Below are 70,437 nucleotides of genomic sequence, written 5' to 3' on the forward strand. Positions count from 1 at the left end.
GGCGTTCCTCAAATCCTCACGGGAAGACACGAATTCCCGGCGGGATGCTCGTCCGACTGCGGAAGTAGAGAAGCTGGAAGCTACATATTTTTGGTGCCGGAGCCCACAGATCCAGGAAAAACCCTGCTCGCTCCTCTCCTGGATTCCCGATTCTTCCCTATTCTCATGATGCAGCTCGACAAAAAAGTGGGATGTCTCCATGATGGCAGACTATTGCTGGAACCTCATGCGGGACGGCTCTGATCGACCACATTCCAGGCAATCGCTAACCACTCGATGTGATGCGGATTATTCGACTTCCCGAGTGAAATCGGGTGTTTCAGGGTTTTCGAGTCTTTCTTGAATAAAAAATGGATGTACATATCATCCGATCATGCTCCCTTTGGTCTTGAAATGTTCGTAAAGGCATCCCCCATGAAAAAGTCTAGGGTAGACGGCTTCGAAAGTCTTAGTTTTTTTTGTCAAGAGCTCACCAAGAGACCCTCTCTCAAATTTTTCACATTTTCTTTGAGTTTCCGATGCCTCTAGCTCGGAGACCATTGCACGGAATCGCTACGAAAATCCAGCCAGGTATAGTTCTAAGCTATGTATTTCGAACCGTTTTTGGAGTTTGATCGATGCAGCCCACACAGGAGCGGAGATAGATGACTAAACAGACGAAACATGGCAAAAAATAGGGAGAATGAAACTACGGAGAAACTAGACCTGACCCAAAAAACTGTTAACAAATTCGGAATCACGCCCTCGGTTTACCCCAGCCTAGCAATCTATTTTCTTGTAATGTTTCGGCTGTCGGGCAGTGTTACTAATCGACCGAATAACTATCGAGACATGATGAATACACGCGTCTCTCGAGGGTCCTGCCGGAGATAGTTGACGGTTCTTTCACCGTCTCTGATGCTTCCCGTGGAGCCAGCCATCTCCGCGGAGCTCATGCAAGTGCCTGGCAGTTTCAAGATCTGCCCTCATGCCTTCTCCCGTGGGATTCGGAACCTTCAAGGAGCCTGATCTTGCAGAGCCGTCGGAGAAACGAATCTGTCGTGCTTCCGAGGTCAGAAAATCGTGATGGATTAGGGCTTTCTGATGTTTTTTCTCATGCATAGGAGAGAATCCCCAGCACCGCCGCATCAAGCCGGGAAAGAGCTGACCCCCCTGAAAAAAAACATATTTTCGGGACGCGATTTTGAGGAAATCCGAGACAAGCGACACGACGTCGAGGTTCAATGCTTCGGGAAATGAGTCATTCGATGAATTACAGGATGCGCTTAGTTCGCACGTAATCGATGGGAAGTGGGTGAGCCGGCTTGTACCTCATCGGGAAGGGATAGGCGCGCATTTGCATACGAGTTCCGCATAACAGTGGCTTCGATTCAAGTGCGATTCGGCTACACCGTCGAGTATCGACGGGAGCACCGTGAGCATAATAAGATCGGTACCCGCGATCCCTGTCCCTGTTGAGTTCGCTCACAAAACCGCAGAACATGTCCGTCCGCCTTTCAATTGGATCCGTGTGGGTGAGCGTGTTATTACACGCGCTCTTACACGGCAGCTAATTCAGATTTAGTGGCGGTGAAGCTGGTGCCTGAAACTTGCGGAAACGTTGTACATATGTACTATTGTATGTACATACTACTATCAGGTCAGACCAGATCAGCTCATTGGCTGCTCTCCCAAACGGGATGCTTCCTCTCTCCAGAGCGATTTCTCGACATCGAATCCAATGGTCCCTATTCCGCAAAGAATTCTCGCTCGATAGATGACGGGCGTAGCGGCGTGACGCGAGGTTTCCCGTGTACTCAACCCTTGGTTGCATTTCGGAGCAAGTGAGGTCGATGACGAATTGAGATGAAGCTCACGCCCGGTCCAATAAACCCTCGGATTGACCCGAAAGTGGCAATGGACGTCCTTTCAAGGGATGTCGCGTATTCTTATCAGAAGTTCTAAATATAATAATTGGGTCACCGTCTGAGGAGAAACAGAGTTTGTGTGAATGAGAGCGAGGGGCCGGACAGCTGCCGAGGCTTCCGTCGGCGAGAGAGGATTCCTCTCGACACACATATATAGTTTGTGTACACGGAGGCTCGCCGCGGATTACAGGAGGGATACAGAAATTTCCTTTCTATCAGAGGCCTTGATAAAGAATCTTCTCAGACCAGATCGCATCTCAGAGGCTGGCCCACTCAAAAGAGGGGATTATCCGTGTATATAGATCGATTGCTCAGAATACTCACACAAAAGGCTCAGAAATGAACGACGCCGGTGGAATATGTTTTCGCGAAACGGGTTCGAATCGACTTGAGTCTCTGAGCTTCAGAGAGTCGCACTTCCGACTCCCCCTCCTCCCCGCCAGTAGACGACCGTTGAACTATATCCATCCGATTACATAGGGGCGGGGAGAGAAAGCGATGATGATGATGATATTACTTGTCGAAGGATCAATCGCTCGCTCGAAGTTCTGGCTGTGCCGCGACTCTACAGAGGTAGGTGAGTCGGTGGTAGGCCTGACAATGAAACTTAAAATGCGCATTTCCAGAATCGAGAAGTTCGCAAAAAAGTGGAGGCAACATCGATTTCGGATGTGATATCGCTGATCCGGTGATGCTGTCCGTGGAGATTCGACTCCCAACGCCGACGTTCTCGAAGACGAGGATTCCGAGACAATCTCGAAGACAAGGTTTCCGAGACAATCTCGAACGAAATGATGCTTCGTTTCGTCACTGTCGATAGGATTCCCTCAAGAGGGAAGGCTCCGTTTCTGGGGGTATATCGTGATGCACACCTCTGAAAAGCATCGAGTTTGCTGTCCAGTGGGTGGCGTTTTCAGGCCGTTGACCTCGGTGTTCCTCGGACCTAGATGCGCTAATCTTTCTCCTCGGTATACAAATCTCTCAAATTTCCCCCGTACTGAATCACTGAATATTTGTGGCCGCACCATACCCAGGAGATCGGAAGAGACCACGGCCCTGAGCGGACCTAGAGGTGTGTTTCCCCAATCAGGGGAAATCTCCCGGGTGTCCCGCTTAGCGCTAGTGAGCACATTCTCGACCCGAGGCAGAGGGGAACATCGGCCCCGAGAGTAGTCTCCGTGGATTTGCGACGGAATATCGCTGAGTATTCATCACGAAGAAGGTCTTCCAGACACCAGGCAAGCCTTGAAAAGGAAGAATGCGAAAAGAGTCCAAGCCGACGTAGATCGCCGGGCTCAGTTGAGAGAATACATATCCGATTTTGGTCCGTTCTAAGATCGTCTGCAACCCCGAACTGAGTGTTTGATACATACGCCTCGGATGTGAGTCTTTTTTCGGGGGAAGCGCCTCACGGAGGTGCTCCCGCTGACGGCCAACAAGCGGACCCCGTTCCCTCGGTCGTGTTATCGTCGCGGACTCCGAGCCTAACCAGTTTGATCGAGGAGGATCTCCCGCTACATTCGCCTGCAGCCTGGCTCTCCATTCACAGAGCTCCCGGAATGCTCGACAAGGCGCGATACGTATCCTGGGATAGTGAGATCATCGATCTAGGTTTTGGATAGGGCTCGTCAGACTCAACTCGAGCATCCCGGTCCGTGCCCGCGGGAAGATCTTGGAGTTTTGAGCTGAATCTGACTCCTTCAATTCTTTTTCCGGTGTTTCCATCATCATCATGATCGCAACAGTCTCCGACGTCGGACAGAATCGGACACCAGGGATGTTCGTCTCCGAAGTAATCGTTTTCGAGTCACCATTGTCATCCATTTGTCGTCATTGTCTCCATCTGAGAAATAATCACCTGGCGGGCTACCATTCGTCAGCGAAAGTGGGGGACGTCTCGAAATCGCCTTGAGATGAGCAGGCAATCCTTATCTAGGTCAGAGTCTTTGGCAGCGATTGATCGGCGCCGGCGGCTCGGATCTTTGAGACCTAATAATTTTCATTTGGGGGCTCCTTACCCCGAGTCCAATATGCTAGTCATTGACCAGATCTCTCCAGTCTGTTTCGATACTTCACTCTGCATGGATGTCGATGGGCACGAGAACTTATCGCGTGCCGAGACCCCCTCTGCTCCGCACCACGACAAACCAATGGATTCGGTCCTATAGCTACCTGAGTTCTGTTTTTCTTGTCTATCCGCCTCTTAAGCGGGGTCGTACGGGAGGCGAGTTCGGACTCTGGATTCCTGGTTTCTCTGGAATTCTTCGCGAGTCTGCGTCTTGATATCCGAGAATACCAAAGTGAAAAACGAGATGGGGCTCCAAAGCAACGCGTAGAACAAATTGTTCGGTTCGATGATCTTATTGAACTTGACACCTTAGATTTCAGGCTGGTGTCAAAGAAATCGAACGGAGAGCGGGAAGATTAGATTGTGTCAATTCACTTCCATCGATTGCCTTTAAAATAGGCCCCGTTCAGCTCGAGATCCAGTTGGCCGTTGTCCGCTGATTCTTCGTAGGTCAACTTTCTTCCGTCTCAGTCAAAATGGGCGTCGACAACTTGAGCGCCGTGCTTCACGGCAAGGGAGACCTCAGACTGGTGAGTGTGGGGATATCATGATACGTAGTTTAGGAGATGCCCGGAATGCTCCCGCTGAAATTCGGTGGAGCTGTGACATTGTTGCAGGAGATTTGATTGAAATTCCTTCTAGGAGCAAACTCCCATCGAAGAGCCTCAAGACGACGGTATGAGTCTAGAGATCCACTTATTATACAAGTGCATCGACGCACATGTATTCCCAGGGCTGGGCATTCACTGTTAATTCTCCGCACGTTTTGAAGATGTTCAACTCCGAATTGGCTCGGTGGGCATCTGTGGAACCGATCTCCATTATTTCCTTGACGGTCGCACGGGCCGCTTCATCGTTCACTCGCCCATCGTCCTCGGACACGAGACCAGTGGCACGGTGTCGAAGGTTGGCAGAGCAGTGACCCACCTGAAAGTTGGTGAGTGGACGGATCAGGGATCATCGGTCCCGGATCAGCAATTCCGCAGACGAAGGGAAATCTTCAGAGATGTCAAAGCCGCTTGTGACATGCGTAGGTGATCGAGTCGCCGTCGAGCCGAACCTCACGTGTCATACCTGCGAATTCTGCAAACGAGGCTCCTACAATTTGTGCCCGCGAGTCGACTTAACGGAAGTCACTCCGTACAGGGGTCACTTGAGGCGTTACGCGATCATGAAAGCGGACCTCGTGTTCAAGTGAGACCCACCCTCATTCGATAATTACGATTCTTATCGGCCGAAACCTGCTTGCATCGTGTCATTCGCAGCGAAACCTATCAGATCTCCGATTACCTGATCCTTTCCCGTACAGGGTCCCAGATAGCCTGTCCATGGATGAGGCTGCTCTGGTAGAACCTTTCGCCGTGGCAGTGCACGCTTGTAGGAAAGGGCGCGTAGCCCCTGGTCAGAAGGTCCTCGTATGCGGTGCTGGACCCATCGGTCTTTTGTGCATGACCGCAGCCAGAGCCTACGGTGTTGACTCCATCGTTCAAACTGGTACCGGATTCCTTCCCCTACATATCGAGATTCTCTACAACATTCTTTCTCAGCGGCATTCTACACCAATCAAAAGCTCGGCCGTAGTTTTGAGCTCCTCTCCTTTACAGACATCGTCGATGCGAAATTGAAAGTCGCTACGGCAATGGGTGTCAACTACACAATGAACACCCGCGGTATGAGCCCGGAAGCGATCGCCGAGAAAGTCCAAGAAATCCTCGGCGGCCCTCCGGAGATAACCTTCGAATGCACTGGTCAGGAGACCTGCCTGCAAACTGCTGTTTACGTGAGTTTTCCGGAATGGGGGCTTCTCCCTCCATCGCCCGATCATTTGCTCATGCAGCGAAGGGATATATGCGAAGATCGGACCCAAACGTTGTTTCTCATCTCGAGTTCCTTGTTCCAGGCAACCAAACCTGGGGGAACTATCCTGGTCGTCGGTATGGGCCCTCAACTCAGCAAGGTCCCGATCATGGAAGCCGTCGTGAAAGAGATTGTGATCCAAGGCATTTTCTGCTACGCGAACTGGTGAGCGATTTTTTTTCTATGACGAGCTGGTACTTCCACTGATGCGAACTCTCCACCCTCCATCGTGAGCTGCTAATAATTTATTCGAATTCTTCAGCTATCCGACTGCGATTTCCCTGCTTGGTTCCGGCCGCATCGACTTGAAACCAATGATCACTCATCGTTACCCATTGGAGAAAGTGAAAGACGCGTTCGATCATGCAATAAGCGGGCGTGACGGTGCCGTGAAAATCGTGTTGAACTGCTAGATCGCTGGATTACTGGTCCCCAATCGCCTCTCCGATGTTATCAATAAAAGCAGGGAGTCCCGCCTAGTTATTCGTTTTGCATGGCTGAGCCTGAGCCTACTGGCGCACTTCTCTGTGCTGGAATAAGTGATGTTAATCTGGTCTGGTCTAGAAACGCGAATAGTCTACGATGGAAAGTAGATTAGCTTTTATTTGAATAATACGTAACAATTACGCCGGATCATCGAGTGAGTAGACACGGATATGATAAGTGAGCTATCACAAACACTCCGGAAACATGGAGGGAACAAGGTAACAACAGAGAAAGATTTTCTCGGAGATCAAACAATCGAAACATCATTCAACCATTTATATGAGATCTTGCCGAACAGAACTCCAGTATTTCACAATATCTCGCCTCCCGCTGTCGTTGCGACCCGGGGAAGGTTGCGCTCAGGGTATATGCGGGTTTTCAGATCAAGGATAATGCTCGTGTGAAGACAGTTTGAGGAATATCCTAAACACTCATGACTTTCGCCAGGGGGAGATTTCGAGACGATTATACTCCAGATAAAATTCGACCTAAAATCACTTTCGATTGCTTCAGCGTATAATTAAACGGCGAATTTTCAATAAGACAGAAGAACGGCCAGAATCATTCTCATGCGTTCATCTAAGAATCATCCCTGGTATGTACATCGGCAGAATTTCCGGCAGCCGTCCGTCAGCTGCCATGTAATAAATCAATGTCGCGGTCCAGACACCCCTATACTACTCGAATCGTTCTCGCGGCTCCACAAAGGACCCCTGATTTCGTTATCGGTTCGAAATTTTCGTCCATGCCCCGCTCAATCCGATTCGAACTCGAGACGAGTCAATGATTACTGAATCCGATGCAGATCGCCGCCAAGCACCGGAGAAGAACAGAATTCAATCTGCTTCCCCGAAGCTCGGATAATTCCCGAAAAGCTCCGCTGAAAGGTTGTCCGACGAGGCGGTCCTCAATGTCGCATTTGAGATGTCTTATCAGCGAGTATAGTCGCCGGTGTCAACTCTGCATTCCATTGCAATACTCAGCGCGACTTCGGCGACGGCCTGCGCTACTCGTTCTCAGGATTCACCCCATTACCTCTGAACGGTGAGTGATGAGAACTATCATAAATCACCACGAATTCATAAAGAGTCACGTTCCGAAATCGAACGGAAAAAATTACTCCCAGAGATTGATCAGCGGATGGCTGAGTCATATCACATATTTTTCCAGGGAGCTTCGTGGGAACAGCCGCTGCTTTACTGCAGCGATCAGTAAACCAGGAAGCCTTATGTTCATTGGTTCGCACCCTTTCTAAATAAGGGAATAGTCTTGTCCCTGATGCAGGTTTAAACGGTAACGTACGATTACGGTGTTTGTTTTGCCGGGAATACCCTGGGGGTGCAGTAGGATCCTTTCTGAAGACACATTCCTTCAAGCCTCTCTTTTTCGTCCACAACAGCCTCCAATCGTGTGATTCCTCAGCATGTGAATCAGATATACATACGATCAACATTCTTCTCGCGTTTGTACTTTACTCCAGCCAGACTCGATTGCTCGCCAAAAGAGACGCGAAGACGAACTCTCAAACCCGCTGCCGAGACTGACAATCGACAAGCTCTCCGTCTTTCAAATCCTCGCACGGCCAATAACGGATGACTCTCCCTCGAAGATCCAGTTCTCCATCACTTTTCGCCGACTTTTTTACGTCAGTCCATCCGCTTGTCGGCTCGAAGTCCTCCGCGGTACTTCAGCTCAGCTCCACCCTTCTTAGAATCACTTAGTCACACATTCAAGCTTCGGTTGGTGAAATCTCTAAAAATTGCTAAGACAGTGCTCAGTGAGGTACACACACTCGCTCTCATTCCAAAACACTCAAAGGAATGGAGGTGCATCCCATGATGTGGTCTCGACTATATTCATAATATTTATCATCATCGCTGCTTATTGACGCTTGAATTTCTTGTAATTCTCCTGATGATTTCTGATTGAGAAGGCTACAACTCAAACCCTGGGATTGTCACCCTGCGATTGGCTCTCCAGAGTCCTGTGCCGTCATGTGAATTAGTTGCCATAAGAAGTGTACGAATACCGAGAAAGCGGCTTACGCTGCGGTCTCGTGGAGCCCGTCAACGATGACCGTGGTCGTGGCCAACTCGTCCTGCGGTGCCACCGACGGACTGCTGCGCTCTACGGTAACAGTGATACCATGATCGGGGTCTGAGCCGGGGTCCGATGTCTGGGAGGCCGCATGACTCACCGGTCTGATAATCTCACTATAAGGAGGTGGATCCTCACAGAGTGAAGCGTATGATGGCGGATCGTCTTCGAACGAAATGTCTCCCGTACTGGCGCTTGAAACAGCACCCACTCGACCGGGGATATTCAGGTGGTCGCTGCTTCTGTGGGCAAACGAAGATATCAATGCTCATCCCTTAGTAAGATTGAGCGAGGACCAATACCTAGGTCAGGTGAGGTCCAAGAACCAGCGGCGGGGCCCGAAAGGCGTAATGGACCTCCGATTGCTCCCCTTTCATGAGAAAATCGGGAAAATGGGACAACGATTGTGAACCACCTCCCCGTCACCGAGCGGGATCAGCCGCGCATTACCTGTGCGAAGGGCGGACCGCGTCCAAACCGGAGAAAGAGTTCGATCTCCGCCTCTGGTAGGTGCGGGACTGTTGCAAGTGGCTCATCTGAGAAGGAAGCACGAGGCACACTTGTCTCGGAGATGGTGGAGGTGTGGAATGAGGAGCGTGAGCGTGGCCGTGAACGCCCGAGCCTCCGCTATGCTGATAGAAGCGCCGTGCCCGCCGATGGCCCGAACGGGGTAAGCTACAGCATCTGCGTTTGGAACGAGAGAATCGTGAGCGTGTGACAGCATTGGCAAAAAGGTCGCGTGACATACAGAGAGAGATATGATTCCTTTCGAATTCAATTTCCGAAGCCGTGGCAAGGTCCATCTCCGGCTGAATATTCTCCGGGACGACAGTTTGTGAAGCAACAGCCTCCTCACTCACCTCCGTACGCATCTACGATCGAGCGGCGAATTAGGCGATCTTGGCATATCGAGCATGACCGGCAATTGAAGCGCAGAGCCACGCGGTACAACAACGAAAAGTACCGGACGTTCTCTCGGCGAGCGGGGAGCCGAAGATGCACCCGACGAAGCCTCCCGACAGGAAACGATATTCGCCGAACCGGTGGCATTGCCTGAAAAATCGTCAGAACCATCGTCAGCACTCTACCGTTCATGCGGACGCCTTGACGGCCGAGTACAGCCAAATTATTCTCTGGAATAAATTGGTCGCTTACCCGGAACTTGGCTTGGTGCGCCGTTTTCTAGAGGTGATATCGAACCCTCAACGGGGGCGGATGCAATCGAACGGGTCGACCCGGTCGCTAGGTAGTATCTGCCACTTCTCGAAGGTGAGACCGCGCTGCTCTGCGCCGGGGATACCTGTGAGCAAATCCAATAGCTTTGAAGCTTGACCCGAGCCGTTTCGAGTGCAATATTCACGTCAAGGTTAGTTGGTCGAGGGCATTGTGCGATCTTTTGTGGTCAGACTGCGCATATTGGTTTCGCAATGGCTGCCGGACAACAAGCGGTGCCGGCCGGTTAGGTAGAAGGGCCGGCAGACCTGCGCGGCTTATGACTTCTGACCCTGTACTAACCTGTAGATAGGTCCCAGCTGGGAACACAAAGTGTCTCGTTGAAGATGCGCTCCGGGGCGATGGTGTTGTGAAGGTAAAGTCCCTTGGCGATGTCGTGGCGCTTTGAGGACCGTGGCCGTGGAGTGCCGAGTTCGAGATTGTCAAAGGAGGTAAAGGTCCACTTTTCACTACCGAAGGTCCATAGCGACGTCCACTCGAAATAATACCGCTGCCGCTTGCTCCGCTGTCGCTATTTTCATTGTCGCTCCTGCTCGGTAGAGGCCAAAGTTTGAGAGGAAAAACTACGAATCCTCGATCCCGATCGACCCGAGCTCACGCATCTATGCTCGAAATCCTGATATCTTATCGAAATCCGTATCCAATAACGTTCCCATCGATTGTTGCGAGCAAGGCTCGAACCCGGACTGTGGATTCTCGAAGTACGCACCTGTTTCGACGCTTGTTTTCCTTCTTCCAGGAGTCGCAGATTGAGATGCAATAGGCGAGCACGAGACAGACAATGCTCATTACGAAACAGTAAACCGTCCACGTTTCGGTGAAGCGGGATCGGAGCCCTTTCTTGCGGAGTAGGAGCCCGTATATACCCAATCCAGTGAATATGAAGATGGAGAAAAATAACAGAGACGACATCCTACAACTGCAAATGGAAAGTTACTGCTTAGTAGGAACTAGAATCGAGTCGAAATTGGAGTCGGGTCCAATTCTCCCCGACGACGGCTCAGACTCCGGTCCGGGATCTTCTCTACCCTGAGGCTCCAGGTGCGTCTTCACGACCTTTCCCGACCGATGATCTCTTGTTCCAGCTCGAGCTACAAATCCAAGGAAGGGAGCAATATCAGCTCTCGAATTCAACGGGAAACCTGGGGAAAAGTTCCCTCAGGTTCCCGACGCCTCCATTGATCGATTCGATACAGATCTTCCTCCGTTCCTTCTTCCTTCCAACAGATACCGGGCCAATCACTAATTTTCTAGGATCATTTCCGGAGCTCCGAATCCTCCTCATACGTCAGGAGCGGAACGGATGCTGGAAAGGTCAGTCGGGGAGGTGGAAGAGAAAAGGTCATAACCTCCAAAGATATCCGCAGTTACCTCCCGGAGGAGCAGCTATCGGGGATGAGCAGGTGGAGTGGGCGTACGGATCGCGGCGCTTTCGAAATAGAACCGGATGAGTGAGTCGCGAGCGGGAAGACAGGTGGAAAAGACGCTCAGAGGAACAGGTGGAAAAGACGGAGCAGGGGGAATCCCCATCGAAAGACGGAGCTGGGGCAATCCGTATCAAAAGACGGAGCTGGGGGAAGAACGGAACATCGGAAAAGCTCGAGTGGAGAAGACGTCGCTCAAACCGCAGCGGCTAGAAGTTGTACTTGGAAAAACCTCGGGTGGAGACGAAAAAAGTATTTGCGCCACGAACGGGTACCACCTCGACGGGAGCGACGACGACGACGTCTATAATGTTGCACCGAGCGTTTTCAACAAGTCGAATGGAGAACTCAGGTTCTCCTTGCCAGAGTTAAGCTGACCACCCACGCAAGTCCGTCTTAGCACGACTCGCAAATCTGTCCGTCGTCCAAGGCCTGGGGGCTTTCCGCTCGTCTTCTCGAGCGTAGACCGCTCAGAGGAACAGCTATCTCGTGACAACTGAACGAAAGCACCGGACAACAAAGCACTTGCAAAACATCGCCTGCATCTAAGCCGCAGTGCGTTCCCCGAGCGAAAGGCCACGGTCGGACGGAGCAGCGGCGGCAATCTTGCGCGTCAGCACCTGCGGGATCCGGCTCCGGGGGCAAGAGGTCATCTGGCGGAAGCTACAAGACTGACTTAGGGTGCAATTGAACGACGGAACGCTCGCAGAACCTTTGTGTTCGGCGTAATGACGTTCTTCGTCGCTAGGATTCATGCATGGGAAGCATTCTCCGGAAAAAGGCTTTTGGATGTCACAGTCACTGCGAATAATTCACACAGCGAGCTACGTGGCGTATGGGCTGGGATGTCCTCTGGCTTAGTTAATAAAGATCGTCTTGTTCGGCGCGTAGCCTCTCTTCTCTGATCGATATCTCGGTCCCCGGAGAGAATAGATCCCCTCCGATTGCGTTAGGAGTTCCTATTTCCGGAACCCTGAATTTCCCAGTATGGGATCCGACCGAGAGTCGGTTCTATTTATAGGACGGTGCTTTACTCACCTGAGACACATGATTGTCCTTGTGCTGTTTGAGCGGCGAAAATGCGTCACCGCCTAGCCGAACTCTTCCGGCTAGGCTTCTGGAATGAAGAGAAAATCTCCCATGAGCGATTCGATGCTCGGTGGCGGCGAGTTCTCCACAAGAGGCGGCTCCGCCCGAGGAAAATTTCAGTATCTTCGGTCCCCGGGGAACCCAGTCGTGCAGCTTCGCGAACTGGAAGCGCTTTGGCTGTCATATGATTTGCTCTCGATTCGGTCCCGACAAATCCTAAAAGGTCAGAAACAAATGTCACCATCGGCTGAGCAGCCAGTATTCAAGTCGGGCAGCTGTCGGCGAGAGTCGAATAGAGCTAGACTTTCCCGTTTTTTCCCGCGCTTGTTGAGCTGTAGGCTGAATAGCACCGCCGACGGCTTCACCTGATTTCGGCTTGATCGCCTCCCACGCAGGATTTGAACGGAGTGAAAATCCCACACTGAGATGGCCTGGACTTGGTACGTTTATCGAAGTTCCAATAATTTACATCGCTGCAATCGCTGCATTTGCAAGGGTCCCGAGGGTAGATATTCCAGGGTAGAGCTTGTCTTTCATCTACTCCTCTACCGGAAACCTGGATCTGGAGCACAGGACCAGCTTGAATGGGACTGTCTGATATTGCATCCACTAGCTGGATTGACAGGATCCGAGACACGGGCAGAGAAAATAATACCCAGATCCCCAGATTTTATCAGGGTGGTAGCAGGGAGTGCATTCTCATGATTTGAGGTCGAAGGATAGATACCGAGAGGACCTCCTGAAGCCTGGGCCTCGGAGCTCTGCGATGACTGCCGATTCGCCTTTCGCGGTCTGAGACCTTTATTTTGAAAGGGGAAGCGGTTGGTCGAGTCGAGCTCTTGTTCCTATCCACAGGATGGTAGGTATGCTGCGGCGGATTATTACAACAGGAATATATTTCTAGCATCTTTTTTAATTCTTTTCCCGATCTCGGCCGATCAGCTAGACAGGCTTGATGAGAATGCCTCGTCGAAGAGCTCTTCCACAGCTAAGGGGCTTGCCTCAGCCTTATTCGAAAGTCAGTGCTGAGTTTCACCAGTGTCACGCGCGCAACATCGCGACACTGGTGAACTGCCGGAGAATCGAATCAGGCGCGGGCTCTGTGTGCATGAGAGATAGCAAGAAAACAAAAGCCCCGCGAGCTTGTTGCTACGAGCGCCCGCCAGCGTGCCAGCTAATATATTACTCGTTTATCATGCGCTCCCATGAGCTTTATGACTGAAATATCTCGTTCGATAGACTTTGTCGCTGAGAGTTCCCGGAGCAGCGCCTCCTCCGTCCTGTCTTGGTCCCCTTTACAGCCCCGACTATCGCTCGGGCCACCGCTCGCACTCAGGAGTTCGATGCAGCGATTTCCTACCCGTATGTTATTTAAGACGAGACCTCATGCTGGACAGAATCCTGTCCGGCAAGGAAGTTGATCGTCTTCGATTTCAGACGCGGCTCAATCGAGTCGCAGCTTGCTCAGGAGAATTGTTTGGACGTCCCCTTCAGGGTGAACGTTTCCTGCGGGTCTGAATCGAAAACGCTATCCGGTGGCGGGACGATTCACATGCACGGCCCTATGATCACCGTGAGATGATGATTTCCCTCCGCCTGAGGAGGAGGGATTAGGATCGACCGGCGGACAGCTCACGGCATAAAATAGGATCCTGGAAATTTGCTTGGAAGCGCGCCTTGAAGTCTACCCGAAGTTCCGGACTGGATTTGGCCGCGAAAGCGTTCTGTCTCATAATGGATCGAGGGACCCGTGGAGGTTACGATGGCCCGTGCATCGAACAGGTTTGAAGCCTCGACACTGAATGGCTTTGTTTCCGTTGGCCAGAGTAAGAAATAAAATTACGATAAAGTACCCATTCCATTCTTCTCCCGTCGCGTCGTAGTGCGCAATGATGCGATCATGTTCGTTGTCTACCATCCATCGTCCATCTCTTATCATTTGGAGTTCATCCCGAGTCGAATCTCGATTCGCAGCTCGAGTATTCCTCGAAAAAAGAGACCGTGACGATCCTGGCGTCGAGCAGGACCGGGCACATCGAAACTTCGGCTTCCATTCCGGTCAACCCGGCGACCGATACGAATGCAGCCAATGTACCTCATGAAGACAAGCTCCTCGTTAGGACGACGAGGCGCTCAAGCTAGCAGTCCACGGACGTAACTCCGGGGACGCGCAACAGCCCAAGTCATAAATCAGCAGGATCCTCCCAGACAGTGAGAAATAATGAGCTCTCTAGAGTCCGGTCGAACACGGTCGAATCGCTCGAAATCGGTGTTCATTCGGGCGAGGGGGGGTTCCGTAATCCAGACCAATGCGACCGCCGATAAAAGGGAAGGAGCAGCCGAAAGAGAGCACTGAACCAATTATTCTTATACTGACGCAACCGATCCATCCCTTCGATCACTACCATTGTTGAGCCTCCTGCGTTTTACCGCTCTAGGCTTCACGGGGTCGGCGTCGTCGCATGGAGATCACTTCAACCCGAGGTCCCGCTCTCATAACTATTCTGTCTCTTGCAGGTATGCGGGAGTCGACTTGAAATCCTCAGCTCGAGCGACTTTTTCAACCATTGAGCGCTGACGTGTCCTAAACATTTTTACGATTCGAGTCGAGGTCAGACTCCTTGTCCGGAGTCACGTTCTTTTCGGAGTTGAAGTCGACTGTCCCGTGGTCGTACACTGAATAATGGGACCTGGAGTATCACCTGTTCTCGAGCGTACCTCGGCATGCTAGCGCCCGAGAACCGGAACTGTCCAGGAGTTATACGATCAGAAGAGCACCGAGTGCGTTGCGACGGCCTCAACAATGCCTTGTTATGGACCGACCTGCGAACAAGCACGCGGAAGTCCTACGGGTTCTATAGAATTTCAACAACTTCAATCCATAGCCCAACTGAGCTGTGCACTTTCATGAGCGCACCCAAACCTAAAGTTTGACTTGCCGTGAAGTCTTCCATTAGACTAAGTCGGTACTCCGAGAACTTTTCGTTTTGGCTTGTTTGTTTCTAGCTCTCACTTATGAAAGAGCTCCGTCTGAGGCTTTGAACTCGAGGGGCTTCCGAATCCGAGTTTAGAACCCGGGTCGGATCACGTTCCTAGATATATTATTTTGAGGGGGGAGCGAAATAGAATACGGAAGTTGCGGAGCCCAGAGAATTCGGATCGTGAGCAATGAGACGAAGGAGCAACGATCTGCTTTCCCCGCTGGAACCCACGCAGGAGACGGCCCTGGATCGGGGCGCCAATATCCTTTGCGATCGTTGGCATCACGAGCGATATCCCATATTCCGTTAGATTTCCCGCTTGGCCACGGATTGCGTGAGTTGGGCTCTCTGAGCTCTGCGACAGCGAATTCCTGCATGCGTCGCTTGGAAACTCGAACGTGCCTCATTCCGCGTGAGGTGTGATTACGGCATCAAGATTTTTGTGCAAACAGAATTGACATCTGCGGAAGCTTAGTGCGCCATGGAGCTTCAACGCCGCGAGCGACAACCTCACCTGGGCAGCTTAAACTCAATATCGGCGGATTCGAGCAACGAGTCCAGGAGAGGCTCAAATGCCCGCTGCCTGAATCAGATGACCCGGGATCTACGCTAGTGGAATTTCCCGGCCCGGGAAACTAGCGGCATTTCGGATGAGGCCTTCTCCTCGAGTTTGGAGGAGATAGAAGTAAATTTACTCGAATCTGATATCTTGTCCCCATGCAACCCGCCACCCATACCGTCCCTGTCACGAAAATGATCCCGGGCAATTTTCAGCGACGAGGGTCGACTACTAGAAATTTAGTGCGAAGAATTTGTTCCTTACACAATTCTGGGCTGGAACTTCGGCCGAGGTTATTTTATGCTTCGGGCTGCGATTTCTGCCGGAGGTATATCAAAGATCGCGTCCCAAAACGCGCTAGAGAAGTGCGAGATGTACGCAAGATCCAAGGAGAAAGTCTTTCTCTCCTTCGCAAGCAAGTTTTATGGCTCGGGATTCATATTCGTGCAAGATATTGCCTCCACACATTGTTCTGGGTTCATGAAAGGATTGTTCGAGGCGCCTAGAATGCCTTTGCTGGATCATTCTCGACTCAGTTGGCCCTGACTTGAATCCCATTAAGAACTGCTGGCGGAGCCCGGCACGTCTGGTTCATGCTGATGAAAACGATTTGGCATATTTAAATAGCTCAAGACGTCCATGAAAAACAAGGACAAAATCGAGCTTCTTCGTGTCCAGAAAGAATTTACTCTACGTCGATGCGCATGGAGACTACTCACTTGCGCGAAGAAGGCTCCACCAAGCATCAGACATAAGCTCTGGAGCTATGCTCGCGGGAATCGAGCGAATAAAACATGGTGGCCTTATCCGACCAGGGAACCAGAATCTTCGCACTGACTGCGACCAGAATCTTCGCACCAGAGTGTCCTGTCTAGGGACGGATTCAAGGAAGGGGCGGCAGTCGGGTGGAGCCTCCTTACTCCCCCTGCCGGAGCAGAACCCGAAATCAATCCGCCCCTGCCTCGATGCATTGACCGCCCCCCCCCTCGGAGGATTCCTGGATCCGCCCCTGGTCCTGTCGATGCTTGTCGCTGAACATTGCCTGCGATTATTGTCGTGGCTTGGGACGTGGTACTAGATCCAGATATACTCATTTTAGACCCCCGCAAACTCGGGGAAATTGGGTTCCTCATCCGAAGCTCCTCCGATGACTATGGTGTATCTCATATCGTTGTGTATCAGCGGTACTGGTTTCGTCGATAGCATAGGAGTGAGTTCGTCCAGCGATCCGGTTCGTCGCGACGCGACTAGCCCCCCATGTCCCGGTGATATCGTTTCTCGATTGGATTCACAGGTGATGGGATGCGGCTCTGATTACGATTCGTTCCTATCATCGTGGCGGAGCGCGAACAGTTCAGGAAGCGCTGCGACCGAGATCCATCCAGAGATCTAATGAGGCTTGAGAGAGGAAACCTTCAAAAATGTCACTCCCCGCACGTTCCTAGCATATAAGACGACGCAGGAGTTGGCAGCGGAATCCGTCGTCGAATTCCATATTGTCCACGAATTGTACAGGATCTCGAATGGAGCACTGCTGATCCTGACGCTGTACCTGGATGCGGAAGTGGTCGAAATATTCGTTTTCGGATGAGAGCGCAAGCGACGCTCATTTCATCAAGGGTGTCTTTGGAACCAGCCAGGATTCGAATCGACCCCGATGGGAAGGAATCATGAACCTCATCATCGACAGAGCGCGTACTCCCACTAGAGACAACACATGGGCATCGATGGTCCACCGGAGCCCTGAGCGGGAATCTTGGCCCATTCGTGGGTGTTCCACTAACCATCCGACCCGCAGAAGGATCCGAACACGAGGCAACGGCTTCTTTCACATGATAACGCGAGATTAACTCCGGTCACAGCATTGTCACTTGTTCTGACATCAGCACTGATCCATCACGGGAACTAATTCATCACCTACGGCGATGACAAGTGGCAACTCACCTGAGCCTACTCTGAGAGTCTCCGCTCCTAGAAACATTGCCGAGACGAGATTCGAATTCGAATGGAATTTGTTCACTCGCCGGCGATCGCCGTCATCATCATCGATTACTTGGTTCGCTGAGACATCGAACAAGCTTTCAGGAACTGAGATAAACGTTCTCATCTCTGCTGAGGTCCACATTCGCTTAAGGTAAGGGCAGGCTGACTTCGGCTCTCGCGCTTCCTTCCCGGACCCTCCTCCTCCTCCTGAGTCCTGGGCCGAAAACCGTGCTTCTGGGATGGGCCGCGAGAGGAGCCACCGAACAGAGCGCTTGTTTTCGAAAACTCTCGTGAATCGGACTAGACGAGAGTCTTTCCGTACTTCCGGAGACGACGGCTGGAAGAAGAATCTTCGAAGTCTTTTCCTCGCGCAGTTTTCGATCAGAGATGCACAGCAGAGACCGCATGGAAACGTCGCGGACGACGGGATTCGACGGGAATCGCAGATTTGGCTAAAGCCATAGAAAAGCCTCATTGCATTCGAACTCAAGAACAAGGTGTACTATTCATAGCTAAATTATAATTGACAAGCGAATTGAGATCCCGTGGCGAACAACGGATTGCGGAACGTCTCCCCGATAACATCAGGATGGTGTGCAGCACATGGAATGCTTCCAGAAATTCGCACTTCTCTTCTTTTCAGCCTTAACAGAGCGTCTCTTCGTTTTGTCCGACTTGGCTTTGCGCTTGCCTGTTTTCCGCGATGAGGGCCTTGCCAGACTTTGACGTTGCTTGTCTTTTGTCGGTTTTCTTCGGTGAGTTATGCGGTCCGTGTGCCTCGGTTTTTTCCTTGCCAGAGGGGGTGTCGACTGAATCGTGCCTATCATTGAATGATGAGCGATTGATGAATGAATATCGGATAATTCTCTTCCTCTCGGATTCCTTGCCGCGAGAGCGACGCAGGATTCTATGGTGGATACCCGAATATCGCGAGAGTCGCGGGGACAACGCTTCTTACATACATCCGAAATTCTCGATTCGACAATACTGCCTCGTGCAACGAACCGATTTTCGCCAAGGAACAGCGAAACGAACGTTTTATGAGCTCCACGCTCCAATCGAAAAGGTTTGTTTGGGGAATTATTCAGACGTAAGGAATAGAACGACCGCCAATCCGATGAAGCCTTTGTCCACGACACAGAGAGAACGAACAATCCACAGGCAGAGCTGTGCGCCGCGTCACGAATTCGCCGACGACCGCCGCCGCCGACCTCTGGAGTCCGCCGCCGACCTCTGGAGTCCGCCGCCGCCGCCGGAATCCGAGCACGGCGTCCGACGGCGTGACGGAACGCCGGCGCGCCGTGCCCAATTGTCATGGAAAGTAACAGAAAACCACCGGGAAAAATTGGAACCCAATAAAATTTCATCCCCGACAAATGAGGAAACGCGATCAGAGGACTTTCGAACGTGCGTTCCACCTATCCCGCGGCGCGCCGTGGGCTCATCGGTCCGCCGCCGCCCGTTTTCCAGCCCGCCGCCGACGAAAATCCCATGGCGCACAGCTCTGTCCACAGGCTGCCCCCCCGTTGGGCGCGAGATCCGAACTTAGAGCTCCGGCTCGGTATGCCAATGGTACAATGACGATGATGATCCTGAAAGCTCGAGTACCTGTTGTCAGGGACTCGATCTCGGAGTATTCGGCTCTGATGAGAGGTGAGCGCGGAGGCCCTGGAAGAGGATCGGAGAGGTCCTGCGATGCCCCTTCAGAGTTCTCGAGATCCGACGCCGATTCTGAAGCCGTGGACGAGCCGCGCTCGGAAGACGACGATGATAGTTTCGCGCTCAATTCCGACAAGATTCGATTCATGTCGCTGAAATGAATGTTTCCCCGAGTGTGGAAGCGAACACTTAAGAGATGTTCACCGGAAGCGTTGCCCGCTTGGGGGCCGATGGCCGTTTTTGACGTTCGAAATGAGACTCTCCGATGTGAAACTCCGCTGCTGGGAGGAGCAATTCTCCATATACCTCCTTATGGATGTCTCCCTTTGAATCTCGAGGGAATACTCACATACTCGATCTGAGAGGAAAGTCAGGTAGCACCAGGGCTGAGCTCCCCTAGAGACCTGGTCCGCGATTACTTTCTAGTGTCAGGGAGGAACGGTTCACGGATTCACGACGCATCTGAGAGGAACTCTGCTGTCGTGTACGCTTACCTTCAGTCGTCCATCAGCGTAGCGTTCTTGCCATTGAAGGGAGGGGGAACGAATTTATTTTTTCGACCTTCATTGTCTCCGATCGAAATTGACACGAATCTATTTGGAGGCAGCGAATCTGATCCGAGAGAATTCTCCTGTCGTTTTCTTCCCATCCATGTTTTTTATTAACATCAACTTTGATATCATCGCCTTCTCGATGGACCGCTAATATTTCGACAAGATATCGCTCAAGTCGAGAAGCTGGATTCCTTGTTACACTTCCGACTCTCATTCAATGTGTATCGTTTACATGCGCGGATCTAGCGCCACAAAACCGCCTAAATGCTACATCTGTATAGAAGCGCGGCCTTCGTCAATTGTTATAATTACAATGAATATTAATCGATGATTTAATTCGTGACAGACATCTCCTGTATCCGCAGGAGATATCTGAGCCTTGCTGTCGGAGGGTTCGTTCCGATCAGCCACGCGCTGTTCCGAAGACGCCCGCCTGCTCTCACAAATAGTAGAATATGTGATCCGATGAGAATTACCATTCATCTTGTTTCGTACGACCGTCAAACAATCCGAAGAAACCCCTGAATACATTCCTCTGGTCCAGCAAGAGTTCGGATCCGACACTCAACCAAGCGAACATTCGCGAATCCTGCTGTTGTGCACCCTCTCACAACGCTGACTAAAATCCAAAGTTTTGACTACTGCATTCCAATCCAAAAGTCTACTGGACAATTCTTATGATTAAATTCAGGCTCACATCGATAAGCTCTCCATCGATAATCATCGTTCCGACCAGAAATCATCCGAAAATTATCTCACTAATTTCTAGACGATTCTAATCATTCGAGCCGCATCGGTTGTTGACTATTGTTTCAAGGAGCTCGGGGCCGTTCCCCCCAAAAACTACGCTGCGACGAACTTCGGTCTCTCGAGACCTCGTCACTTGGGTCAGGAGTCAGGAGTTAAGCTCAGAAAACAATGCTAACCTTTCTACTTAAATCTCGTTCCGAGAGAGCGAGAGCTGAACAATCTTGTCGAGGGAACACCATGGGTAACAGAAGGAGAAGTTGCAGGTGAGGAGTTCTACTTATTTTTCTCGCACCCTCCCCGTAAGGTCTAGATACATACAGATCTACATCCTCGAATGAATTCGAAGCATGCCCTTTATGCCATCAAAAGCTACAAATGAGAAGAGAAAACTTCTAATTGCAGGGTACGCTAACGGGTATCCGCAGTTTTCCGGGAGCGCCGTCGAGGGCGTTGCTGTAACAACAAGCAGCAGCGACCCTTTCGGAGTTTCAGTTTTTTGGCATCCCTGGCTTTACCGATTAACGCGTCAGATCCTCTCGATATGTGAGGGTAAGGCAGCCGCGATAAAATAAACTGTTCGCAACTACAACAACAACCCAACAGCCACGGCCACTGGTCGTATCCTCTTCGTTCGGTCTAGAGTATCACAAGTTTTTACAGTACGTCGCAGATGCACCTCAGAGAACTTGCGGCTCTCAAGCCGGCAAGTTGGTTTCAACCTAACTAATATTTATTGATGTAAGTTGTAACGCCGTTTGAGTTGTTATACGTTATACCACTATGAATCCTTGATACAACTCGCGAAGTGAATTCATTGATGTCAGCCGGCGGTTCCCTCGAACTCAGACCGGAAGGGTCTGATCTCGTTTCCCCCGCACGGCTGACCTGCTAGATACCTAGCATGCCAACTGGCACACCGCTATACACACCACTGCCACCGTATATACACATCGATGGGTCTCTAAGATAGAAGTCATCCCACTGGTCAATGGAGGGCTCGGATAGCGAGAACATAAGATCTGTCATGTCAATCAAGCTTATCGCTCGAAGCACGGCTCTAACTAAACATTGCCTTCCTTATCTGAGAGTGTATCAAATATCATCTCGTGCCCTCCCGCGTGTCCCCAGCCAGCGTCTCTGCACAGCTGCTGTACTATCCCGTTTTTTGGGGTCTTCGCCGAAATATCAAGGAATGAGATTGAACGTTATCATCACGCATTACATCCGTACGGAAACGAAGTCTGCCCACCAGAAACCCGCCGCCATGATCCGTCCTACAACCAGAAGGAAAGTCTTCTGATCGGTGGTTTTTCCCGGGAAAAGAACTGCGGAAGCAAGACTATTCCCCCTCTCTCTCGCATTGCTTCTGTCGTCAACAGGTAATTTTTATACGTCGCTCTGCAACCCGAGTAAGATTTCGGGAATGCTCGGCTCCTGGGTAAGGACTCAAATAATTAGAATTGAAATTAAACCTCCTCTTCATTGGATCTCTTCTGGCGGACGGCGACTCCACCGACTGCACCTTCTTCGACAAGTTTTTCACCCGCGGGCTCGGCGCCCGTATCGACGGTTAGCTTGCACAACGCTGTATCGTACGAAGGCGGTTTCTCCTTGTCGCATCGTTCCGCTGTGGCTGCTCCCGGGCCGCCGCATTGAACGCTGATCTCGAGAGAGCTGTAAGATGGCGGCGGCGTTTCCACCTCCTTCTTGTCTTTGTCGATTCTGCTCTTTTTCGACTCCTCCATGCGTTTCAGGTCCGCTGTAAAGAACACTAGGTTAGTGAGGGTTTTTTCGGAACAGAAGGTCGGGGGTACACCTCCAAGTTCTCTCATAAAGTCGACGGAAAATCATAGGAGCTCATCAGAATGAGTTGTGGAAACTTCCCGCTAAGAGCAATCGAGAGGAAAACGGAGGATCAAACGTTCCATGCGAGTCACGAAATCAACGTCGACCATGGCCGCCGTTCAGGGCAGAAACCACTGGGAGCTGCTGTCGTGGCTTAAACCGCCATCAACGTAGCCGGGCTCGACAAAGCAATAGAGCGAGGCTATAACCCCGGCCACAATACGTCGTCTATCCAGCGCGATTTGTGAACACCAGAGGCGACGGAGGAGGCAGCAGGCTATCTCCTCAACCGGCGGACTAAGTCTCAGCTGCCTTTCTCTTCAAGCCGATTGCTAGACAAAGAAGAGACATCGAAGACTTGCCACAAGCTTGGCCCCGGGCTCTGCGGGCGAATCACGAGGAGAATGGCGGCAAATTTAGCCCACGCCACCTTGGCGGACGAACAAGCGCTCTACTATTGTGGATCATTGTTTGACACCTAAGGGCGACGCAGAAGCGGATGCGTACGCGGACGGCTCCATCAATCTTCGAGATGAATCTGCGACTTTCTGGCGCCTATGAAAGACCATCGAAGAGCGGTGTGTCCGTGGACTTCGCTCGCTCGTTCGTTCGTTCGTCGGTCTGCTCGTTTGTTCATCTCCCGTAGGTCTGATTCCGACCGGAGCGTCCATCTATCTGAGCTCGGTGGAACTTCGTGCGCTGTGTCTCCTCGTCATGATATGATATCGCCAGAGATGTGGGAGTTTCCGGGACAACATCCGCACGACAAATCCGCCCCTTTCCTTTGTCCAGCGGCATCAACTGACGAGGCAGCCTGCGTTTGAGCGGGCAGAAAAAGTGCCTGTCCCTCTGGGCTCGCTCGGAATTCGCTCGTGCGCTTACGTTCGGCAGGCGACTGAGGAACGCTGTCTCAGCGGAACACGTTCCGCCATTTCCTCCTGCCATGTTTCTCTTGCGCAGCGATTGTCGGAATTTATCCCTTGCGGAGTCGGATAACCCCGGAGTCTGACTCGGGAGAGGCCGCGCTCCGTGACTACGAAGCATCGATGTGGAATGCGGGCTCTGATCTTGTATCTGATGCTCCGATTGCTGAGAAGCGTCCACTGTTCACCGATATGGCAAGATGGGATATATTTCGAGGAGTATCGGGAAATACCCCCGGCCCTGAGCGGCTTTTCCCCTTGGAAAAAACTCGCGGAATCTTTTGTCTACAATTGCTCTCGCTTCCCTTTTCCGCGCACCCGGATATCCATCTACAGCCACCGTGAGTATCCCTCGTCATCTCTAGAGCTACCGTCGCGTCTGTGCTCGACTCCAAAGTTTGCCGGAGCTGCCCCGAACTAAAAACTCGAGTAATGATGGTATGTGCAAGCTTTGCGCAAACGGAACATGCGTCGCCAAACGACGTGGCTGCCGCTCCAGTGACTTCTGCAAGCAACGGCGAGCGAGAGTAGCAGGGAACCAGAGACGCTTGTGAGGAGGGGAATAGCCGGGAGGAAGGATGGAGGCCAAGAGAGAGGAATAAGAGACGGTGGGCGCGAGAAAGGAAGAGAAGACTCTTCGAGTGGAAAAATTCGCATAAAAATGGCAAACGACAACACGAGGAAATCGAGAGAACAACTCCAGGGAAGCGGCGGGGCATCGCAAAATGTTTGGCCTCCGCTCCCCAATAGGAGTCTGTCGGGCGCTCGTACCGATCGCTGCTTCTCGGCTGGAAACGAGTTCCGGGAGCGTCTTCCGACCGCCCCGCCGTTCGAACGAATTCCGAAACGATTCTCGCTACATCCGGCGAGCTGAACTCCCTCTGACATGCTTCCCCACTCTGATTTGCCGATCGCGTAACCATGAGCTATTTTCCCTGCCTGAGTGCTCGGACTCGCTCTCTGCGAGCTATGCGCGAGCCCGGTGTGTGTGAGCGCGGACCGGGCCTTCCGCGGTTATTCCCAGCTATTCGAAGACCGCGACGGAGGACGGCGCTAGACGCGATCGATTCCCATCGAGGCTCTCGGCGTTCCGAGAGAGATTCGTCCTGAACCCGAATGATGCTCTTCTAGCCGTAATTTTGTCGCAAGAGACCGCTGTCGATCGTAATGATCCTGTTCGCACCCAGGGCGCCCGCGTTCGTTATACACTCGTATGGAAGCTCGCGAAGATCGTCGAGGCTACAGAGTAGAACTCACCGAGAACCGTTTTCTCGCACGGTGTACCATCAGGATTCCGCGTTTGCACCACGGTCTGTACAGGGCCTGTTTCGCCGTTCTGTGGGAGATGGACTCCGAGAATTTGCTCCGCGTTACCGTACCGGTTCGGAAGAAGAAGCTAAAAACAGGAAACCTGATGTTAAACCGAGCTCTTACCGGTATTCTGTCAGGACGTCGCTCGCGCTATAATCGAACGGTATCAAAGTAGTTTTCTCAGAAACGTCCAGCATGGGGGGTTTATGCGGGAGCGGACGCCAAAAAAGTCGCATCGAATCTTTCGATGCCTTGCCGTGATTCCGTGCTCATCCTCGTCGCGATCCATTTTTCATATTGACTACAAGCTCCGCAACGTTTTTGCCGAGATTTTGACTCCATCGTTCATGGCTCTAGATCGTAGCGGCACTCGTGCGTAGCGGAAGGAGCGCTGACGGACACAATCAATGTTGACTAAGCCGCGTTGCTCGATCAAGAAGAGAAGAAAAACCGATATCTCGCCTCTTGACTCGTCTCTCTTGTCCGATAATGAGCAAATATTGACTCTGAAACGGAGCTACATCGGACAAATTTTCCCTCTGGATGAGTCGCACGGATGAGCGACATCGAGCTCGTCCTAATGATAAACAGATGGATGAACAGACAGATCGAGTCGAGCTCGATCGAGTATCGGTCGAAACAACGAATCAGCAGCGAAAGAAGTCAACTGTCTCGTTGATTTTATTGTTCTCCTCTGGACGACTCGGCAGAAGTACAATCCCCGCGAGAGAATCTCGAAACGCCAAGAATCGCCGCTAGATATCACAGGCCTAATCGAAAGACATCTCATGTTTGTTTTCCTAGCGCCACCTCCGACCCGTCGCCGTCCTAAGGGTCCGTTCGCTCCGGGTTGGCGGGGAAGGCCTGCCTTGCAGGGGAACGGTCGGGCATAGAGGAAACGACGGGCTATCAACAGCTGTCACAGCAGAAACCGATTTAGCCATTCCAACAACAATAAACATCGGGACCAGCCCTGCTGTCCGTCGGCTCGTCCTCGGAGTCTTCGTGCCGCGTCCGGATCCCCCATTCTCAGCGCATCCTCATGACTTGGAGACGCCTCTCCGAGAATTGAGCACCGTTTTTCCGTGGTTATTCTTTTCGTTCCGAGTATGCGAAATTCGTTCGAATGGCCCCGCGGTGGAATTCCCGAGCCCCTTCCGATTCCACTTTTCAAGCTCGATCCAGCCATGCACTCTCTCCCCGGCGGAGGCGTTGTAGCCTGGGAGGAGATTCTGAATCAAGAATTCAAGCTCCCGGCTTACTGTCCAAAGTAGCGCCTCGCGAGAAGGAAAGTTGCGAGAATCCCTTCGTGGTTCCTCCCTGCTATTTCAAGAGGAGATTTTTCATGCCGGATCCCATTCCGTTGTTCGCTTTAGTCTTCCTCGTAGTCGGCATTGTCGACAACGACGACGGCGACGATAACATCAACAACACGAGGAAGCTTGTCTGGGAATTCTCACAGCTGCCACGGAATGGGAATCGCGCAGGCACGCGGGCAGGTTAGAAACCCGTCGGAAGAAGCGCAGTCGGTCTCGTTCGTTCCGAGCAGGGAAAAGAATTTACTCGCGAGCTCTCATGCTCCGTGACCCGTACCGTTTCCGTCAGTTTTCGAGCGGCACGAATCGAATCGATGATGAACCTGGACTCGTCCCATATGGTTTCTTTTGTCCAATCGTTCGGATAATTCCATTATTTGACATCGATCGCCAGCATCGCATCAGGGCACGAACATCTATCGCGAGGAATTCCTCTGGGCATTCCGTCGGATTCGCTCCCTCTCGACATCGATTCTCCTCATCAACTCAAAATTCATATCCGAATCGTTTCCGATCATGAATTTCCATCAAAACGAAGGTGGAGCTCGTGGCCGGTGGCGTTGAAGGGAAGTTGAGTTCCCTAGAACTGGAGCCCGGAACTCCAAGCGAACGGATGGTGTGACAGACTGACGTCCGCGCGGGTGGATCTGGGACACTAAAAACTCGCTGTGCGCTCAGATTGAGGAAATGATCTCCAGGAGAGCGCGACGGAACGCAGTTCGTCGTCTCAACTTCAAGTGAAATCCAACGAATCGAGCCGGGGGCGACGTCGAGTGTGATATTCTCAAGACGCGGTATTGTTAGCGTTAAGTCTAGAGACGGAAGTAGAATCAAACCGGATAGCAGCGGGAAACGCGTGCCTCGACATGAAGTCGTTGGTGCAGAACCCTCTCGGTTCGCCGTCGGTCGGTGTGTCGACTCCGTTCGAGTCTTCTCCGAGCGGAAATCAAACTTTTGTCTAGTTCCGGTTCCCTTTCGCCGTCGGTGTTTCCACCTTTGGTCGAGTCGCCGTGGTGAAGCAATCGTAGCCTCACTTGTTCCTCTGGCGCGGAATCGACGACAATGGAGGAAATCTTCCCGGCCTCAGGGCGTTTTCCTGAGCTGTGTGGACGGCTCCTCGCGTTCCCGTCAGCGTCCCTCAATTCCGAGAGAGGCAAGGTCGGGATAGCCAAACGAATCTACATATGACAGTTCCCCGAGTCCCTGAGGACAGACTTCAGCCGCGTCTGCTTTACGCCAATATCATACCGCGGGCTCGGCAGATGTCGCTCCTTAGAGTCGCCGAAAGGCCGCCGGTATCGCGCGGGCTCGCGCCAATCGTGCGGAGCTCGGAAGACCGACCGGGATGTTACTCGACCCGCGTAATCGGTCTCGTTCTTGACACCGTACCGACACGGAATGGCTGAAGTCCGTCTCTCGGCTCATCAGCTCAACCAGACTCACGTTTTCGGCAAACTGGTCTGAAAGCGGGATCCTGACACATCTCTCATCAAGTTCCGGTATTCTCTCCTTGGGCCTCACCGGCGACAGGAGTCTCTTACACAGAGCGCAACCGAATCGCTTCCATCATGAATGACGAGACATGGACATCCACGGCGGAGTCTCGGACGCTCTACATTCTCGAGCGATAGAACTCACATCAGAGATCTCGACTCTTGTGATCCAAGGCAATCGAAGATCACCCACATCGAAGCAGTTCACTGTGAGTTGTCTTGGATGGACTCTGGACCATTCCGAAGACTTTGTTTCGGTGGCGTCCTGAGGAACTCTTCCGAGGAGCCACGCTGGTTCTCCCGGAACGTGGAGTCAGGGAAAATTCTCTGACGCAAGAATGTTTTGTTCGAAACGGATGACAGCTTCTTTCCGCTGGGAGGATTTCTGCTCTTGTCTCAACGGGAGCGCTCCAACCCGATACGCTCTCTGCTCGCCAGACAGTTCACACACCGTGTACTTTCCCCCTCCCTCCAGCAGCGACCCAGAAAGCCATTCGCGAATAATTTGAATGGCGTTTTAATGAAGAAAAAACACGGTTTCTTCCGGGAGCCATTGCTTTCTCTGTCTTCCCGTACCGTGAGTCTCGCGAAGAGTCGACTTGGTTGTATTCACCTTACGTTCCCCGTGAGGCATTTTCCCGCTTCTCAGAGCTGCTGAAAAAAAACTGGCGCACCCGATGCTGGCGCAATAATATTTCGTGGTTTTCTGCCTGCACGAGCATCGGGCTAATGAAGGAACCAGCTCTTTCGCTGAATCCCAATCAGATGAAGCGAAACTGACGTAGCAATTTGAGTAGAGCCTGAGCGAGAACACCAAGTTTCACTCCCATAGAATCCGAGACACCGCGGGAAAATAATGGAGACCGTCCACAGCCCGGCCGAGGCAGACCAAAACATCGCACGAGATGGAGGGAATGAACGGAAGAGGTCGACCGGAGGAAGAGCAAATCCTTACACTCTCTCTATCTGCAGTGCATTATGTACTCTTTGAGATAAGCGTGCCGTTCGGTGTCGCCTGCTGCCACGCCCAAGCTATCCGATGTCTCCGAGAGAAGCTTCCTTGAAGCGGCCACCGAGTAGGCGAACAAGCTCGCTCGGGTGATATGTATGTTCGCTCGCAGGTAGAGAGGTATTTTATTTACTAGTCTCGTCGTGACCCAAAACCGCTTTTCCGCCACCGCGTCCGAAACCGGACTTCTCGTCGAGTCAGTTGAGCGCTACGATAACTATTTTGATCGAGAGTACACTCTGAATCTCTCGGCAGCCCATGCGCGTGGGGGTTCCTTCCCTCCGGAACAGCACTTTCCTTCAACACTGTTTCACATTCCTTTCTGAATTCTCGCCCACTGATCCCTAAGCTTTGAGTCAGACCGATTGCTCGTGTTTCTCGGGTTCCTCCTCATCTGGCCTCGAGGACTGCGGGGCGCGCAAAAGGTTACAAACCTCTTCCGTTTCTCCTCGCTGCCGTGCTCGTCCTTGCCATTACCGCCGACGGAAATCTTGTCGTCGAGGTGGGGAAGGATTTTTTCTTCCGCAGAAAGTGAAGAATTCAAAGGCGAGGAACGCTGGTGGATCCAGAGCACCACTTTTTCCCCGAGCAGCGAGCGAAAGCAGAGGACTTAGCGTTCTTTCACGCTCCTCACGCCTCACAGCGAGGAAAGTGCCGTATCGTTTGTTCCTCAGACGGTGAGGCTCTTGTTTGAAGCTCAAAGCAACCTCCTCGACGCTCCGTTCGAATATCTTCCCCCGGATGGCTGCGAGCGGTCAATCTTCAGCTCCCGGAGCAAATTGATTCGAAGGTCCTCCGTGACGTCGACAATGAATCCGGTGATAGAAAGGTTACGGTGTTCTCCAAAGGCGCAGAGGGAAGTAACTTGCCTACGCAAGGCGCACTAATCACTCACGGCTCAATCATCATTACTCGGAGTGCTCGGGATTTTCGGGGGGAGGTCCCCAGAATTCCCACAGAAACTTTCCAACAGATTTCACTTCGGTGGAGGATACGATCTTGACAGAAGTCGACTTGCGAAGCCTTGTCGAGCTGGTAGAGAGGTTCCTCACCAAGCTCTTCCGGCTCGGAACAATGAGCCCCACTTCGTCGCTCTGAATGTGAATCGAGAGATCAAGCCAAGAGAGCATTGCTCTAACTTGAATCGAATTCATCCATTCGGAAACGTTGCTCAACCGGTTGACTGCCTGTATGAGACAAACTACGGCGAGCTCAGCCACTCGTGACGAGGTCGAGCTGAAGATGCAGCATTCCGCGCGGAATGCGTGGACGCCGCCGTCTCCCGGAGCAACAAGGACGAGGGTCTAGCGCATACTTCATCGATGCTCTTCAACGACGCGGACGGAAACTATGCGCTGGGAGTGGCACATTCCCGCGAATTGTCAGGTCATTTCCTACAAGTCGAGAATAAGTCGAGAATCCTGAGCCGAGAGACGACCAGATAGGGACATGTTTACCATGAATTGATCCAATCGATTCGATTGATTCAATCGAGACCTCCGTTCGCGACGAGATCGTGCATATCAAACGCGCCTTGGAATATTTCGCACGAGTCGTTCCGATTTCCGTTCCCGAGGCATTTTTCGAATGGCTGCGCGTGATCCTTCTCCGATCGATCCGATCGGCGTCTGCGAGCCAGCAGGGTGGTCGGCCATCCGGCCCGCCAGAGAGCGGGCGCTCAACCAACAATTTATTTATATGCGGAAAGTTTCAGCCGGATTCCCACGAAACCCTCATGAAATCAATATGACAGCGCAGCTGTTCCTTTCTCCTACCCAACGCTCATTGCAAATGCGCATCGAACATCAACTTGACTTGTATGATCGATGCTGTCGTTCGTCGACTCGCTCGCTCGTATCGTTCCCGAACGGAACAAACAAGGCGAAGAGGAACACGTCCCGCAGCGCGCGTTGCCCAGCTACGATTCGACGGTTCCGGGCTGGTTTCTCAGCAAGGACATCATGACGATCATCGTTCACAAGATCCCTCTACGGACCTGACGTTGATAAAGTTCCAAGTGAGCAATGCTCCTTCCCTCCTCCTCCCCCTCCTCTGACCGTATTGAGGACGAAGCCAGTCAGAGAGAATCGTTTATGGTCCGTAGAATGGAATCTTCCTTTCACCGAGGACGTGTCGTCCTCGAAAATATCTCCTCGGAGGACTACAGAGCTCCGAGAATGAGCCCGGGGCACCGTTCCGGCGTCGTAGACGGACTCGATGATCCAGTATGGACCTTTATGACGACAGAGCTATTAACACCCGAGGGAAAGAACGAGAGTCCATCGCGTTCAGTCGCGCAAACTCCAGCTCTCTTTCGCCATCCACTCATTTACAGGCGAAGGAAGGTAGAGGGAAACAACAAGATGGAAAACCGACTTTACAAGCATGCCGACAGCGTGCGTGTAGTTCGGCCGCCAGCTGCTGTCCTCTGAGATTCTCCAAGCGTTGCTGCAGCATCGGCATCTGCCACCGAGCGATAGCGCCCGGTACGGCCTGTGTTCGATGTGCGGATCGTTCGCGAGTTTTGAAGCACCTTCCCCGGCTAGGTTTACCCACGTGCCGGCCGTTATGTATGAACGTATGTATGTATGTATAACACGCATCGCTTTAGCGTTACCATGCGATTTTAGGTCAACGACTTTCCGGGCTCAGAGAATGGCGTTTCCCATGCAACGGCACGAGGTTTGGGACCGGTTTCAGATCGTTAGCTCGGAGCGCAGAGCTCTCGGGGTCGTATTCATTCTTCCCTCGTGGGGAGGAATACTCGAGCAATCGTCTGCGACAGAGTATTTTACGCGACCGGCCAAAGTATGATGGTCCTCCAAGGGCGCATCTTTGGGAAGGAAGGCAAATGGAAATGTACGGGAACCGAGCGGACGAATGAATCCAGGACAATTTAACACATTTTTATACCTGTTCCGTTGTTGCGTGCCGTTATTACTCGCGACGCCGCCGTCGGCCACGACGGCACGCCGAAAGCGAGCAGCGTTTCCGGAAGGGGAAAAAATCGGGAAAGGGGACAGCGAGCGAGCAAGCGGGGAATGAGAATCAAAGTGAGGTACTGAGAACTTTCGAAAGATGTATGCTGCCGCCGTCGGAGAGCGACAGGGACGCTCGGCTCGGGAAGCAAAATCGCTGCAGAGGAATTTCCGAACCCGTTCGTCTGATTCGAGAAACCCGGAACTCCCTCGCACCGAAACCTCTGGGAGTCCGCTGAGTGAGATGGACAAGGCTTTTTTCGACGCTGTGATTTGGACGGAAAGAGCGCCGCGCGTCGGAGTAGGACGCGGGTCACCGAACGGGAACAGGTCTTTCGAAATGAGGCCGAAGCCGGAAGAAGGCACAGAGAACGACTCAAAAGAAGAAACCAGGCGAACGCTTGCCGTGCCAGGCCAACGTCATCATTTTGGCATTAATTCGGTTTTGAGCAATTTCGCCAATANCTTGACGCTTGACAGGCGTTCGCTCGGTCGCGATGCCTGGGGCTTATACGATGGCGACTGTCGCCGCTTCGATGCTGCACGCCTAGCCGACGAGGCTCGCCTACCGGCCGGACGGCCAGTCTTGGGGACGGTGAGAGCTGTTCGCTCGACACTCTCGGAGCGCGCTATTATTAATATCCCTCCGGTCCCGGAATCGGGCAAACGTGTTGCCTTGGTTGCCTCCCGTGGGCGATGCTGCGTTGCCGACCGAGGGCTTCGCGATTCGCGATATCGAATTGCGAGAATGAGGAGCTCGACACGGTGAAGGACCGACGTTTCGCGATTGTGACTCGAACCTCCGCTCGTTTAATTCGTCCTCATTCTGTTTTCATATACTCTGTCAGAATGGTCGTAGTCGGGCTCATACTCTTCCATCTTTTCCATTGGGAAAATTTCCCAGTTGGAGATTTTTCTCGACAGAGCGATGCCCTGACGCACGAGTCTCCGGAACAAAACTTTAGTGTTCCTCAGTAGGTATTTATGCTTTTCCGGAGTATTCATGCCGGAGCTCAGGGATCCTCGGAAGCGTAGCTGTCGAGAAAGACTTTTTTCTGGAGAACGCTCCGTCAGTAACGAGTTGCTGAATGGTTCTGAAGTCTCACGCTTGAATAAACTCGGTGTATCCAGAGGATTTGCGTCGAAGAGCCAATAAATCCCGAGCCGGAGGCGATTGCCGGGAGCATGCGGTGAGCCGAAAGCAACGAAATTCCGGATGATTGTGTCGCTTGTTATCACTCAAGCTGTTCCGCTCGCCGATATTCCGGCGGAGCAGCTTCTTGAATATGGCTCCGGAGGAAGACGTGGGACGTCAGATACGATGATGATGCCTCCCTTGTCTTATCTGCGAGTATCTATTCCTGCTCCAGAGAGAGGGAGAGGAGAAGAGACACGAGTGCCCACCGGGACAAGGGACAGGGAAATTCTCGGGAATCGATAAGATCCCACCTGTCTGCAGTCGACGGCAGCGGTGTGTCGAGTGAACTCGAAAAGAGAGACGAGTCAAATTGACATACGGAGCGAGGGGATTGGGAAAGCAGAGGATTCTCACTCGCACAAATCGAGTCTTCCTAATTCTGGTAATTTATGGGGGTGTGACTGATTTTCTCCCGACGACAGTACAGGGCAGGAACAAGGACGGGGACGAAAGCCCTCAGATGGCGTTGAATTTTCGGCCTCCTTCGGAAAATCTTCAGCGTTGGCTTCGCGTTTCGACATCAGAGCTTCTCTTTCACTGATTTGGAGAAAAATTGCCCGTTGTTGCGGAGCGAAGGAACACTGATTCGTTGAATTCTCAAACGAAAATTCAAAGAGACAGCCGAGCGGAAAGGAACGACGTCTCGTCCAGGTATGAGAAAAAGGAACGATACGAAACACACCGGCCCGCCCCCAAGCTATCTGCGAGGCTGTCTGGTTCGCTCAGCTATTCAGTCACATCGGTACATCTGCTTCATTCACACGGACGAACTGCCGAAGGACAAACGGAAGGGAGCCGTTGAGAACGCTGCGATGGCGGCGCAGCGGTGAAATAGGAGCGCATATTAAAATTTTCATTTTGCCTCGTTTCTCCCTTCGGTAGGGAAGCAGGACGGGGTGGGGCTACGGTCTGCAGCGGCATCTGCCTTCTCTGCGCCCCTCCGACTCGGAACTGGAGGCAGACTAAAAATATTCGGTGATGCTGCGTCGCTGGGCTGCTCTGCCGGGAAAAACCCATTCCACATCGTATCAAGTTCAATATGGAAAGAAGTCAACAAAGCAGAGATCTTTCTTCCGGCAACGCTGCTGCTTCTCTCGCTTCCCGTCTGTTCCGCTGTCTTCCTCAACTTCTCTATTCTCTATCTTCATTTCTATCTACCGAGAGAGCGGAAAGAGAGACTGCATACTCTTGTATTTCTTGCTCGCGTGATCCCCGAAGTTTATGCGTCCACGCTTCCCGAACATGCAGCGAAGTTCTTGAAACGTGCCAAAACGCCGTCTTTCCCGGCTCAACGCTCGCTTGCCATCGGCACTTCTCGGCAATGTTCAATATTTCGAGGAAGCTTGGCGGCGATCGAGTTGAAGTCAATTTCAGCCAACCTTAATCTCTCAGGGCGTCGATCGGCTCGCAATTACGGACCATTGACCTGGGACCTTAGAGAGCGATTGAGTTTGGGGTGTGGTCGAATCGATCTCAAATTCTCTGGATGGCGGAATAATTTCGACGAGAATATCGACATGATTACGTCCGTTAATCGCAGTCAAACGCGCGAGTGCGAGCCCTCGTGCTCACCATGCTCAGTCGGTCGATCAGCGAGTCGCTAGCGAACGTCTATATCCTGATTCGTGTCCCCAATCATGATTAAATCCATCTTTTTCTGTGGGTCCCAACCCGCGTTCATTTGGCGCTCTCATTCGCAGGAGATCATACACATACATATGGAATCGGTCTGCGCCCTCCACGAAACTAAGCACCGAGTCGAGAAACTTCGATGATTTGCTGACTTCTGACTGAACAGCTCGCTCTCGCCGTTTTTGTTTGACGTGGACGATCAGCAGACGCTGGTGACATCCATGGTATGGTAAAGTTGACTCGCTTTTCCAACGCTGTTTTTCTCACGCGCTGTGGCAAGCTGGCTGGAGGAGGCTCTGTGAGTGTGTCTTGGCTGTATTTTCAGCGGCTTGTCACGTTTGGCCGTAATGGCGCTCTGAGCCCCCTGAGCCCCACCATATGAGGTCTGGCGGGAGTTCTCCCCCCGGGACATACACCACGCAGCCTCGGAGCCCCGTTCCTCTTGGCCATCCAACCCCCTCAGCGAACACTCCAACTCTTCCCCAGCACACGGTCCTGATCCCTCAATGCTAGACGCTAACTCTCGGTCACCAAGCCAATGAGCCAGCCCATAGGCTCGAGCTCCGTACACCGGACGAGGCAGGCCCGTCCGGAGATCGCCGAGGTGAGCCCGGTGCGCGAACGCAGGTCACGAAATGGATGTTTACTCAAAGAATAAAGCTCGAATGAGTGCTTCATTGAATGTACACAAAACCTCTCCTCCACCCCTCGAACGACGGCTTGCGAGCTGCTGCCGAGAGTGTATCGGTGCGTCCGGAAGACTGGTTTCTCGGTTGCCGAACATTTCGGGAGCGACCGATGTAATCTATGCAGAAACAGTGAGCGCTGATGATGTACAAGACCGAAGAGAAAAGTAAACATGGGGTTCTGCTTGCCGGCTGCAGCTTTTCTTTGCTCACTGGCTGGCTTGCGTGTATTTTCCTCTTCCCCCTCCGTCTGTTTATTCCTCTGCAGCAGCAGCGGCATCAACCAAACAAACAGTTCGGCGATGGCAGCAACAACGGCGGCAACAGCAGCAGCGGGTGTTGTCTTCTCGTGTTACAGTGCGCAAAGCAAGTTAAACAATCGGTGAGCAAATTGATGAACCTGGAGGAGCGGAGCCCGCAGACGCCGTTGCAGATGGGCGACAATTACGTCGTTTGAGCGAGCAGCGAAACTGTGTCTCGACCCGACTTGGATTATTATTATTATTATTGGACGCGTGACAGAGTCTGCGATACGTAAATTCGGCAGCAAGCGCCCTGGCATCAAAGCTCCGTCTGATTTCCGGCAGACATCGCTCCGTAGCCGAGCTCGGGCGCGCTTTGATCGGGACGACGGTGTTCGGCTCTGTGAGTAAGGGATTCAATCGTTTCTTTTGTGTTGCAACGTACAGACTGCTCCGTTGAACTTTCGCTTGAAAAGAATCCACTCCATTTGCAAACCACGTCGTGTTCGATTCTTTCTCCTCACCGTCTCAACGCATGGACGAGCTATAAGGTCGCCGGAGATTGTATGTATGCGTTTCGGCGAGACAGCGATGTCCCAAGTACCGGGCATTGCGAGCAATGACGCTTTGTGTAAGCGGTGCGAGTTCTTAGCGGGTTCGTGGTGGATTGGTGGCCGTCAGTTGCCACGGCATCAAAAGGAGCAGCATCAGCAGTGGGGAAGTGCCTAGTACATCAGTGACCCCGGCTCAGTACAAATCAACATCAAAAGTTAATGGTCCGTGCCTTCCTGGTCTCTTTCCTGCGCCCGTCTGTACGCTGGTCTCCCCTCTCCGTTGGTCGCTTGGTTCGCTCACTGCTGGCTCGTTCGTTTCTGCTTCGTGTAAGACCTACGGTGCCGACTCCACCACAGCGTTGGGCACACAAAACACACTCAGTCAGTCGGACTGCTACCATCTTGCTCGGAGGAAGTTCTGTGCAGAATTCCTCTGTTTCCGTCTTGAATTTTCGCAGCCTTGAAACATGAAGGAGAAGCTGTGTCTGAGCAGCGGAAGTTTTCGAGAACAAGCTAGGACATCAATGGAGCTGCTTCTAGTTTCTTCTCTACCATGCGACGGTCTCATTCATTCGTGCAGCGAATCAGCAAGTATTGAGGAGCCGCACCGACGCCTGTGTCGAACCTAGATGTCGTAGTCCATTCGAAATTCTGGTTCCGGCTTACGTCGCGAATGAAGTAATATCAATCCCGTCATTATCCCGGAACGATCATTATATCTCCTCGATATCAGATTGGTGACGCGATAGAACTGTCCTGCCCCGTCCCCAACCCAAGTACTCCGGAAAAACGGCCGAATAAAGAATCGTAATCCCGAGTCGAGTCCCGCAACTCTCGAAGCTCCGTAACTAGAAAACGTCTCGTCGTGTTCGCGATCGGCGTAATGCTGGCGGAACACAAAGGCATTGAGCAATTCCTTTGTTCCTCGAGTCTTTGCGATGATTACAACTCGGTGTCAGAGTCCTATCACGCTTCCGTGCATGTTCGGACCGTAGGGGAGAATTCAACGCCTCTCGCATTCGAGGTCGACGAATTTCGCCGTAGGAATCGCGACTGGCTCAAGAGACTCCCAGCTTTTCCCTATCATCCGCCAGTCAGGCGCCGAAGCGGAAAAATCGGTCGCTGTAGCGGCACCAAATGGAATCGGAACGAATGTGGAAGTTTGTAGGTGCCAGAAGCTTGTCCCGTAAAAGTTTCCCCTCCTCCTCGACCCCTCTCAGCCGTCCCGCAGAGTTCGAAGTTTTTCAAGACCTTGTCTATAAATCCGAGTCAGAAAAGTCTCTCGACGAACATTCCGAGACTTTGCGAAAAAGCTCGCTCGTCGACGCGGCCCGTCCGACTCGCTCGGGAATCGAAACCGTAAACCCCACAAGATATTACCCATCCGACGCTCAAAAGCTCTGGCCGCTCAGGCTCTGCCGTTTCTTTGCGTTGGCCGGGATCTCGGTCGGATTTCCCCGGGCGAGCCCTGTGTAGCTGGATTGTCGTCGGTTATTTTCGAGGAACTGTGAAACCGATCCTCGAATTCTCGAAACTCGGAGAATCAAGTCTGCGTACAGCAGCTTCTACCCCGAATGTCCCTCGAGAGATATATATGATTTTTTTCCGAACATGCCGAGGCTCCATGAATTCATTTGATTTACGTTCCTTCCGCCTCGACGTTGGAGCAAGTGAATGGAGCGGGTCCACCCGCTGCTCGGATCGAAATTGCACCCCTGACAGCACGTACTGCGAGCGCATTGAGCGCGGCTGCGTGATATTAGTTGTAACTGTTGAGTGTTTGCGGAGCATTGCGTGACTTGCATCTCTGCTTCTTGCAGCCAGCGCCGCGGATTCCGTTGTCGGAGGTCGGTGGTGTTCGATTTGGCTTCGATCGAGCCAATTACGGCTTTTGAGGCAACAGTTCCGGTAAACACGCCGCAACCTGCGGCAGGGGGGCAAGGCACACAGGAGAGCGAACAACGGAGGACAGTGGGCGGAAACTTTTCCAACCGATTTCACTCTCCGTTCTCCATTATGCTGCGGTCCAAAAGTTCGACGAGACCGCGACTCGTCGGCAGGAGAGGAGATGGCGCGGCCCTTCGCCTACAGTCGTCCCATCGCGGGCTTTTATTGACCGTCGTTGGAAATGGCGCCAGCTCAAGAATTCAAAATTATAGAACGAAACGGCGGAATGAGCGGCGCGGCGGGATTAGCTCCGATCTCGTTCTCCCGGACGATTCTGCACGAGGCGGTCTTTCATACCGCGTTCGATAATGAGAGCCATTCGGCTGGACGCATCATTCCGGCCGAAAAAATGAGAGTCACGTCTGAAATTCGAACGAATGACTGAATGACTGGTCGGCTCACACGGAACGACTGGCGAAGAGCAGTGCGCGATCGGAAGGCGCGACAGCTGTCGTGCAATGCCTAAATATTGGGGCCGCAAATGCTACTCTGAGCGAAGGGCCACCTTTCGGACATTAATAACGCGGCCGGCCCACACCAGCTGGGGGCGATTGGCGCCTGGCAGTTAGAGTCCGTAATTGTTTCGGCCATAATCAGAGTAGCTGCGCTTTCTTCCAACTGCTGCACGAATTCTTTCCTCCACTCGATTGCTAACAGCCTGCCTCTAGGCGGCCGACTGTCGACAGCCAGTCGGTCGGCTCTGACGCGAGCAGACGGAAGCCGAAAAAAAGCCACTCCTACGTCTCACTGCTTTCTGGGCCTGATCTGTGCCGACATTGCTCGTCGCGAGCGTCTCTGAGCAGAGACAGAGCGCTCACAAAACAAAGCCGGAATCTCCGCCTTTGAAGCCATATCCGAGCAGGCGGCGCTGTCCATTATGCAAATTCTCACAATGAGATTGGGTGAAGAATTTGTATTTGATAGAAGTTCGCCTCCCCCACCTCCCGCCCCTCATCCTTCCGTCTCCCCTCCCCCTCACCCCATCACCCTAGCGACTATTCCCCTCTCCCACGCTAACTGATAGCGTTTCCACTGAATATAAAATGTCTATCAACGGCGACTCCATCGACGCGAACGGACGTGAGATCGATATACATACATATATTCAGAAGCTCTATCGGGAAGGCCTTAAACTTCATCATCGGGGAGGCATACACAAGTCGGGGGCGAGGAGGAGGATAAGATCGAGAAAATCCGCTAATGTAAATCGCGCTCCGCGCGTGACTGCGTGGCTTCTCCCCGGCGAGCGGGAGTGGGAGTCTTGCGGGAGACATGTAATCAGGATATTCTTTAGACCGCAGCCTCGACTCTAAGCCTCAGGCGAGAAACTAGGGCCCGGAGGCCACGACCATGAGCAAGAGATATTTCTCCTTATATTTCGGTTGGCTTAGTTCCTTCATTCACAGCAGCCTCGGCGGTCGCCTCCTTGGGCCCTCGGGCAGAATGTCGTGCGACAGCAAGGATATTGAAAACTCGACGGCTCGATCGACTCCCCTATGTGTGGCTAATATTCGCTCGTGGACGAAATCTACGGATGGAGATAATTCGTTTATTTATCTTCGCTCTAAATCCCCAACTGCTTGATGACGAGCCCTCGACAAAGCCGTATTCCGTACGAAGATCAACTTCCAGGGAAGCGTGGCTCGGTTCTCGTATTCGGTCTCCGGCAGGCGAGTGCGGGCGTTCCCGCGGGAAGGAGGCGCGTTTTCTGATTCTGAGTTCTCATTGCGAAACTTTTGGCGTTTTTCTTTTCCGAGGGCTGGCTCGACCCGAGCCCGAATCATTTTGATTCGAAAGAGCTCGCGGCGAGCCGTATCCGGACGAGACGGCCAATCACCCCGTCGGTCGACGTGGGCTACTCGGATGATGGTTCGGCATAGGGGCCAAATTAGCTCCGATGATTCCGGGCCCTTCCCGGAAGTTCAGCGCTCGAAACTTTATCTTCGGAGTTCCATCGTCCTCTCCCTCGAACGTGTTCCCATCGGGAGTTATTTCTCCCGCAATTCCCTTCATTTCCCTGGTAGTCCTGGTCGGCGGTTCTCTACCCGTGCCATTGACTCGGAGCGGATCCAAAAACTCGATCTCTCGCATGCATCGGGGCTTTCGACGAAGCTCGCGCTTGCCCGTTACAAGACTGTAGCGAACGAAGAAGCTAAACAGGGACGATAGAATCGAGCGGCAACAGCTGCGAACAGTCCTGATAAAGCCGGCGTCGATGTTGATGACGCCAGTAGCGGCACGCCATGTTGATAATAAATATTTTGTTTTCATTTATTCATTGGAGCGATGACACTGGGACGGGCCAGCGAGCTCTCGGGAAGCTCTGCGATATTCCCAGCGAGTTCATGAGCGCAATTTTTCTCCACGAAAATGAAGCCTCGCCGCTCGAGAGCTCGTTAACTCGCTCAAGAGACGCAGACCCACTTTGAGACCACAAGAGAAAAATGCTGCAGTCACCTGTTTACCGTCGGCAGTTGCAGCAGAAGCAAGATAACTCTTGACTCGCGTACGCCCGAAATAGCGGCTCGAGGGGCCGGCCGCGGAGAGACGGAGCTCTTCTTGTCGCTTGAGATGTGATGAGGAGCCGCCGATGTCAAAGCGGCACGAAGCAATGTTTGGTGAAGCCTCTCTTATTCCCAGACCTCATCTCGTCGGTCTCCCTCGCATTCGTCTGATGCTGCCCTGTGTCTCGTCTTTCAGTCCTGCCCTCGGAAGAGAACCTGCGGTTTGGCGTAACCACCGTCAAGGCATCCCTGGACAAACTTTGGAGCGTGTCCTCTCCCCTCGGCGCCCCTCCACTGTACCTGGAACTTTTTGAGACTCACGGCTTCCCCCCTGCGCCAGAGCCGCGAACTAGCTGCGTCAGAATACCCCCTCACCCTCCCCCTTCACCCCGTCACGGCATTGAATGCCTCTTTCGAAACGGTTGTCGTAAGCTTCCGGGACTCCGGTGCTGCAACTCTGAATTCTCTGACTCGATGTGTTCGCTCGGTTCATTTGTCAATTGGCAGAAGTCTCGTGGAGTTATTCGAGCGCTCGAGCGAGCACTCGCATCAATCCGAAAGTTTTGCTTCCGCTAACGCGCCTGAATTAGCTGCGCCGAGAGTTGAGCAGGGGATCGAAAAACGAACGTGCGAACCAACATCGGAATCCCCCTCCACCACTGCCAACGTATAAACCGGTAGAGGGGCAACGTGTTTAACTATTAAAGCTGCTGGTTCTCCTGCCAGTCTCCGATGAGGAGGTAATCCTTCTTCCTCCACCCAGTCCCCCATCGAACGATGGGAACGGCGGTCGTCTCTATTGATGGCTTAGCTTTCCCCGCCCCAGCACACTCCAGTAAGTGTTTAATTTCGCTTATAATCGGCTCTCGTAAGCCGAGTGCGGTTTGCGCAAAGAAGGAACTGAGGAACTCTTATTTAAACAAGGTTCATCTCCTGCATAAAATCGAGGGAGAGTCCCCGCCGCTGTTGCTTGGTCCGGCTGTTCCTCGGCCTTGATCTCCTCCCGGCCCCTAACTGCGTTGACTCGTGGCAACTCTGCGCTACGCTTCCAACCACGGGATGGGATTGAACTTCACTCCTCCTGAAGCTCGAGAGGAATAATTCAACCCCCACCCCCCACGCCGAAAGAACAAATCCTAGTCCGTCCTAGATGAAGGGGGTATTGACGAATAGAGAATTGATATCGATCTTCGATGAATCATATTGACCGAAAAATACATACAGATCTATTGATATTTTAGACCAGGGGTGACAATCCGTGGCCCTCGGGCCACATGTGGCCCGCGAGGTCATTTTTTGTGGCCCGCCACTCTTGCCCCACATACTCGAAGCCGACTGTTTCGGATGAGTGCTTGGAAATTGAATGAGATCGGTGGAATGAATACCTCCGTACAACCGAACAAACGAGGTTTCCCTCTATTCCCGGAGGCTGGGAAAGCATTCTTTCATGGACGATAGGCATATATTCTCATTTGATACGAAAGTAAATTCTTAATGTGGCCCGCGGGCACCTGCGGCGCTCGAACGTGGCCCACCAAAAATTTAACTCCGACACCCCTGTTTTAGACCTTGAGCGCGGATACATTCGAAACGCGTATTGAGAAGGAGAAAAAAAAACGCCGTGACGTATGCCCGCGGAGGATCCTCTGTTTGTTTGCTGAAGAATAAGAAAATGGGGGCAACTACCAAGCATGGCAACAATGCTGCAGGATGATGAGGGTCGGGCGCGAGGGCGTGTGAATGAAAAAGCGAGCATTCTCGCCACGAGCTAAATCACCGTAGGCGCTCTCTAATCTTCTCTCTCGCAAGACACGGCCTTCTTGAACGTCGTCGTAGTCTCTTCCTCTCGTCGCCGTCGTGCTTGCTTGGAGAATAAGCTTGTTGACAAGCCCGTTGTGCTCGAGAAGCGAAGAGCAGCAGCAGCGCCCGTTGTTTGGTTCAGCTACATACACGGCTATAATGGCTTGCTCTCGCTCTATGTGTTCACAGAGGCGAAAAATAATCCGGCCAACCGAGCGGCATCGCGCTCTCGTACGGGATAGAGCGTTCCCGTATGGGAGAGCCGGCCCACTGCGTCCGTCTCCCCGTCTCGCTGCGCCCGTTCGTCTGTCAGCTTGCCAACAATACCGACACCGAGTCGGTTCACCTCAGCTCACAGCGTGGGCCTTCCCCTCGTGGCCGGGGGCGGGCGTCGGGTTCTTTTGTTTCGACGTGACGTCCAGCCGAAAGTGTTCCGTCCCTCGCCCGTGTGTTCCGTCCATCTCCAAACTGGGAACTTGACGCCCGCCCGATACGTTTCGATATCGCCACGTTCCCGCCGGCCGTGAAAACAGTCGACGGCGGCGCGGCGGATGCGTCGATCGAACGCGAAAACTCGAGCCGCGCCTCGATGTAGGACACGGGTGGAGTGTCGCAGCCGCCTTTCATCCAACGGTTCCAGAACCGCGAGAGCTGTCGAGAGGTAGGGAGCCGGATCCCGGAGTTTCGACCCGAGGCTTTCCGAGATCCCGCGGAGTGCTCCTATATGACCTCTCTACGTCACATCGGCCTCAGATCGATTGGCACGACTTCGTTGGTCGAGACAGTCGTCATGGTGTTCTATCGGCAGGAGGATTTCGCGGAGTATCCAAGGATCGAATGATCGACTGGGGCGATCAGATGATCGGTCTTTCCGACTTCCCGGACCAGACCAAATCGCCCGCGGCTCCGAAAAGCTCTCCGACCGATTAGTCACAGGAGCGGCGTCCTGAACACACTCCCGGGTGTATTCCCGGGCTAAGCGAGCCGCTTCTTCCGCAGAACTCTGGACTAATTTTCACCCTCGGAGTCAAAGCCCCGGTTCGGCTTCTCCAGATCGTCACGATCGCGGACAAACCTCTGACGACGAGAAAAATTAGAGAAAGCCAGGTTCGGTTTTTTTTCCTCGTCGTCCGGGGACGCGTGTCGGCGAGTTCCCCTCTCAGCTCACAAGAGCTCGAAATCCCCGGAGCGAAAGGAGATGGGGACGGTGTTGTTTACTCCGCAAGGACGAGGCTTTCGACACGGAGGTCAGGGTGAGATGTACCTTGTGATCCCGACCTGATACTGGGAATTGAATGTTAGCCCGTTGTGACCCCGGTGGGCGTGCGCTGGAGTACGTGATCAGGGATCGGGAACACATGCCAGGAAGAAAATGACATCTGCATAAAAATGCACTTATCACCCAAAAGGATAAACTTCCCAGGGGGGTGGGGGCTGGCGAGACGTCGGCTCGTCGAGGCGGAGGCAATTCGATTTTTTTAATTAAAATTCCCCTCTCCTGAGAAAGAAGAGCAAGTCGGGACGCGTTTTGTAATCTGCCTCACCGGGGCGGTTCCCCACCGCGCGGCTTTAGATGAGAAGTAATTTATGCACGATCACGTCACATCGTACGGCGGTTCCTCGCACGGCAGGGCTGGGCGGAGAAATCACTCAGAGATGAGACGGGCATTTCGGAGCGCTGAGCTTCATTCCATAAATCAGCTCACTCGAGTCCAGCCCGTGTCGTTTCTGTCCTTTAGGAGAGTCTGTCCAAACTCTAAACTATACTCTCGTTCCGACTAACGGACCCGGGTTGCCGACGGGTTTCTCCGGGAGGACGAGCACGCTCTACATAGTAAGACGCTCGGTCTTAAGCGTTCCAGAACCAGCAGAAGAGAAAGAGGAGAGATCGGCAGACCCGCTCGAAGGTCCCGAAGGAAGTGGTTCCTCAGTCGGCACGAGATAATCGGAAGGGTCTAGAGCTTAGAGCTTGGATTTCCGACTTGTCCCAATTTTCCGAAGATTCCAGAGAATGCTCGATTTCGAGTATCCAGGCTCGAGCCGCGTCCGCGAGGCTCCGACCATTTCAATCGGCCGTCGGAGCATTCACACAGAGGGTACAAAATGCTGTCGACGAAAGCCTCTTGACTTCTCCGACGCAGAGCTCGCTTGCAACCATTCTCGTGACATCCTCTATCGTGCCAGAGGCCTCGTGGCTGGCAGCCTACTTTTCCTCTGCTCCTCGTTAACGCCTCGGCCTGCGGGTGATTGCAATGCAAATTGTCTTTCCTGCAGCAGGTAGGCGCCGGGCTCGGGAATTCTACGCACGTCGTAGGAAACGACCGACAACCGACCGTCTGTTCGTTCACTTGCCTGTCTCCCCAGCGTACCCACCCGCGAGCCAGTCAGACAGACAGACAGACAGCTAGAGAGCCATCCAGACCGTCAGCTCTCCCAGTCGGTCGTCCTCTTGCGCCCGCACCTCGTAGATGTAGCCCCCGGTACAGGTGAGTTCCCGTCGTCGTTCCGGCAGTGAATACGCGGGAAAACACTAGGGCTGGCCGCCGCCGCATTCGGGACCCGACATGTGATACATGGAACGCTGGCTCGAGTCACTCCACCGTGAGGCTGCACCCCACGGCCTGGCCATCGCAGCGTTCCGCTGAGAACGGATGGAAGAGACACAAGCCCGCCAAATACGGAGCCGGCCAAATGAATGCTGCTGCCGTCCCCCTCCCACAAGACCGCAGCGTCCGTTGCCTTGCCCACTGGTAGGTTATCGCTTCTCGGCATTGCCCCCGCCCCACCGTTCCTGTTTTGGGTTGCCATCTGTATACTAAGTGCTCCCGCAGTCCCTCGGGAGTGCTCACCCGCAACGCTCTTTCCTTTTTGGCGACTTCTGTTCCGGCCAACTTCTCGATTCGGCGCAGCTGAAGCCGCAAAGGCTGCGGTAGCGGCTCGTGAACGGATGAACGGCCAGTCGGACAAGTTGAACTAATTCTGAGTAAACTCTGTCTGCCCTCCGGCTGCAGACGAATAGGTAAATACTTGTGGAGCCGGCATCGCCCGGGAAGGGGCCTTTCATGTTGCCATGGTCGCTTGCTTGCACCCGAGCTTCTTGGCCTCGCGGCTGCTTCCTTCGGCTGTCCGACCGCTCCCTTATTTCTGGGTTCCCCTCACCAGTCGCAGCAGCGTCTCAGCCAGCCACCGCCATAAACCTAGCTGGCTGTGTGGCCGGTCGGCCGACATTTACGAGTCCCTTGAGTACAAGTACAAAAACTATCCGAAGGACCGAAAGAAACTCTTTTGACCACCGATGCCTTATTCGCGGATGGTGGCAACCCTTATGAATACCGCTGCTTGAATGAGCTGCTGGGAACGGCTGGCGACTCTTTCATTCACTCCGCCGTTCATTTATTCGGCGAACGTTCCAAACTGGCGAATATTCTCGAGGAGAACGGCATCGGAAGTGCCGTCTTGTTCCTTACGAAAGCCGTTTCAATCAGGGGAAAGTTGTTCCGCAAGTCCATTGGACCAATGAACCGACTCAATATTTCGGATGCTTCCGAAGCGGGAAAGGGAAATACGTGGGTTGAAGAGTTGAGAGAGAGAGAGGGAAACGGAGTGTGCATTGGTAATTATCTGCTGTATAGGGAAATCGGGTCTACTGTATGCTCGCGGCCCTCGGTTCGACTCTCGAGCAAGCGGGCGGGCGGCACCAGGAGTAGTAGTAGTGGTAATAGTAGTGAGATAAACTCATTTTGCGCTCGAGCGCACTCCATTCACTACTGACAGCAAGCGGGAGCCAGCAGACGATGGTCGGGTACGGAGAGAGAGGGGAGATAAAAGACTTATCTTACCGAGTGTTCTAACGAATGGCGTCTTTCTCCTCTCCCACCCATGGAAACGGGGGCGAATAAGGCAGAGAAAACAGCCGTCAGTCAAGGGATTACGGCCGCAGCGGGCTTTCAAAACATTCTTTGGTGAAGCCCTTAATTCCGCTTTTTTTTCGGGGTGTGCCTCTTCTTCTATAACAGTGGTTCCCCGGTCGACGATGAATTCCTCTCACTTCGAAACGCTCCGCGACGTAAATTCCATGCTCAAGCTCCAGGATCCCAGTGCACCCTTTCGAGAGACAACGGTGTCCGCGAAAGCTGTGGTCCCGAGAATGTCACGCTCGGATAGGTCATAAACTTTTCGGAGTGTCATCGAGTGGATCGCGAGAATTCGCGGATGGACGGCGCGGCGCTAAAAAACAAATCGATGCAAACCTACCTGGAGATTGAAATCGTGATTGACGGGGTATCCTATAAGGGGGAGGAAGGTGCTCCGACCTGTAGTCACGTCCATATCCAACACAGACACTGTGAGCACCGGCGAGACTTGAGTGTTGTACATCTGTGAGAGCTGCGCGCCGGGGTCCGGGGTTTGGGAATCGACGTTCTTATTGGTCACGAGACAAGCTGTGATCAGGCCTAGGATACAGCAGATGCCACTGCTTATCATGCACGCGTTCACCTGCAAGGCAAGGAGACATACCGATCAGCTGGACCGCCTAGATTTCTATTTTTTCTCTCGATTGCGTTCATTCGATCGGGTCTTATCAAACCGATGGAGAGACGATCAGCTGATCCGGTTCCCGCTACCTGAATGTATAATGGTCCGCGTCGTTCCGATGGAAAATTATAACCATGATAATAATGTATATCGCTGTTGGTGGTTTTTCCCTCGGCAAGATCTTCCGGTGGATCACGGACATCGAAGAGGTTTTGGCGAGGAACGACCCTCCTCAGAGGACGATACGGTAGGAAGGAAGAACAAACTGGAGGCCATGGAAGTTTATCCTACGGACTCTTCCGAACGCTAGCGGTAACCCCTTCTGCAGCAGGTTCCATTAAGCCCACTCGATAAGGAACGAAATGGGGCGGTCTGGGATAGAGCCGGCAGGAGCGGAGGAAAAAGGGCAAGCTAGATGGCTGGCACAGTGTGTGTGATGAGAATGTTCGTCTTCCTCTTCCGTTGGCCGCCACCACCAACAGAATGCCGGTCGGTCGGTGGGTCGGTTGGTTGGTTGGTTCCCTCTAAGCCCGTGATAAATTGACATGTTTGAACATAATCTCGCCAACAAGACGCCGCCAGACGGTCGACGCGTCAGTAATTGCGACCTAATGCTTTGCGTTGTCTATCTAATCTTTTCTTATAGATGAATGTGTTCCGTATCCTTCCGCTGATGCCATCATTCCTCCGCGTTCATTTCGGTCGTTTTTCTCCTTCGCTGCCAGCGCCATTCATCCGAGTCACTGGGCTCCTCAGCAAGTCACTCGTAGACTTTTCCCGTGAGCGGTCATTAGAACGAGTTCTCTTCAAGAGTCCCGAAAATCTACTCTACGCCGAGCTCATTGTGGGAGTCGCTCAGATTCGATCAGCCCTCGACTGCGGAGCGCCATGGAGACTTTTTCGAATTGGAAAAGTCCTCGATGCCGAATCGGATGAAGCTACGAATTTCAAGTTCAATGCTGGATCGGCAAGATGCATATCTCGGTAGAAGAGATACTTTCTGCGCATCTCATATCTCCATCAAGGGAGTCTGTCAAGCCGTGTGCTTCCTTCAGCGTCTCCCGAGAGGATTACGGAGGAGTTTCCGGTGCTCATCTGTTTTTCCCGGCGGGAACACGATCTCGAATGGGCTCCCGTCGGGAGGAAGTGCGTGAGGAGCGCGAGAGCGTTTATTCAGGAACAGGTCCAGCGATTTCCCGACGTGGGGTGTCAGCCTCTCCTATCTGTCGATCGATGATCGGATGAGACAAGCACACGACTAGATTATCATAAGGGCTCTTCACCCATACCCGACCAGGCGCAGTCTCTCGCACCATCTCCGTCAAATCTGTCTCTCCGCTCCTTCTCTCTTATCACTTCATATCGCGCGGCTTCCGAAAGTGCACTCGCTGCCGTAATGACTTTGCGTGACCCAAACTCATTTTTTCCTGCCCCAGTCGTCTCCTCCTTCTTGGAATCCTTCACCTGCAATTGATTTCGTGTCGCTCCCGCTTCGAGAGAATCCTCTGCGCCTGGAGAGGTATCCTGTTTTTGCTGCCTGCCAGCTTCATTCACTCGGATGTTCGGAGTCTGTAGACCGTGGAAGACGACAGGAGAAGATCGCACGGAGGAGGAGGAGCCAGCGGAACGGCGGAGACGGTTGATGTACCGACGCGCGAATAAGTTGAACACGCCGAGGAAAAATGTTCTTTGCCCGTTTTTGCACGGTTGAGCCGACGTTCCCTCACCGTTTCCCTAATTTTTTTCCCACCGTTCCGAGCCCTCGCAACCCTCCAAGCTGAAGGCTTGCACCGAATGGATTCCTACCCCGCGTATCCCCCTCGCTGCGCCCTCCTAAATTCCTACAGCCATCCAGAGAGTAATTAAACCCCGCTGTGTTCCTGTGCAATGTGTTCCGGTTACAGCGAGAATCATTGTTCGCTACGAAAGCTCGCTGTGCTCGAGCTGTTCACCCGCACGGTTTTGATACGGATTCTATGCGTGGTCCCCCAGTTCCCTCGCTCACTCTCCATGAGAATTTCGGAGGCCGCATTGTTTGGCGTTTTTCGTGTACAGTCGAGCTCCGGTCGGCGCCGCGCATGCTCTGTGACGCTTGAGTTCCTGCCCGAATGTTCCTCTCCCAGCGCTCCAGTTGCCTCCGAGCTCATGGAGTACTCTGCGAGAAGGATTTACAAAACGAATTCGTCTTGACAGCCCGGAGTGTGAATGCTTGCTCGGATGGCTGCCTGTCTGGTCGGATAGGTGACAGCGATCGATTTAATACACCTGCGGGCTTCGCAGGTGTACTCCATGCGTCAACGTCAACTTCGTTTTCAAAGGCAACGAGCGGCGGGGGCGTATGTCAGGCAGTCGCGGCGCGTCCCGAGTGCAAATATGACTGTTGAGCCGCTTTCGCATGCGGAAATCTCAGAAGAAGGGATGTTTTTAGGGTTCTCCGCACGACCAAGGTTGTCGGCTGTGGTTCACGTCCACGTGGACAAATCGGTATCTCCAGTGAACCGGCAACCTGTTACCCGAGTGAAGTTCCAAGGTCCAGAGGAATTGAAACAAAAAAGATAATGAGTCGACCCTAATCCACGGATGTTCATCTCATCGTTCAACAGATACGGTCATTGTTCATTAATAAATGGATTCGACCGGGACTCGGGTGAACTTGGAACTTGGATGATCCTGGACATCGATGTTCCACTCAGCGAGGGTTTCAGAGACGTCCGGAGAACCTCAGAAATATTCATGAATAGGTACTCGTGCGGGAACATTTTGGGAATCGTTGGCACCGATGGAAGGAGTTCCATCTCGAGGCGAGGCCGGGCGGCCGGGAATTCTTTCGAAGCAAAACTGTAGCTCCGAAAACTTTCCAACCTCTCCCAGAGTTACTCACTCGTGGGGCGCTGGGAAAAGTCGAGCTCGAGAGGAATGAAAACGACAAGCGAGTCGGTCAAAGAGACGAAGGCGTGAGCCTGCGGTGAACGAAGATCAAAGAGCGTCGACGCGGAACGGGAACCCGAACTCCGTGTGTCTGCGGGAAAAGAGAGGGTCGCTCGTTCGCTTGCTCGCTCGTCGGTTGTCTGTCCCCGCCGCAACTAGGCTCTAGATATCGCCATTGGGAGGAGAAACGAAGCAGCTTCACTGTTCCGTATCAATTACTCTTGGCCTTGCAGCATGTTGTTGTGTTCTTGTCTCGTGCTACTGGTGCCCTTGTTTCTGCTGTTCGTCTTGAGTTGTTCGTACCTGTCAAACTTTCCTTTGAACGGCGAACGAACGGAGTCGCTTGCTCCCAAGTGGTCAAGTGAGCCCCGACAATTATCCGGTCCCTGTCTTCCCCATTTAACATACAGATGAAACTCGAGCCCTTCGAGGAGGTTACCAAGACGCGAAATCTGGGTTTTCCCGAGCCCGCTGGCAGCCGTAGGAATAAAGATGCCACTTTTGATAACCGTAGCTCTGAGCACCCCGCCGAAGACAAACTCGAGGAGACGAGGATCAAGTGGACGAGCAGACCGGCCGTTCCGAGCGGAGCGGAAGGGGTATGAAACAGGAGAAGGAAGGAAACTTCCATAGAAAACAAAAAGCGGCACAAGTCTTAACTCTTCGCCGACTTTGAGCTTTCAGGATGCAAATTCTCATTTAGCTGCGCTGTATGCGGGTCATGTCCGCGCACGAGCCCGAAGAGACGGAGACCCTGCGAGCGCACCGAAGAAAGGACCGAGCGAGGAATTTTCTAGAAGCCAGCTTTAATCATATTTCACTAATCGACTCATTCTCTGTCGGCAGAGTCGCCGAGCCCGTTTTAGGCTCTGGTGTAATCCGCTGCCGTGTGGGAAACGGCCGGACGAGACGTGGTCAATTGCGTAATGGGTTGCTCTACGTCCCAGGAATGACTCAATCAAAAGTCTAATTAGGTTTTCTGAGTTTGTTTGAGGCATCGGAAAGAGGAGGAGTTGTTTACGGAAAGACCGAGCATGGGATTGTTTATCCTCGTCTGGATATTCCTGTCGAGTACCTTCATCTCCGAGTCCATACGCAAATATGGACACTTCGCGTCATATTCATTATTCTCGCGAGGAACTTCGCTCCGTCGCGGAACTTAGGTCGCTTCGTCGATCCATTGGTCGGTCGATTGCTTGCTCGGAGGCGTTCGCCGAGTGAGACGATGTGCGAGTTCGAGCCTCCGCCAAAAGAGACCGAGGGGAGAAAGAACGAGAGAAGAGATACGGAGGGGTGATGTATCCCTCGCTGTGAGTGTCTGTGTGTAAATAATTGATTTGTTTGCTTTCGTTCCTCTCGCGCAAATTACCCTTCCGTTGCCGAGGAAGACCCAGAATTAGCTTTCTCCGAGCCGCTCTTGGTGCCCGCTAGCAGCAAAGCTTGATCTGATCTTTGCAATCACGTTGCTTGCAGAGAACAGAGTAGCGGGACTCTTCTGCGGCAGCAGGAGCCTGCTGCTTTCGTTGTTGATGATTACAGCACTTATGAAACTGCTCGGAACCTAAGCCCATTATTATCAAATTCCAACTTTGAGAGCAGTTGTGAGTTGTGGAGACAACAGCGATGCTACGCGGAGGCAAAGCAAAAAGAATGTTCGCCCGCCGAAAACGTGAGAATTTTACCAAACCGAGACTTGTCCTGGGGGAACAGGTCTCTCGAATGGAGGGGGAATCGTAGAAACCCTCACGACTTGTCACCTAGAAACCTCCGGGAAATCTCCATTTAATTCTCTTAATTGTTCCCGAAGCAACATTTCTGATCGATTGATCGCCGAAGGGATGCTAGATGCGTAGATCACCGCGTGTGGCTCTTCATATGCGGAACGTGCCTCGCCGCAAGAGCGCTCTTCATGAGTAGGGTTCCGCTATAGATTCGTTCACTATGCTGACACATCTGGTGTCAAGATCAGAGTTCAAGTGCCTGCCTGTTAGACGTAATGAGGGGCGCCCCGAGTTCCGGCTCTGGTCGGTCGTTCGCTCCCCTCTGCCATGCCGGTGCGCCCGAGAAGGAAGAGCGTACTGGACGGGCCCACTTGGAAGGGGATCCTAGCGAGCGGGAGCCTTCAACTTGGTGAACCACGGCCGATACGTTCCGTGTCAGAGCACTGGGACCTCATTACCTGGATGTTCGAGGTGAAAATGCGAGAACTCGTCCATCGATGGATGCACAACATGACGCGCCGCGTTGATCGGAAATGAACTCCCCACCGCCAGTCCCGGGCTGGGCAGTTGAAAACAGAGGAATTCCCACGGATACAGGCCTCGAACGGACTGTAATCATCAAGGGGTCCCGACACTTTGAACATCCCAATCAATCACTACTCATTACTCATGTCGTGGATTTTAGATCCCGGACATCCGTTTCGAATGTTCTCCGATAGCCAGCTCTGACGCAGACCGAGACTTCTCGCTCATCCATTCGTAATCCCGTTCATTCTGACGGACGATCATTGTCTCCATCTCAGCTTTGCTAGACCAGACCTGGTGGGATGACGCTGGGAGCTGAGAAATTATCGCCTCGGGTTCCTTGCTCACAAACCTGCGATGGGTCCCGCACTGGCGGCTCGCGGCGTTGCCACCTCAGCCCGGGAATCAATAGAAGAGAAAAGCTCCAAGGAGGAGTAACGACGGGGTATAAAGATCCAGCGAGTGTCCCGCTGAGAATTTCGATTGAAATGGATGACGCGAAATTTGAAACGGACCGTGCTCCTCGGAGACCCCGACCCGACAATAAACAGCAGAAGGAAAACAATGACGGCGATGACTTTAAATTAATTCCCCCGGAGCGAAGTGAAGCGGCAGTTTTAGTAGAGCTTGGAAATTTTATGACTCCATGCGGGGAGGGAGATGGAGGAGAATTCCACAAATCTCTACGATTGGGATGATGGGGGGCGGGGATTTTTCCTCGCCGAGAGAGCCGAATTCGTTCCCTCCATTTTGACCATGCGGAGGTGAACGCCTGAGGTCACAGCCAGAATGGAGCTGGCAGATAACTTACCCATCTAGGAGTAAAGGTGTTCGGATACTGAGTCTTGCCGAAAATGCCGATCGTGGCCAAGCCCACCATGAGGAAATACATCGTGAATGTGATGAGGCCCTTGCTCTTGGAAACCTTTTCCAAGAAGCGGTGCCCGGATGATACTATACACATTTTGTTGATATCGCGTCGCCTGGAGGAACGCTAGATAATCAACAAGTTTGAATGTCCGGCACTGTAAAGAAAAATGAATTTCATCAGAATTGTTCTTAGGAAGAGCGTCACTGACGTGCGGACAAGGAAATCCCCCCCCAGGGTAATCTCTCCCGTTCGACTGTGGTTTCCGGAAAACTTCGGAGAGATATCCGCTCGTCAGAGCTCGCGGATCGGCTTCGAGTTTTGACGGTGCCGCTCAACGGGGAGCTCGAACCCCACTCGAACAGGCTCCCGAGCTTCGCTCCGCCTACGCTCGGATCCGAATATATGCGACGTGCGACTAGATCCCGTTTCCATTGCTGGCCCAACAGAGAAGATAAAAGAGCCGGACCCCCCGTCCGCGTCCAGTATGCTGCGAGATTTGCTCGGAGATGAGCTGTCGCGCCCAGGATCGCAACCGTCGCGAAATCGGCTTTAGTTTTCAGCGGATGAAATCTGACGGATATCCACACGACTGTTTTCCGTCCCCGTCGAAGCATCCTTGTCGACATCGTCTGGAATGGAGTTTTCTGCTCGTGCCGCCAACGTCTCGGGATATTTTTCTCGATACCGATACCGTCTCGTATTACGACGACCCGGCTCCCTCGAGCTGGCAGCTCTCTGATGACGGTCCTGCGCCGCTTCCGCCGTCAGACGCTCGTTGAGTCGTTCGGTATGCAAATACATCCGAATGATCTTCTCTCGTCGTTTATTATCTAGAGACTCCAGCCGTGACTGCAAAGGTTCTGGGCTGCAAAATCGAGGCTGACTGGAGAAGAAGCAGACCCGTCTGTAGAATTGGCAGATGCCGGGACTCGGTACGAGGAACGATATGCCTGTATATTCCTCGTTTCCCGAGCCCGATCTCTCCCTTAATCTCTGCTTTTCACCTTCCATTTCGAGCAGAGATGGCTGAGCCCATGTGCGACGTCTGCCAGTTCCGCATCACATGTCGAATTAGGAAATTTCCCGGAGTTGACGTCATCAGTTGTCATGACGCGACGGACGTCTCCGACGTTCGGTGTGTCGGCCTCATCCCCCGAACCCAGTGTCTAATGAGTCATGGAAGGGTGGACGAATCTTCCTCCGGGAAATGCGAGCAGGATTCGATATTTCACGGTGTTTGACGCAGCAGGGGATGGGACTTTCCATTCGGAACGACCACTGGGGAGTCCGAAGATGACAGAATTCCCTCCGTCCGGAGGGCAAGTACCCACACCGGAAGTTCCCTTATGCAAAACTTCGAAATAAGAGCTGTCTGCGAAGCCGCGAGAATTAAGTCCAGCCCCTCAATCTCACTCGAGAGGAATTCTGCTTGGGGACAGGGCTGGCATTTCAATCTAGTCAGCTTCCAGTCAGCTCCGTGGTAGTGAGGAATTTTTTCCTCCTCCTCCTTCGGAAGCCCAGCGACAATAACGGCAGCGACAGAAGAGGAAATGAGATTTGGACCGATTTACATCTCTATAGCCGGCAGCGCGAAGACAGTTCGCTGCACGACGATGTGCAGGGATGCCGAATTCGTGGGAAGCCGGAGGATGCTTGGGATCGGAGAAGAGCGAGAGCATGGAGGAGCTGAGAGTGAGATCGACGACTCAGATCCGGTACCGATGGGGTCGTCGGGAGAAAACTGAACCCGACTCAATCTAAGCCTCGTCGACGGAGCTGTCATCGTTAAACGAGCCATTCTAAAACTCCGTCAGGATTGTCCAGGCTTGAGGGATACGAGGCTCATCTTAACGGCTGGCTGTCCTGAACGACTTGAATGCCATATTAAGTCTCCTCAGTTCTCCGCACGAATCCGCAGACATCCTTCAACCTCGCTGCCCTCAGGTGCCGTCATGAGTGGAGGCCCGGCCATTCGGCGTGGGGATCGGGTATCGAACCCCAACGGGAGCGGAAGACGGGAAGAGCTGAGCGCCATAATCTCGAAGCCTCAGTGTGTTGTACGTACAATACAATAATTTTGGATCCTCGTCTCCAGAGTCGGCTTGAGTCCGAATGAGAGAAAGAAGTTCAGCGGGGAGTCGGTTTGTTGGCTTGCTCTCCCGCATGAATGGTTTGTTTTCGCTGCTTCTGACAGGCTGTTATTTTCTCCGAGGAGCGCGGTCCCCATCAAACGGCTCAATTTCTTAAGTCGATGGGACGACTAGTTCTCCATGCTTCTCTTCGCTTGGGACGTCTGAGGCGGAGCCGTTCCACGGAGCGAGACCTATGTGCCTCAATGGTCATCGTCCAGAACCAGCAATCGAGAGACATCCGCCGTTCTAATCGGATCAATTTTTCCCTCGGAGTCGAATTATTATTCTGATCGTCGGGAGCAGAGAAAATCACGAATCGAGACCATAATCCCGAGCTACTATTTCTCCTCGTGGAACCTTTGTGGGAACCTCTCTGGTTTCGTTGATGATTCCGTGGGCCATCGGATTGCACAACAACTTGCATCTACGTTGACGGGTTGGAGAAGTTAGCGGAGCTTGAATTAAATCGTGTGTACTGTACAAGCCCCCTCGCCAACACCCGCCCATCCCAGCTCGCTCGCCTGCTGTTCCCTTGCTGACAGACTTCGGTCCGGGGCATTGCGAGGGAGAACCTGATCGATAACTGAGCACATGCATACGTGCTGCTGCTTGCTCCCAAGTACCCTATGTATTTAGCCATCGACTCTGTGCATACACCGCGAGAGGCTGCCAGGGGGAGAGGAGCAAATGCTCTCCGGGTATCGGAAGCAAACAAACGCACGCAATGCTTCGGCACACCTATGCACGGGGATACCGGCGATTCATCTCCAGGCAGGAGACTCCTGCCGAACGGAGGCCAAGCGTCACCCACGGAGGCACGAACGTTCACCCGGCCGGCATTGTTGGACGCGGGGCGATTCGCACCGAACTCCGGCCATTCTGACGGCGATCCAATTCTTCATTCGTACGGTATTTCCATTCGTCAGTGCGATCGAAGCGGCGATCCATCAGCGAATCCATCCATCAGCACGCGCACGAGGAGCTCCTGTTGGCGGCGGTGGCAACGGTATTAGAACGCAGCGGAGCCTTGATTATATCGGGATTATCCTGTCTTGTTGAATAGATGCGTCACGGAAAACCAGCGTCTCCGGAAGTCCGCTGTCGGTCCCAGTGGTGGTTGCCAGCGGGGCTGTCTCGTTCTGCTGCATATCTGAATAGCTGGCAAGACTAGGTTGCTTTCGTTCGCAACCGAGCATCTTTCCTCGCACGCACGCCCGCACGCATGTATGCATGTCTCTCGCCCGCCCCGGCACGCAGATATTCATGAGCAGACAGCTCGGCATAATTTGTAGATGAAGCTAAGCTCAAGTCCGGCGTTTTAGGTAATCTGATATCCACCTGGGTTGATAATGACCCCCACGAGATCCTCCGGAGCTCACAATCGGGTTGAGCCGCTCGAGGCCGATGAGCTCGGGATACGGACGTAGGTACACCCTTTGTTCGGAGAAAAGGTCCTCTGATTCCCTTGATAAGTTCCGAGCCCGACGACGACACGGCGAAATTACGACTTATTGGAGTTGTGACTCTTCCACTCGCCGTTTGCCTATTCATTCACAGATCCCCGACGTGCGTTGATGAAATTCCGTTGCCCCCCATTGCCCCCACTCCTCCGAATAGAGCATTTCGTGTGGAGCTGACAAACTCAGGAACGCTTATGATTCTCTCGCTCTGTCCCGGGGAGTGCTATCGAAGCCCTTCGACGCGAGACTGGAGGTCACGGGAGCAATTTGGAGCCGGTCTCACTTAGTTGGACTTCCCGTTCTCAATCTGCATCGGACCACCTCGTTCTCGGAGGACTCGGATCCCGAATTCGGAAAAGTGCGAGAAAGACTTCGCCGCTGAGCTGAGTGCTGAACGAGAGTCCGGCTTTCCCAGGACGATGATTACTCCGCGAGCGGGAATCTGGTGAGGCAATTTTGTCCGATGTCAAGTTCCAGATTGCGCATTGGTCATTCGCTCCCTGATTGTCCTCGCCGTTCCCCTCCACTTATTCATCGACGGATCCCTCTCCGAGCTCGAATACGCTCCCGTAGCGTAGAATCATCACGACCAGCCCGGATTCGTTCTCTCTTGTGGCGATGCGTCAAGGCACACGTCGCGTCGTCGGCTCCGACCCTGGTGAGAATTCCATTCGATTTTGAGGCGGAATGTCCCGCAACGGGTTCCAACTCTACGCTGAACTCTACGATCAACTCCGGAGGCTAGCCCCGTCCCGGATGGACTCGGTGTGGATTCGATTTTTTATTCCTTCCCGTATTAAATGAGAATTTGAATCCATGTAAGAAAGAGGAGCTCTTCAAACACCGAGCGTCTTCAACAGGTTCCCTAATGACCCTGCGGGCCGGCAGTCAGCCGGGCTGTTCTCCAACTTATTTCCCCTATTCGACCCCATTATAAGATCGTAAAGGCCGCGGAGAACGCTTCTTCGTTCACTCGCACGCTCGCGTTTCTTGTTGCATACATTATCTGTCAATTACTCTGTAATCAGGGTGAGGGTTGGTTTTATCTTCTCTCGCTTCGATAGGCAGCCGCATAGACAAGGGAATGGCGACTCACGCTCCGACCCCTGTAATCATACAACGACTACAAAGCATTTGGTCGGCCGCTCCGTCGAGGAATTTGTTGCGCGCGCTTCGTCAGTCGGATCCCCTTTCGCTCGAAGTTGGGAGGAGGCTTCATGAAATTGCATTTCAGAGCTCTGAGCTCGGAGCGAGCGTCTGAGCGAGAAGCAGAAGGCGTCTCTGGAACGTTCAACAGACAATGAATACGTTCGGCTGAGGACGAAACTCGCTCCAAGTTTCGCGCTCCACTTGTTAGCATTGAGGAAATCTCCTTGGGGCCCGCGCTAACAATTTAGCCCGTGAATACGCACGCGCAACTTATTAAGGGAATTCCCTCGAAACTTCCATGCAGCGTTCTCTCTCGTCTTAGGCCATTGGCCGCATTCGTCTCTCCTCAATGTGAACACCCAACGCCGAGCGGAATCGTTCTGATCTACACGTGTCGGATGAACGTAGTGAGCAGTCGGTGTTCTCACTCGAGACCGACTGATACTATGTACGAGCAACAGTTGGACAGGTGGCATCCATCGGTTGAGTATAGAACAATGACAAACGGACCGTCTGTGAACGGCCCAGCTTCGCCGAATGTTGTCCTAGTTCCCTGATGATGCCGACCAGTCACCAGAAGTGTCGGCTTATTGCCTTGTGATAGTTCGAGATGCGTATCCATTGCGAATGCGCCAGCTGCTCGGCCGTAGCAAGCTGTACCGGCCGTTACGACAAACTCGTTCGAGGACTCATTTCCGAAACATTTAGGCATGGACGAACGTCCGATGAGCAGAATGCGGGCCAACCCATCTGTTCCTCCGTTCCGCCCCGCACCGTTCTGGATACGTTTCGCCTCGCTGGGCCTTCGTTCTCACTCGTCCTCTCCACTCCGGTCGATTCGCACGGAGCTCCGTACTTCAGAGCCTATACGCCTTGCTCTGGTGATATCCGCTCGGTTATGATTTTAATTTACATGTACTTCCTCTGTGTGTACATTTTCCTCATGTATATATTCCTCTTCATTTGAACATTCTTTGCTCCCTCGTCCAATACGGGTCCGAAGTGCGGGGTCTAGGCACAAGGGTGTGGTCGGCCGTTGTCGGCCGAAGAAGGACCTCTCGGGTCGCCGCCAGGTTCCGCCAAGTGTCTCCTGTGATTAGCCGGCTACCAGGTCCCAACCAACGATCTTTGCACGAGACGTCAATGAGTTTTTTGCGAATCTGCATGTGATGCGCACCGCTCGGAGCACTCGACTACCTGACAGAATTTGAATATTTCCATTCGTCATGCATAGGGGGGCACAGATAGATGATACGCTTTCGAGCAGATTGGACTCCGATCGACGGACGGGCCGTGGAAGGCTGTCCGACCGAGAAAAGTCTCGATCCGCCCGTTCTAAGGGATGAGGGACTCTGCTAATTGCTATCGGTCTTATGCGGTGATAGAAAGGTGGGCTCCAGGTGCTGTGTGGGACAGCTCGGCTTGATTGCACCGATTGACGCCCTGTTCCGAAACGCGGGGCTTAGTTTCGCAAGTTCCCTAGATGTCCCGCTTCGAGCGTGGCTTAGTTTGAGGTTCGACGTGGATGTGCGACTTCCCTCCGGATATACTTCGGTACGTGAAGCACTGACTCTCGTGCACGAAAGCGAATGAACCTGATATTCCGATGCTTCAGCGGGGAAGGGAAACAACGTGAATCGTTACCGTCACGTCTCGGAATCATCGGCAATCATTGGAGGCGGGCAATCATGACCATCCTGAAGTTCGCCGATTCTGTCTCGAGAATGTTGTCAATTATCGCCAGGCTCAGCGAAACGTGTGGGACCAGATGGCTGAGAGCGTTCGCGAGCTTCCCGAAGAGGTCCGAGACGCCGAACTTCAAGATCAAACTTCGAGGCTGAAAGCTTTCCCTGGTGAGCCGCCTCCCAGGGCTCCCAAAGCCCGGCCCATCCAGCAGCGACCTGCCGAGGTGAGGCCGAAAATCTCTGAGACGTGGTACTTCAATACGGGAGTCGACCTGGGGCCGAAATAATTCCGACATCACTTCGAGAAGTACACTTAGACTTCAGGAGATAATACAGGAAGCAGTCTGAGGAATCAAGACGGTAGGCATGACTAGATATGATCAGGACCCAAGTGTAATATGACGTGGAACTCGAATCAATTTGTTGGAACCAGAAATTATGTCGTCGATGAATCATCAATAAATGCCTCTTGGTCGGAAATTTCTTGTTCCCCAATTTTCCGCACGATTTCTCGCTCACGGGAAATCCTCGAGGACCCGAATCGGGATCCCATTAAGCTTAATCCCATTCTTCCGATTCATTCTGAGGGAACGTTTAGCGAAGACCGCACGGCCCATCAGAGGAATTCCGGGGGAGGCACGGCTGTCTTTGTGTACCTTCTCGCTCGAATTCTCGGTCTTTCTCTCCTCTGTCCCATTCTCTGTGTACACGAGTGTCTTTTTGAAAGGAAACCAAGAGGAAGCAGAAGCGGCGGCGTAATGGAGGGTGCGTACGAGAAGGTACAGTAGGTGGGTGGGCGGCCATGCATGATTGTCACTCTCTGCCGACCGAGCGACCGGCCGACCGAACTAACTCAATCAGGTCCAGAGGCTCGTTCTCCGACCATCTGCCATCACCTGCCCTCCCACCTGCTCCGCCACCGGCTTCCCCGCCCGCCGCCAAGCCCCTTCCCCAAGAGCGACCACCGCGACTTCCGTCGTCGCGCTGATCGCTTTGAAGGAATACCTTGTCGGAGAGGTCTCGCGTCGGGGAATACCGAGTCGACTGAGTTACTTAAATCAACTTTGCGTCACCGGCAGACCCTTGTGATCTCTCACAGCGGAGCCACCCCTATCGGGAAGCGGAGGGGCAGGGAATCGGGTTCGCGACCTGCTCACTGGAAGGGAGAGAGACTTTGCTACCGTCAGGAACCGAATGCAGTGAGCGTTGTTTGATAGATGCGGGAGTCTCTATCCTCGCTGTACGTCTATCCATCCATCTCAACCATGTCGGAAGACTCCGCGACTTCACTTTGTACTCGATCCCTGCAACTTCAGAGAGTTTACTCCAACGTCTGCACTATGGATGGCTTCCCGTCTTGGCTGGCGCTGCGTCAAGTATGCCTGCCTGCTCTCCCGTGCGCCGTCTTCTCGCGCGATGTAGTTGTCTTGACGTATGAGATACTTGCAGGTTCCCCCGATCGGTGGCTTCCGCGTAGAGAACAGCCAGCCAGTCAGCTAGTCCCTCAGGCAGAAGCGAGAGTTTCTTTGATCGGACCTGAAGTGAGCGGTTCCCGCTCCTCCCGGAATATGCCGGAAAAAAATGGACCATCCCACACGATACTAGGGAAAACTAAGCGAACTCGGTCGTTGTCTAGTCAGGTCTAGCTCGCGCCTGGTCTCTGCGAGGTTCAAAGGCGACTCAAACGCCATGAGGGTGAGCCTACCGAGGGAGCCTTCTGATGCAATCGATGCTCGATGAGACTCACTGACTAACAGATACTCACGAACGAACAGATCGGAAAAAAGGACGGACGGACGGACTGACTGTTCCTAATGGCATTTCTCTCTCTTGATCGTTCGGGGAAGGAACGGACGGACGGACGATCGGTCGAGCGCTTGCTTCTTCCGCTGGTCTATCTGGCTCGTCGGAGAAGGGAATAAGAAACACAGAGAAACAGTTGGATGAGAAAGGCCAAAAACGATTTCCATGTTCTTCCCATTGCTTTGGTCTCTCTCATTGCTTTTTCTCTTGGGTTGTCGGTTGCTACGATGATATACAGCAGCAGCAGCAGCAGCGGCAGCCGCAACGACATCGAGCTCACTCGAACGCAGCACTCGGAGGAGGAGGCAACCGTCCGACTACCCGCCGCCGACGCCGTCCAACGAGTGGCACCACAATACGTTCACTCGACGGATGAACGGACAGACGGGTTTTGATGGAAAAGTGGGTTGGTTGGTTGGTTGGTCGGTCGGTCGGTACGTCGCTCGGTCACTTGCTTCGCTCTTGCCGACGCCCGCCGGCCGCTAGACCACTCGCCCCCTCGCCAGCTCTCGGAGGCCACTCATGAAAAATGAATGCGTTATTCCTGATGCCGAGCCAGGGAGAACAGGCCATGGACAGGACGGACAGACGAACGAGTGGACTGACTGACGTACACAGACGGACAGACTGGTCACAGCGCGAGCCGCTGAGTCTGGGAGACATAGGGTGAGAAATCAGGGAGAAGCTACGTACGCAGAGCACTCACCCTCACTTGTGCTGCGGCAGACGAACCGCATTCGGGCTGGCGGACGGTCTTGGTGCCTCGTACGTGTACGCTTCATCAGACAACCATGAATGAAGCACAACTTATCAACAACAATCCATGTCCATCATCTCTTGCTACTCCATTGTTGCTGCTTCTTGTGGAGGGGTCCATTAATCAGCTCTGGGGCCTTCGCGGGGATTGATCTCTCTCTTCGAGCAACGCGACAGGGGAACGCGATGCGATCACGAGGTGGAATCCACGATTTACTCGAAAGTCCATGAGCTCCCTCCCATCGCTTCGGCCCCACGTACATAGTATCCGATCTCGCATATCGTTTCTGACGAGGCAGTCGCGCTAGCGAGGGAATGATTTGTTTTCCTTCATTTCCCTCCCTCCCTAACGAAATTATTGATTGAACTTTTGTAGCTGATTATCGGTCGTGCTTGACCCTAAACTCCGATCGGACCCTTGCCCGAACACGGTTATTTATTCGTGCCGCTAAGGATTCATTATTTCTCTCCTCCGTCGTGGCGAAGACAAGTGAAATTAAAAAGCTTCCGTGACGCCTTGGAGAAATAATATAGCGCACGCCATGCTCCGAGGTCGCGACCCAGCTCCGATATATCCGCAACAGACCCCAATCCGGCCCTGGTCTTGTAGTTTCAGCGTGGACGCCCCGACCTTAGCTGAGCGTGGCCGTACGAACTTCAGGAGCTCCAAGACGAGTCCGTGCTGATAACGATTTTTTTCTGGAGCTCTCCGATTCGGGATTGCAGATGAATGCAGCAGATCAAATCATGATTTTCCTGAGAGAGCCTTATCGCAATTAAAACTCTGTGTTTCTCAGGAGAACGGCTGCGGAAGAGGCGATCATCGGGGGTTATAGAATACCTCGCCCTTCCAAGAGCGCTGAAATCGATGGCTATCCGATCCTCGGACGGGTCCTTGATCGGAAGTCGTGTTCCAGCCGGGAAGAAAGCCGCGGAGGGACACCTCCTCGCATGAATAATAAAATACGCCTCGTCATGAATCGAGCCGAACTTGGGAGACGTATTGGCTACCGAAGAACCCACGGTCGACTTGCTGCCGCCAGCACGGTCGGCTGACGGACCGGCCAGTTGGCTGTCCAACCGTCGTTGAATGAATATGACGGACTGCCAGCGGACGAGCGAGCCGCCGAACGAGCCAGCGAGAGGAGAGCGAGAGGTGGAAGATGGACTCCAGGCCGGCCCAATCCGATTACCGGCGATTAGGTTCGTCACAGCGGCTTACGAACAAGTTGCCAACTAAGTCTCTCCTGGCAACGTGATATGCACCAGGAGGACGTGGAGGGGGAAACGTATCGCAGAAGGGATGGACGCTTGAACGGACGGACGGATGGATTGGAGAAAAAGTAAAAAACGAGACTAAGACACGGATCTGACATATTATCCCCCGGCTCCGGACGGCCCGTCGAAGTGGAAAAGTTCTTGTTCGACTGATCTTGGTGGGAATTCTTGTTCGGGAACGAGACGGAAAATAGACTGGAACGGCGCGGTCAACGTCATGTTTTCGGTCGATATATTGAATGTTGGATCCAGATCGCTCCAATCTAACAGAGTCCCGAACTGCGATTCTCTGACTCCTGATCCAGGAGGAATCTCTTGCGGACGAGCTGTACAATGAAAATTCTCGTACGGAGATATTCTCCGCGAGGAGAAAGTCGAGCCTCGCATAGTCCCGAGAGGAACTTTCAATATAGAAGTCCATACCTTAGTCACGAGAACTCCCGGGACCCGTAGCAGAATAGGAGTAATGGTTTCCGGAACGGAACGAATGCAGCCCCCTGCCAAGCGCCCGCCATCCGCGACGCAACTTTGATTGTATCTCATTGCGTCTAGCTATTCCTCCGTCTAGCCTTCCGCTGCGAGAGAGGATGTTGCCTCGATTCGAGTTCCTTGTGAATTTCCATAGGGATTACACTAACGTGGTCCCGAGTGTCCCGAGTGTGGTAGCCATGCCGACGAATAAGCTCCGTAGCTTGGCGAAAGATGCGGCTAGCAAGTATTTTCCGAGAGCTACTCTCTTATTCCTCGAACTATACTCTCTCGTTTTTTTAATCCCCAGTCGGAGCGCCAAAAATCCCAGCTCGATGGGAATTCTCCGCGAAATCTATTTCTTTCCTGAATTAGCGGCTCTAATAAAGGATAGATATTCATCTCCGTCGAAATTTTCTCAGGACCGTTCGCCTAGCTGCTCCTTCCAGTTCGGATCTTCGATTCAGGCGAACGCATCCGGCAGAAGTCGCCGAGCGCATCATCCATCCATTCCCGACGCTTACTTCATCCTATCTCGCGCTTGTTGTGGAGCTCCTCGATGGAAACGGGACAGCCGAAAATAAGTCCGGACATTTTGCCCGATATTATCATCTCGCTACCATCACTGCCGCCGCTATCAACAGCCGCCATCATTTGGGCCGTTCCCCCTCCGGTGAAGACCCGATGATCTTCTCTTGTTGACGAGCACGGCTTGTGCCGACTGACGACGCCATGTCGGCGTCGTCTGTGTCGCTTGGGGACGGCGAAATTTCCAAGCAGCTCTATCTCGAGCTCCTCGTTCGATCCCAATCGAAAATATTCGCTTGGGGTGTTCGGCAAGTTGTGAAGCTACATCATGATGGTGCCTTCGAACGATCCAAATAGCCAAGCGAAGTTTCCACCTTAGAGACGCTCGAGCGACGGGGGAGCCCAACAGCAGGGACCCACCCGCTAAACGGAGAGCGTCAGCTCTGGGTTGTTGTTGATGTTGTTGGTGTTGTGAGAGAGCTGTCGTATGTAAGGTCACGTTCTAGACATTGAAACGGAAGGAGCTCCCTCCTACATCATCGCTTATCGCTGCTTTGCCCAAGTAGACAGCTCCATGGATAGTGCGAAAAACGCTCCCCGGATTTTCCAGCGCTCATATTCAGCTGGGCAACGAGCACCTACCCTGAGGGGCTGGACGATCGAGGGGGCCGGGTGTACGACGCTCTGGCGGAAGGATAGAGGAAATGGCGACAGAGTCCGTAAACACTCTCGCAATCAGCGGGTAACTCAGTCCTGCACCACAGAGAAGCACAGACCGAACGTCACAAAGCGCCCTGACCGCAGCTTCGAGTCGGCATCGTCTCTCAACCCAACGAACACGAATGAGGGAACACGGGTTTTTTCGCGCGTGAACTCATCGCAGTCAGGAATTCCTCTGCCTCGTCCGTTCGGAGAATCCTTTTTACGTGGAATCTTCCGCTCGGAGGCAGTAGCCTCAGTGAACGACCTCGATAATCTGAGTTGCCGCTCCGTTCCCGCGCCTGCCTAGCTTCGACGACCTCACACCGGTCAGACCCTCTTCCGATTCGTTTCCTGCCTGCCATGTTGGCAGAAAACTGTCCTCCATACTGATGCTGCGGCTAAGCCGCCAGGACAAGACCGGAACTTATCTGCAGAAAGTTAGAACCCATCCGGCGGCGGTCGGTGATATTCTGCCGAAGTTTTTCCTTGCCGCGACGGACAACGTGAGGAATTCTTGCAGGAGAAATTGATTTTTCTTTAAACAAGATTGAAAGAGCACAGGCGCCCGTCCGCTCGTTCGTTCGCTCGCTCGTCCGTCCGTCCGACGGTCCTCCCCGCCGACCGGCCAACCGACCGCTTGACTGGACATTGCCGTGTGATATATGAAGCCGCTGAGGAGGATCTTGAGTTCTGGAGACAAGAATTTAAGTATTGAAGCCGATGCCCCGGGAGGCCGAGCGTCCACTTGACTTGCCGGAATGTTATGGACGCGGCTGGTGGTGTAGGCCGCGGTTCCTCCTGGAGGATCTATTCCTTTTAGACAAAAGCTCTCAGCGCGTAGCTCTCGTCTCGCCTCTCAAGCGGCCGCGGGCTGAGGGAAAGCACGAGAGCAGCACAACCTGCTCCGTCTGCCGTCGGCACGCTCAAATGCTTCCGACTCACGTTGTCGAATTCCACGCAGGAATTTCCCTGCTTCTCCCACTAACGAACGGAGGGACGGACGAACCATTCTGCGAGCCAGGGTGGCAGCCGACGCTGGCACCACCGCCGCCGTCGTCGTTACAATGGAGTGTAATCGCGTGGATGATATTTGTCCTCGTTTCTTCTACTGGGCCGCTCTTTCTCTCGCTCTGTTCCCAGCGACTTTCCCCAGCCCATTTCATCCTCTCGTGCCTCTGGGCTCCCTCACGGCCCGGCTCACCGGTCGGTCGACTGACTTGCTCGTCGGCTTGCCTCGAGGCCGGCGCTGCCGGATAACTGGAACGCACGCTGGAAAACCCCTGGGAGTCTGTGGGGAAATCGTAATCTTTGTTTCCTCATCTTTGGCTATATCGGCGAAGCTTGGAGGAGCAGAGAACGGAGATGAGGTCCCAACAGTGGGAAATCGATCGAAGAACAGACAAACCCAGACAGCAATCACATGAAATTCAGGTTGAAGTTTTCTTCTGCTCCGAGAACCCACCAGAGACCACGAATGGGAAAAGATCACGGATGCCGAGCTTGAGCCCTATGTACGAGGAACCGTCTACAAATAGAACCAGACAGGGTGTTCCTTGAATCTAGGTAATTTAGAACATGATGATTATCTCGAGTGTTCGCCGCAGTATCGATATCTCATTTCACAGGTGCAAAGTTTCCAGCCCGGCGAATCGTGCCCCGATGGGAAGACGGAAGGTCACGGGTCGTTGGGGAATATTGGGGACTAGTTATGATGTATCTCATCATTTAGTTTCGAATTCAGAATCATTGAAGAGAGAATCGTCTCCTGCCTCTGGTACACTCTTTTTCAAAATGTGTTCCCATCAATACTCCCGGCAAAGCAGTCGTCTCGAAGGCGGGTGGCAAACGCCGTTCGGCGAACAGCGGCGGAACCAAGGGAAACGAAAAGGAGATGAAAGCTATCGGAGACTGGTTGGGTTTTTCAAAAGCAAAACGATGTTCCTCTCTCTATCCCGCTTGTTGGGACTAGTGGCAGCGGCGGGAGTCAGCCATTCACTGCGCCGACAAATAAACGGGCCGAGGAAGAAGCTTAGGTCCTCCTGACTGGTTGGCTCGGTGTGGGAACAGACGAGCCCGGGGATGTAAGTACCGTCGCGAGGATTACCGGCGGACGAGAGGAACCGACTGGGCTGAAAATGCAACTGCACTACCACCGCCAGCGCCGGGAGTACCGGAGCAGCTGGGGCTCGCAGCGAGCCACAGGTCGACAAACAGCCGCAGCCCCTCTACCGGACAGACTGGTCCACGAGCATCCCAATACCGATTCTGGGTTCCTCGTTGATTCATATGACGAGGGCGGATATTGATCGTCGCTGTGTTGAATTTCCCATCGATCTTTCGGTTCTACAGTCCGGAAAATCACAAAACGCCTACGCGCTCGTCAGCCCTGCGGACGATCCGATCAATCGTTATCGGATCATCCCGGTCGTCGACGATTCAATGTTGGAACATCGCGGGCCGAGATGTCGTTCAGAAGCCGCCGAGTGCGGCTCGTTCTCATGCAAATGTCGGTTGATTATTCGCTTGTATTTGGTGCGGGAGCTCCATCCGATAATGTTTGACTAACAAGAAACTCTCCTTTCTACTGCACGAGCTTGCGGTCAGATCCATCAGAAGCAGCCTCGGGCGTCGCGGCAAGGAAACCTTTTTTTCACTTTGCTCAATCTTCGTAATGAATGGATTGCCTTTTTTACATTGAGATAATTGCATACATAATGCCCCCTCTCCTCGGCTTGGCCAAATTGCTTCCTAATAACGAGGGATGCACGGGAACATCCTTTAACCCCCGGCCGGGAAACCCGGTCGCCGATCTCCGCCAATGACATTTAATCGAGAGCGGCCATTGAGCCTATCGGGGGATCCGGAGCGAGTAGCCACGAATATGCGAATTCCGATTTTATTCATAGATTGCCGCGCATCGGTATCCTATGCATGCATAATTCGGGATGAATACTTCACATTATTCCAGAGGAGGCGGACGATATTCCGCGCTACGGTTACACCCGAATCAGCAGAATCAGAGACCCGAGCTTACCGACGTTCGCAGTCACAGCTGCTCGCTCCGCGCGAGGTATATCCTCGAGGTGCGACGTATTCCGCCACGCTAACGAACGACTTGAAGAACGCTGCATGCGGAGGTTTCGCAACCAGGGCTGCAGGCCGGCTTGGGCAAGACGAGTTGAACCCTGAAAGCTTGACAGGGAGCAGCCATGCCCCGCATTTCAAATGGGACATATTCAGACGTATGTTATACATATATGCGCAGCGAGAGCAACACGTGTTGTCGCAAAAAAGCCTCGACTCCTCTCCGAGCTCCCGTGCCGCAGCAGAGTCGACGAGGTCCTGTCGCGGTCGTCGCCATCAAGTTTTTCTGCCGTGCCCGTCGCTAGTCGACAGCCAGACGGACGAGTCATTCGGAGGGATGCATCCGAGCCGAGGCACATAACCCACACGAGTTCTCGAGTTTTGATGCCAGATACCCGGCCGACAAACATCGTGGAAACCACCAACTTTTCCGTCGGAGAGCCTCTCGCACTCATTCGGTTGCGACGCCCCCGCTCCCTTCTTCCGCGCTCACTCCTAATTCGGTCTGGATGCATCGTCGCCGAATCAGCGGTCGGCCGATTTTGGGACAAGCTCGATGTCGGCGTCGTGCCACCTACCCACCAGCCACGGGTCTGGAATCCGCCGGCAAATAGCGAGCGGGTGCGGCTGACTGAGCCATTGAGAAGTTTAGCGAGAGGGATTTCAGCGACGAGCGCGCTCTTGTCTTCGACAACGGAGACGCCGCCGTAGCCCGTTTATGCTATGTTGGCCACAGGGACTAATTTGAAGTTGGACGAAGACGGAGATGGATGACGTCGGCGGTGCCGACGGCAGCCTCCGGTCCCCGAGAAGCACACAGCGGCGAGATCAAGCTGCAGACGGCGGACTGCAAGTTCTCCCTGAGGTCTTTGCAGGAAAAAGAATACAGGACGTCAGGCTGCGCGACTCCGGGCACCGGTTTCGATGACAGCGATTGTTTTTCTTCCCGGGAAGATGACCACAATGAGCTCAGGTTTGACAGAGACCAAGTGATTCTCGAACAGATGGGAGCCGTCCATCAAAGTGGATCAGCGAGCGGCCGTCGCTATTCCGCAGTCGTCGTTCGCCGACCCGCTCGTCGCAAGAGATGATGGAGGTTGATCAGCGGCCGCCGCGAGCTCATACATACTGAGCAAATAATGTTCATTGGAAAAAAAGCGCCGCCGCTGCACAGGGTTTTCATACATTCTTTCTTTCTTGGGCAGCATCCAACTCGAGCTCATTACCGAGCGCTTTGGGACTCGTCGTCGAGAAGTCGACGACGACCTCGGCTGCCGCGACGACGACGGCGCTCGCGGGATCCCAGTCACCAACCATAGACCCGTCGTCGTCGTCGTCGTCGACTTAGCGATCCACCGAGCGGACGACCGTCCGACCGCACAATGATGGAGTTAATCTTGACATCGTCCCAAAAGAAACGCTTCGTTGACCGTCAAGCGAAATGTCGCTACAAGAATGTCCTGGTGAACCAGTGCGCGACCTCGCAGACCTCGCCCGGACTCTTTCTCCATGGCTTCGGACCCGAAGATATCGCCGAGCGTAACGTTAATTGCGTTCGTGTCCACGGACTTTGTTGCCGAAAGACGGATTCGTTGGCAGCAAACCGATCCGGCGGGAGGTCATCCCACGTCAAACTCGCAGAGCTCAGCGGGCTGTGTCCCCATGGACGCTGTGTGTCTTCATGAGGATTTTCATGGAGTTCGAATGACTTCATGACGCGTATCCTGCCAGAAATGCCCAGCGGGTCAGCACTACAGGCGAATGGTCGACGGGGAGAGCGTCGGAATCTCAGACGCTTTCGGACGTCTCAGCTGGCGCGCTCGGATCACGTCTCCGCATTCGCTAGCTTGAATGAACGACAGGCCCGAGACAGCAGGACCGGGAAAAGATCACAGCGAGCGTCCGGGGCCGGACGCGGAGGCGCGAGACTCATTTTTCGAAGAGTCTCAGAGGACACCGGAACTCGGTATGAGCAGGTGAGCCTGATGATGGAGCGGAGCTCAGGAAGACTCAGGAAGCGCGCAGAAGACGGCCGGGAGATTAAACAAACGAGATAAATTTTATTAAAAATCTTCCCCGAGAGACACGGAGGCGTGCCTTGCGGAGCTCAAGCGACAGTCTCTCTGCGATGCTGCTCCTTCCGAGAGCTCGGTAATATTCTGCCGAGCGTGCCGGTGATGAATAATACCCACGTTTGAATGCAGTTTGCCTTCCCTGTTAAGGAGATTTTCTATAATCGAGTCCGGTGTGCTCCAATAAAATCTCCGCTCGTGAAAACCCATCCATGAGAGCGTTACACGTGCTTCTCCCTTTCAACAACCTCCGTCGCTGTCGTTCGTCCTTTGATGAGTGATGCCTCTGATCCACGTTGAACCCAACTCTGACGACTGCGGCTCTCCTGTGCGAACCACAAGAGTCCCATCGCTCGTCGGACGGACGAGAAATTCGACCCAACTTGGATTACCCAAGGAAACAGCTGTGAGTAGCTGGTACCATTCAGGGCCGCGAGTCAATCTGTCGGCCCAGCCGGTCCACTCGGTGGTATTCGTCTCCAATTACGGCAGCAAGAACGGCGACTTGTCGGGCGGACGCCCAACGGTCCCACCGTCTATTTGCGCGTCCGCTGCTTCGGAAGCCGGCCCAGCCTCTTGCCTTCCTGCTCACCAGGCTAGTTGGCTGCGAGCGGCCTCGTTATTCCGGCCGGTCTGTCGGAGGGCCTGATTTCC

General features: G+C 53.2%; 3 protein-coding genes across 3 annotated transcripts; 1 reads left to right on the top strand and 2 right to left on the bottom strand.

The window, feature by feature from the left end:
- Positions 1 to 4,394: 4,394 nt before the first annotated feature.
- LOC100900361 (sorbitol dehydrogenase) lies at positions 4,395 to 6,311 on the top strand. Its single transcript, XM_003747331.1, has 8 exons — positions 4,395 to 4,505; positions 4,618 to 4,651; positions 4,748 to 4,912; positions 5,010 to 5,169; positions 5,285 to 5,469; positions 5,580 to 5,755; positions 5,876 to 5,997; positions 6,095 to 6,311. The coding sequence occupies exons 1-8, from the start codon at positions 4,452 to 4,454 to the stop codon at positions 6,243 to 6,245; spliced, it is 1,047 nt and encodes a 348-aa protein (XP_003747379.1). The 5' UTR covers positions 4,395 to 4,451; the 3' UTR covers positions 6,246 to 6,311.
- Positions 6,312 to 8,233: 1,922 nt separating this feature from the next.
- On the bottom strand, positions 8,234 to 12,121 carry LOC100904057 (uncharacterized). The gene is made up of 7 exons (XM_003747356.2): positions 12,111 to 12,121; positions 10,358 to 10,567; positions 9,931 to 10,177; positions 9,571 to 9,715; positions 9,276 to 9,468; positions 8,866 to 9,099; positions 8,234 to 8,657 (listed from the first exon to the last, which is right to left on the bottom strand). The coding sequence occupies exons 1-7, from the start codon at positions 12,119 to 12,121 to the stop codon at positions 8,360 to 8,362; spliced, it is 1,338 nt and encodes a 445-aa protein (XP_003747404.1). The 3' UTR covers positions 8,234 to 8,359.
- Positions 12,122 to 21,903: 9,782 nt separating this feature from the next.
- LOC100900504 (uncharacterized) lies at positions 21,904 to 52,759 on the bottom strand. The gene is made up of 4 exons (XM_003747332.3): positions 52,607 to 52,759; positions 46,340 to 46,582; positions 24,673 to 24,811; positions 21,904 to 22,406 (listed from the first exon to the last, which is right to left on the bottom strand). Exons 1-4 carry the CDS (start codon positions 52,757 to 52,759, stop codon positions 22,114 to 22,116), a joined length of 828 nt encoding a protein of 275 aa, XP_003747380.2. The 3' UTR covers positions 21,904 to 22,113.
- Between the last annotated feature and the right edge of the window lie 17,678 nt (positions 52,760 to 70,437).

This window comes from Galendromus occidentalis, unplaced genomic scaffold, assembly GCF_000255335.2.
Source record: "Galendromus occidentalis unplaced genomic scaffold, Mocc_1.1 scf7180000077516, whole genome shotgun sequence".
NCBI lineage: Eukaryota > Metazoa > Arthropoda > Arachnida > Mesostigmata > Phytoseiidae > Galendromus > Galendromus occidentalis.

Bases quoted from the DNA above. Each gene is read 5' to 3' on its own strand.
- LOC100900361 (XM_003747331.1), top strand. From the start codon at position 4,452: ATGGGCGTCGACAACTTGAGCGCCGTGCTTCACGGCAAGGGAGACCTC. The intron at 5,470-5,579 runs GTACCGGATTCC...TCTCCTTTACAG, and splicing joins TGACTCCATCGTTCAAACTG to ACATCGTCGATGCGAAATTG. The intron at 5,756-5,875 runs GTGAGTTTTCCG...TCCTTGTTCCAG, and splicing joins GCCTGCAAACTGCTGTTTAC to GCAACCAAACCTGGGGGAAC.
- LOC100904057 (XM_003747356.2), bottom strand. The intron at 9,469-9,570 runs GTAAGCGACCAA...ACGATTTTTCAG, and splicing joins CGCACCAAGCCAAGTTCCGG to GCAATGCCACCGGTTCGGCG. The intron at 9,100-9,275 runs GTGAGTGAGGAG...TTCCAAACGCAG, and splicing joins GATCGTAGATGCGTACGGAG to ATGCTGTAGCTTACCCCGTT.
- LOC100900504 (XM_003747332.3), bottom strand. From the start codon at position 52,759: ATGTGTATAGTATCATCCGGGCACCGCTTCTTGGAAAAGGTTTCCAAG. The intron at 24,812-46,339 runs GTAGGTTTGCAT...TCCTGTTTTTAG, and splicing joins ATCACGATTTCAATCTCCAG to CTTCTTCTTCCGAACCGGTA. The intron at 22,407-24,672 runs GTGAGTTCTACT...TGTTCTTTACAG, and splicing joins GTGCGAGAAAACGGTTCTCG to CGGACCTGAAACGCATGGAG.